The sequence below is a fragment of the Gobio gobio genome (genome assembly GCF_949357685.1).
Source record: "Gobio gobio genome assembly, chromosome: 13".
In the NCBI taxonomy this organism is placed as follows: domain Eukaryota; kingdom Metazoa; phylum Chordata; class Actinopteri; order Cypriniformes; family Gobionidae; genus Gobio; species Gobio gobio.
In genome coordinates this window covers 40,206,085-40,261,843 of record NC_137106.1, presented here as the reverse complement: position 1 = coordinate 40,261,843, position 55,759 = coordinate 40,206,085, and the positions used below count along the sequence as shown (strand labels likewise).

General features: G+C 35.5%; 3 protein-coding genes across 5 annotated transcripts; 2 read left to right on the top strand and 1 right to left on the bottom strand.

Moving 5' to 3' along the window:
* Window positions 1-523: 523 nt before the first annotated feature.
* LOC307136334 (chloride intracellular channel protein 5-like) lies at window positions 524-26,015 on the bottom strand. Of its 2 annotated transcripts, XM_079833265.1 has the most exons (9): window positions 25,893-26,015; window positions 20,011-20,876; window positions 18,882-19,052; window positions 16,620-16,843; window positions 8,126-8,235; window positions 2,864-2,989; window positions 2,679-2,785; window positions 2,274-2,455; window positions 548-1,341 (listed from the first exon to the last, which is right to left on the bottom strand). In XM_079833265.1, the coding sequence occupies exons 2-9, from the start codon at window positions 20,840-20,842 to the stop codon at window positions 1,177-1,179; spliced, it is 1,917 nt and encodes a 638-aa protein (XP_079689391.1). In that variant the 5' UTR covers window positions 20,843-20,876; window positions 25,893-26,015; the 3' UTR covers window positions 548-1,176. The 2 variants fall into 2 exon arrangements, with proteins under 2 accessions (XP_079689390.1, XP_079689391.1); XM_079833264.1 differs by lacking the exons at window positions 16,620-16,843; window positions 18,882-19,052; window positions 20,011-20,876; window positions 25,893-26,015 and adding an exon at window positions 11,783-12,013 and having other exon boundaries at window positions 524-1,341.
* A 491-nt stretch (window positions 26,016-26,506) lies between these two features.
* fam167aa (family with sequence similarity 167 member Aa) lies at window positions 26,507-35,488 on the top strand. Of its 2 annotated transcripts, XM_079833767.1 has the most exons (4): window positions 26,507-26,779; window positions 26,936-26,963; window positions 31,771-32,449; window positions 34,516-35,488. In XM_079833767.1, the coding sequence occupies exons 3-4, from the start codon at window positions 32,102-32,104 to the stop codon at window positions 34,774-34,776; spliced, it is 609 nt and encodes a 202-aa protein (XP_079689893.1). In that variant the 5' UTR covers window positions 26,507-26,779; window positions 26,936-26,963; window positions 31,771-32,101; the 3' UTR covers window positions 34,777-35,488. The 2 variants fall into 2 exon arrangements, with proteins under 2 accessions (XP_079689893.1, XP_079689894.1); XM_079833768.1 differs by lacking the exon at window positions 26,936-26,963 and having other exon boundaries at window positions 34,516-35,479.
* A 182-nt stretch (window positions 35,489-35,670) lies between these two features.
* Window positions 35,671-42,958, top strand: LOC307136583 (ras-related protein Rab-39A). The gene is made up of 2 exons (XM_079833766.1): window positions 35,671-35,978; window positions 42,375-42,958. Exons 1-2 carry the CDS (start codon window positions 35,764-35,766, stop codon window positions 42,796-42,798), a joined length of 639 nt encoding a protein of 212 aa, XP_079689892.1. The 5' UTR covers window positions 35,671-35,763; the 3' UTR covers window positions 42,799-42,958.
* The last annotated feature ends 12,801 nt before the right edge of the window (window positions 42,959-55,759 follow it).

The window sequence follows — 55,759 nt, the reverse complement described above, 5'->3', positions numbered from 1 at the left end:
CTCACAAATCGCGGAAGGATACAAAGACAGGAGCTTAATTTAACGCGATCCGACTAGAAAAGCAGTTCCGCGGCTACAAGGACGACTTCGGTCAACTTATAGATCACATGATAGGTTACGCATTTTTATATTGAAAATAGGAGATATTTTGTACTATTAATCCCATCGTAGCTTTGTGGAAGGAGCAGTCTGTCTGTGGTAGGCTAATCGACGACATGCCTTGGAAAAATTCGTCTTGCAGTATGACACGTGATCAAACACAAAAGAAGCATCACAAGCTTTATAAAAAAAAAAAAAAAAAAAAAAAAAAAAAAAAAAAATATATATATATATATATATATATATATATATATATATATATATATATATATATATATATATATATATATTATATATATATATATATATATATATATATATATATATATAAGAGACCATTAATATAGTTATTGAGTTCAAATATATGAAAATACCAGACAGGGCTAGAGATAGCCTACCTGAGATCTAAACACGTTCCTATTTTGTGTGATGGCTTTGATTTTTTTTTATAGAAAACAGATTAATTTTAAATATTCGCCTATGTAGGCTATACATTTTGTGCCAGTGTTTATCAGCTGCGGAATGAGGCCAATTTAAATAGCTCAGCTTCATTAATTTCACCACTAGGTGGGGCTGTGTGCTTAAATCGTGGCTTAAATAGAATTGTTCTCAAGCCAATTCTAAACTAAATACATTATTTTTACAGAAATTTACCATAATAAATATTAAGGTTAAATATTGAAGTCTACCCTCAGATAAAGCACAAATATAGGCTACTAAGCTACTTATGCAACACAAAAATGTAAAGGGCTTAGCAGTAAGAATTTGACTTTAAACAAAGAGCATCACCATCCAACCCTGAAAAGTTGTAGAGAAACAGTGGCACAGTGTTTTTTTTCTAGACCGTCATAGATAGCGGCACTAATAGAGCAGTTTTTGTCACTTAGCCTACAGACAGTAAACATAATGGCAATAGTATTGGAAGTACACACACGCATGCCGAGGGCATACAGTTTAGCTAGAGTCTTACAGGACTGAGCCAATATGGCAAATTCTGCTCAAGAACTGCTGAAGTAAAATAATTGTCTCTTTCACCAGTTTTGCATATGGTTATTAGAGTCATTGCTTGGTGCGTGTTCATTTGCCCGGCCGCTTGGCCACGTCCTGATAGGCCAGTTCAATCTCTCTGTCGGCCGCACAGGTGTTGGTGAATTCATCTCGTGCATAGGCGTTCTGCAGGTACCGCCAAACTCCACTCAAATCTGATGGAATCTCAAAGTTACGGAATTTCTTAGAAACCACCTGAATGTGGGAAGAAAAATAATGATGAATCGAAACAACTGACACAGTTTATATTCCAAACAAATCATCCTAAAAGTATTTTAATAAATGTCAGGTTGGGGCAAGTTGTCACATGTTTAAGTTATATGTTGTAGTTTTATGGAAATCACCAATTGCTGTATATCTGTACATGTTACTTTTACATTTTTGCTTCATGAATTGTTTTTATTTATCTATTAAAAAGCATTTTATATGATGTGCGCTGCAAAAAAAAGTAATAATAATAATTTTACTAAGTACTTTTGACTTGTTTTCCAGTACAAATATCTAAAACATTCTTAAATCAAGAATATATATATATATATATATATATATATATATATATATATATATATATATATATATATATATATATATATATATATATATATATATATATATATATATATATATATATATATATTCTTGATTTAAGAATGTTTTAGATATATATATATATATATATATATATATATATATATATATATATATATATATATATATATATATATATATATATATGTATATATAATTTTTTTTTCTTCTTCTTCAGAAAACACAACTTTATATCTTAATTTTGCTTCTATCTTACTGAAAAACTAGTCAAAAATACAGAGTGAGAAAAAATGTCAGGGTGAAAGATGACTGCTTTTACTTTAGACAGTATATTTCATATTTCAGAAAAGGTATTCTTCTCAAATTAGTATCAATACATGAAGAGGATCCCCCTGTGACAACTTGCTCCACTGTATCTTTTATTCCTGGCAGTAATGATGAGAATGTTCAAAAGACTTTTAACTTTCAAAAAATAATATTCAGTGCAATAAAGTCACTCCTAGAACGTTTCAGGAATCATCAGTATTTTATCTCGCACTAAGTGATCAATTACACCAGATCTCCCAGCGGTACGTCACCTTCACGACGTGCAGTTTAGGGAGGAGGTTGCAGTCTGCGAGCGTTAATTCACTGCCGTCCAAGTACTTGCGGTTGGAGCACTTCTCCTCCCCTGTACCCTCGGCATCAATCTCGTCTGGGAGAGGGGAGTTAAGGAAGTTGTCCAGTTTCTTCATAGCTTTCAGTAGCCCCTTCTCCAGACCTACACAGCCAAAAGTTTGATATGTGCTTGTGCTGAATGGTTTTATCTGAAGAAATATAGTGACTTTAAGTCCAGACAATCCCTGTAAAGGCCTAGCGGAATGTGAATGAGCTTTGGATAACATGTGGCTCCATATTTTTCCGTTGACAGCAGAGCATGCATAAAGAGCTGTAGATGTTCCTTCAACCTGTCTAATAAGTTATAGAGCAGACGTTAAACTCACTTGCATTGGCTTCTGGCTTTGTGTTCTTGATATAGGCTGAGAACTTTGCAAAGATGTCATTTCCTGCTGCATTTGACTCCTTGTTCTTTGCAGCCAGTTTTGGATACCTTTGGAAGTGGAAAAAAAAAAATGCTGTTCACATTGCATAAACAATCAATCCATCTATCAGCACCCTGTCAACCTACTTGGGGGGTGCTAGCATCTCTTCCAAGAATTCCTCGATTTTGTTGATGTCTGTCCGCACCTCTCCATTGAAGGTAAGGAATGGAGGGGGAGTTCCAGGAGCAAGGTTATGAAGATCAGCTGGTTTCCTTGAAGAAATATGAAAAACGATAGATTTTTCTGATTTTGATCATTAAACAATGTAGAAGAGAAAGTGATTTCTGCAGACCAATTAAAAGTGAAGTTTTCTTCGCTATGTTAATGTATTTCTTACTGAAACAGGATATTTATGTGGGGCAAACACGATTCTAAAGCAACGTTTTCAACCATGGGGGCCTGAAGATGACTTATAATGATTTAAAATAAGATAAAACAAGCATTAAAATAAGGTAAAACAATTAAATTCAAGACATTTGTTATTTTAATTGTCAGAATTTGCACAATTTTGGAAGACCAGGATAGGGTTATTGCAGGTAAAGTGGGCCATCAGGTAAAGTGGGCCGTTTAAGCTTGATTGTTCTGTGCTCAATAGGTTTACACATGCAGAGCATAACAATGGTCTTTAATTAAAGAGACACTTTTTCTTTAAATGATAAAATAGTTTTGTTTGATGTAATACGGGTGTGGCCGTACCTCAAAGGTGGTCTCCCTAAAGATGAAATGTAAAAAAAAACCTTTGACATAAGATTTTCATTTCTAACTTATAAGGTTGCTCACAAATATTATTGTGACAGGTCCTGTTTTGTTTGTTGCTACAGTTAACAGGGAATACAATGCAAAGAATATATATATATATATATATATATATATATATATATATATATATATATATATATATATATATATATATATATATATATATATATATATATATATATATATATATATATATATATATATATTTGACAGTTTTAGTGTAAGGTGTTTAAATACTGCTGGCCCACTTTGAATGTTTTAAATAAAGTGGGCTAGTGTGATTCAGGTAAAGTGGGCGACCTTCAATCCCCAGTGATTATATTAAAATGTATGAAATAAATTGACATTCATACATTTTATAGTTAGTATAATACAATTTTTTAGAAACAGAAATGAGTGTGTAGTCAGGAAATTAGTCAGAGATGGAGGAAAGAAAGAAAGAGCAGAAAGGAAAACAAGGCATTGAATTCATTATGTGTAGTAAGGAAAGGATGAGAGGAGCAACATTTAGATGCAGAGTATAAAGCTTTAAAATATGGACACAATTAAAATGTTTAGAGAAAACAGACAGAAACAAGTGGTTGCATTTGTGGTTGCATAAATGTTCCTTTTTTGTTAGCTTCTTTGTTGTTGCATGTGCTATATTTACATTTCAATATGTTGTAGAGTTCATTTTCATCAATATTTTGATTTCTGAATATTCTAATATTCAAATTTCATCCAATCTAATGTCAACACGTTCTATCAGTTGCCATACATGTTTTTTATTTTCTTTTATATTTGTTGAATATAATTGAATTGTTGAAATGTTTTTAATAATGTATAATATGTGTAATAATACACAATGTGTTTTTTTTATTTCTAATTAAGATTAATTAACAATTATGTTTAGGGCTTTCAAAAGATTAATCGCGATTAATCGCATCCAAAATAAAAGTTTGTGTTTACATAATATATGTGTGTGTACTCTGTTAATTATTATTTATATATAAATACACACACATGCATGTATATATTTAAGAAATATTTGCATGTATATACTGTATGTACATTTATATAATCTATAATATATATAAATATAAATGTTTTATATATAAAAATAATATTTTTTTCTTAAATATATACATGCTTGTGTGTTTATTTATATATAAATAATAATTAATTAACAGAGTACACACACATATATTTTGTAAACACAAACTTTTATTTTGGATGCGATTAATCGCGATTAATCTTTTGACCTAATTATTTTATGATAAATTAGGGATGGCCCACTTTACCAGACCAGCTGGCCCACTTTACCTGAGAAGAAATTTGTCTGGTCTCAAAATGTTTATTGGTATATACAGGACCTTGCAAATAATACATTATATAAACTGTATTCAAATGTAAATATTATAACTGGACCTTAAAGGGTTAGTTCTCCCAAAAATGAAAATTATGTCATTAATTACTCACCCTCATGTCGTTCGACACCCGTAAGACCTCCGTTCATCTTCGGAACACAAATTAAGATATTTTAGTTGAAAGCTGATGGCTGAGAAAGGCCTCAGATAGGCCTCCATTGACATTCAGTACATTCACACTCCCAAGACCCATAAAAGGCACTTAAAACGTCGTTACAAAGTCCATCTCACCACAGTGGCTCTACAAAAATTTTACGAAGTGACGACAATAGTTTTTGTGCGCTAAAAAAATCAAAATAACGACTTTATTCAAACTTTTCTTGTCTTCCGTGTATGCCTCCACGACGCATGGTTGAGAATGACATATCGCCGGCGTTCGGGAATCCGTTAAATGCACACTTTAGCCCCATTTTGAGCACTACGACGAGACCTAAAGCACGGTCAATGTAGAATTAAACAGCTTAGACGCATCTTCCTTTGCTTGTAAACAAATCGCTTCTGGATCATGTGTCTGAACGCCGGATCTGCGTAATATTCTCGCGCATGCGTCGTGGAGGCATACACGGAAGACAAGAAAAAGTTGGATAAAGGCGTTATTTTGATTATTTTTTTTGCGCACAAAAACTATTGTCATCGCATCGTAAAATTATTGTAGAGCCACTGTGGTGAGATGGACTTTGTAACAACGTTTTTAGTGCCTTTTATGGGTCTTGGGAGTGTGAATGTACTGAATGTCAATGGAGGCCTATCTGAAGCCTTTCTCAGCCATCAGCTTTCAACAAAAATATCTTCATTTGTGTTCCGAAGATGAACGGAGGTCTTACGGGTGTCGAACGACATGAGGGTAAGTAATTAATGACATAATTTTCATTTTTGGGTGAACTAACCCTTTAAGGTTAACAAAAGACATCTAGGTATTTAAATTAGCTACAAGTTTAACAAAAAATATCCGACTTTATCGGCATTCAAATGAGGTAGCCCAATTTTAAACGTGTGATTTCTATGCCTGGGATAGTCTAGTAAATTAATAAAATAGTAAAACTTTTAAAACATTTGTCAGGACTCGAGTTTGATATGTCCCTTTTCTCTTGCACTACTCTTTTTTTGTTTTCTTTCTGCACGTTTCAATCAGCTTGGCCGCTCATTTCTTCGCAACTGTTTATTATTTTCTCTTTGATTTCTAATTTTGGTTATCTTCGACTGGCGAAGTCGAACATCATTAGTGCCGACGTAAATAATAATCTTAATCTAATCGAATTTACAATTAGCATTAGCCAGCACTTTTAAATTTGCTTTGATGTCAGGCGCTCTGGCTCCCGGTAAACATGTGACTATGGTGGCTGTTGTCTTTTATTTTCACGTTCCATGTAATAGAATCGGCAATAACTAGGGCACTTTTAACAGGATTCTCAGCGGGTACCTCGAGAGAACCTGTTTGATGTTCTAATTGGAACAGAAGAGCGTTTTTTTATCCGCGATTATGCTGTCTCACAGTCACCCAGTTGCCCTGCTGCTGGAGAAGATGACATGGCTTACCGTGTTTGTTGATTAATCCAACTCACCACAGTTATTTGATGGACTCTGTTGCCTAATCGAACTCACCATTTGTTTAATGGACTCAGAAAAACAGGAGACAGACCCGGATGCACAGATGGCAGGCTAACAGGCTAGCGAAATGCTAACACGTGATAGTGATTTGGTAGCCTAGAAATCTAGACGCACCCTAGCGGCAGAAAATGTATTTTGCCGCGAGTGTAGTCTAGCAACTCTCTGTAGACCTGAGAGCTGGAAAAAACAAACTCTGGTCAGGCCAATCACAGCGTGTGTAGAGTCGGTGGGCGGGCTTAACATAATGACGGCACGTCACGGCAGAGTTGCCGAGGTTCTGCGTGCTACTCGTAAACAAAGAAGCTGATGAACAGCTGCCTTTTGAATCGGCTTTGGCCGCGACTCTGGAAGACTTGAGTTAAGCTTTTCTTTGAGAAAAGAACAAAGTATGGCACTGAAGTCATTCTTAAGAAAAGAAGATGTGTTCAAAGTTTTGCCGACCGGATACGCCGAAAGTCTATCAACTAACGTTAGCTCGGCTTCACCTTCTTTGCTCTGGTTGGTTATGGCGCTCATGGTGCTATCCAATTTCCTGCAAAGGGAATTTGAAAGACAACCGTTTATCCCGCCCCTCGGATTGAGCCCTGTCAATGGTGAGTTTCCAGATCCAACATCTTGATAGCTTGTCAGGCTAGTGATTTGGATTAAAAGCTAACAATGTCAGATTTAATGTGAGAGGCAATATTAGACTATATATAGTGGGTGAGTATTATTTAGCAGTTTAAACAACGGAATGATATCAAATAGAGATTCAAAAGCAAGCAAAGCAGACGAGAACTCAGCAGCAGGACAAACAGGAGGCAGACAGGAGCAATCGATCAGGAGGGCAAGATATGATTTTTAATTTAATTTAATGTACTATAACACTACATAGTCTGTATAAATTAAATATAGATTAATCATTTTTAAAGTTATTCAGCTGAGAGCAGTGAGTGATTTTTTTCTTTGTCTTTTGTTGTTTGATTAACATTAAAATGTTAATCCAGATGTTTGCAGGAATATTAAGCTATTTGTGACTTTAAGACACTGCACAGATCCAATATACTGATACTGTACACATGCGTTGTCTTTCTAAACTGTTTACGCTCACTGACTGTTTACTAGGACACTCGCCAAGACAAGCATATTGATCACTATATGAATTTGTCCGTTCAAGCGCAAGAAGACGATAAGGAGAACTCAATTCGGCATTTGGGCGATGTCTGCGAACGAAGCGGCTTTCTGGGCACAGATGTGTGCGGCTGTGTCTCACATACGTCCGGAACGTCTTTCACGCTGAAAGGCGCACCTGCATCTGTCATATTAAGCACTGAATGAATGACACACTCCCTGTTGTAACATTGCGCAAGGTAAATAAGAGGATGAGATCTAGTGGAGAAGACTAGTAATACAATTCACATTAATCAGATATTATGTTCAATGTTTGCGAAAAATAAATGCGGGAAAAAAAATCGATTCATGGCTTTTGAGAATCAATATTGAACTGATCCCATTAAAAAAATATATATATATATTGAAAAATCTTTTTTTTTTTTGCCCAGCCCTAATTTTAAAAAACAATTTAAATGTCATTACCTTTTCAGATCGACAGTGGTAACGTTGAACACGACTCCCTTAAGCCACAGGACCATAAAAAGCCTTTGAGAGAAAGGACAGTTTCCAATACTTTCACCATCACTGCCAGCCTGAGGAACACAAACCAAACTCAATGCATTCACACCCTATACAGTAATATATATGAGTACGATAAATTACGCACATCAAAGTACTACTGTACCAGTATTTTAGCAGGCAGGATTTTTTTTTTTTTACAAGTTCACCCAAGATAAAAAAGTAAAAATAAAAATGGAATAACCATATGACAAACATTACGACTTATAAGTAAGTAGTACTTCCTAAAACTTTCTAGAACTGTTTAGAACTTTCTAGAACGGTTGAGAACTTTCTACAACTTTCAAGGACAATTGAGAACTTTCTAGGGCTGTTGAGAACTTACTGGAATATTCTAGAACTGTTTTTCTAGAACAATCCAAATCTTGGTATACATATGAGAGAGAGAGAGAGAGAGAGAGAGAGAGAGAGAGAGAGAGAGAGAGAGAGAGAGAGAGAGAGAGAGAAGAAAAAGCCTATCTGGACCAATAATTTAGTGATTTCAGCAATCACAGCAGATGAAGTGTGCAGAATGCCACTCCAAATGCAAATTATTAGATGGTAGGGGAGAACCGGGGCGAAAGTAACACGGGACGAAAGTAACAACGCGATTTTCTCCAAGCCCTGAATACATTTGCATTTCAAGCTATGACAGCACGTTCAGCACACAACCCTTGACGGATCTGCCAAATATCATGTGATTCCGCCATCGTTTCCCGCGGTTAGGTCCGAAATGCAGTTTTCAAGTACGGCAAGTAAATGAATGAAGCTGTACTTTTTTTCTAATAACAAGTTGTGTTTCTTGTTTCATGTGTCACAGTAATGATCAATCTACGGGTTATTTAGTGCTGTTACACACCCTGAAGGTTTGTCTTTTCAGAGTTTTTCAGTATAAAAGTAAATCGTGTTTAAATGTCAGGACTTCCTGTCGGGACGAAAGTAACACTTGTCACTTTTGTCCCACTATTATATATATATAATGCATATTATGCAAATTTAATTTCATTAAATTTTTATATTGTTCATACTGTTGAAGAAAAAACGTATCAAATAGATTGACATTGCAAATAAAAAATATTCTAAACAATTCAAGTTTGTACTGTCATATTACATTTGAAACATTTGATGAACTTTAACATATAAAATGAAAATGTAATTTAATAATTTTTTTGCAAAGATAAAGGAAAAAATATGTTTGCAGTTACATATTAACAAGGTCATAGTCAGGTATGTTTAATAAAAACAAGAGTAGCACCAAAAAATCTAGCTTGTATTGTTGTGTTACTTTCGTCCCACCTGATGGGGTCAAAAGTAACAATGTGCAGCTTATGTTCAAAGTGAAATTATACTGTAGTCGTTCTACATTTGTACAAATTACCACCTGCTATTGATAGACCACACTTGTGAGTTATTGGCCACAGCAAAAATATATCTTGGTCTAAAACATTATCTTTTAAAATTACGATTTTCTGAAAAGTGGTACTTTCGTCCCTGCTCTCCCCTACCAGTTTCTTGGAGCAAAAATCAAATGAAGAAAGGAGTGAATAGTGGAAATTTCCATAGAACTCACAAAATTCAAATTCTTCCATTATTCTTCCGTAATTTTGTGACTTATATGGAAATTTCCACTATTCGTTCCTTTCTTCCTTTGATTTTTGCTTCAAGAAACTGGTAGACCTACCATCTAGTACTAGTACAGTACTATTGTACTCACTAGTTTAATAATCTAACATTTGACATTTGCCCTAATGGCACTGACATGTTTTTATTATTATAACATTTATTAAACTCACAAACAATGCATGTCCATGTCATTAAGGCAAATATGAGATTATTAAGCCCCTGAAAGTCATTCACCATTCAGTGCATGATTTGTAATCTTCAAAACAATAGTACGCAATACAATGAACCAATGGGATTCAGTGCCAATTTTCCATATCTGAAATTAGAAGATCAAGCTATCCAATAGCGTCCTTAAACTGGGCCAGTAACCTGAGCCGGACATCAGATCCGAGCTTGAGCTGAATTATACATGGAAATTCCATTACCTGCCCCATTAGCCCACAGCAAAGGGGTTTTGGGTCATACTGTACCTGTCAACAGAACTTAGTCAGACATCATACGCGCCACCTAAATTAATGTGTTTATCACTAGCTATGATAAAATGCACAGAGGTTAGTTTTCAAGCACCCGTCTGAGTTAAAGAGTCAACGCTTGATTGGCTCAGATCGAATGTCCAACTTGTTGCTTATGTTACACCTCACACACAGAGAAATTTACTGTATGCGACATGAACGTTTTTTTCAATCTGACATTACTCCATCGACCCAACTTTATACTTTCCCATAGGATAAACGATATTGGGTATTGTTAAAGGTATTGTTAAACCTAGTTATTTAGATTAAACTACTCTTAGCATATGTTTTATGACTCTCTGTATGGATTTCTGAGTGGTCCTTGTCCTCTTAAAAAATGAAGATTCCTTATTGGCATCTTTAGTACCACAAAGAACCTTTACCATCCATAGAACCTTTCGATAACAAGGTTCTTCACACTTAAAAAAATGGTTCTTTTATAAACTGTTCACTAAGAGTTCTTTGAGTGACCCAAAAATGGCTCTTCTCATGTGAAAACTTTTTGGAATCTTTATTTGTCCAAAGTTAAAGCTGGTTACCAGGACATTTTTATGCTGTTTCTATGGTGTTTAGAGTGCTTTTTGTATGTTGCTATGTGGTTGCAAGACTGTTCTAGGTGGTTACCTACTGGCTCAATTTAAAAGAGAACTTCTAAATCTCTGTTATCAGTAGCATTTTTGTACTTGTTTTGTTGTCTCATAAGTCTGATTACTTAGTATAGTCCAGGACACATCTCTACAAGAAGACACGTGATTTGAGGAATCATTGATGACTATATCACAGTATGTGAAAGTTTAATACTAAGAGTTCAAATCACTAAACAAATAAGCAACTTGGCAAACATCACTGGGACATATATCAATAATCAGCAACTCTCAAGCAGTAAACACATGCCAACAAAGTTTTTCTGTCACTATAAGCTCTATTTATAACTTTGACTCATGCAATAATACGCCACATGGAAGAAATACAGCATCTGACCTTATGCGATTATGATGGTTATTTGATTTATGAAGCTGCTAATGTTTTAAATAATGTCTTTATCAACATTTGTATTCTTTTCACCCTTTCAGCAATTCCAGCTGTTAACATGCCCTCCAAACGTCACCACATCTGCAAAACTTAATGCAAAACAAAACCAAAGCAGCAGAAGTTCCCTTCAGCCCTTCAGAGGAATTAGAGCATGAGGTGTTGATAGAAAGGAAGAAATAATTCAAGAAGAACCTGGAGTTTCTGCTTTGTGATGTTACCTGCCCCCTTTTGAGCCCTGTCCTGGGCCAAACGCCCATCTCAACCTCAACCGTTGCCAACAAACTTGTCAGAATGCTTACAACTTGTTTTCAAAAGTTATGCTGCCATTGATTCCTGACTGCTGACTATTGATTAAGTACACAAAACATAGTAACAGAGCTCATTACATATCATTAAAGCTTATCTTCATGCTTACCTTCACAAAAAGCTCAATATCAGGATCTTTGTCCTCCTCATTTGAGGTCATATCGCTTAAACTCACTCAGATATAGAGGTTGACAGAGAATTGTAGAAGGGTAACCTCCTTTTCCTTGGATGCCAGTTTGCTTTCTGGAAAGAGTCTTATATGTGTCCAGCAGGGTGGTGTGATGGTCTCTGCGCTGCAACAAGTTGGTGGATGTGCTGTCGTTGTTTTGATTTGGCCCTTGCAGTCAGCTGTCAGTGAGAGCCGCTTGAACTGTCACAGGAGAGACGAAAATAGCCTCCACGCGGCGCAGGAGCAAAAGGGAGGAGTTCAGTGTCACCTACACCATCATCTGTACTCAACTCACTGTAGCTCGGGTCCTTTATAGAAATATGATGAATCATATTTCACACCTTCCTTTCAAAACCTGAGTCACGAAATACTGACCTGGTGTGAAAGTCCAAACAGGGCTTAGGAATGACTCAAGGGCCAATCTGTCAAATCAACCAAATTTCAGAAACTTTTAATAAGATTTTTTTTTCTGATGAAAGCCAATGGTTGGATAATAGTAATAGACTATTAGTAATAGGCTAAGTAATAAACTATTTTGTAGAGGGGAGGAGGGGTTAAAATGACTATTTTCACGTGATTTGGTAGCAAATTACAGGCGGAAGAAAATGACTTTAGAATGATGGCAGCATAATTTTTTTATTTGAGAGATTGGTAGGTCTATTATTAAAATATGTTGACTTTAGAAATCCTTGTTGCATTATATGCCTATGGTGACTGTTCAAAAATGGGAAAAAGCACGTTTTCCCCAAAGTTTGTATGCCTGTAACTCAAGAAGTAAAGATATCTTTTAGATTTTCGTTTGGAATCTTCATTTTTATGGCCCTGTGAGGTTCAATTCCATGTGGCTCAATCAATAAATTATCCCAACAATGTCCCAAATATGAAAAACTATGTACATATGCCACTCCCATACCTAAAATACACATTTTAGTTCATATTTTAGTCCATATTTTGAAAACCACTATATAGTAGTGATCATAAACAGAGCTTAACAGCCCTCCTGCACAAAATGTAACATATAGCAGTTTTATCATTGGTAGAATATAAAATAATTCAACTCAAGCAGTTCAGTGAAATATCTTTTATGCAATATGTCAAACCTTAAAAAAAATTGACCCCCCCCCCCCCAATTGTGTGGGAAAACCACAGACTTGGCAACCCTGCCTCTGTTTGCGATGACACTGAATGACCCTCTTTTAAGTCTTTCTCCACTATAAAATCCCTTTTTTCATCACTTTTTACTCAATGTATTTGAATCAACTGGTGTTTAGGTGAAAAACAATGCAATGGCATTCCGAGATTTTTTTAAATTTTTAAGTGTCCTAATACTTTTTAAGGGGTCACTGTCTCTCAGACCCCAGTAATGCTCATAATAAGCTGGCAGTTCTTAATGGATGGTGTTCAGTGTGGGTGGGTTATGGGTAAAACATTCCAGTAAGTTCTCTCTAAATATAGAGCCGTAAGAACACTCAACCTCAGGACTGTACAGTAAATCACACACTAAACTGTTGCTCTGTATTGAACAGCAACTAACCAGATAAGTATTTGTGGTACATCATATTAGATTACGCACATTATAAAATTCAGTGACACTTTATTTTAAGGTGTCAGTATTACAGTGTAATTACATAATAATTAACATCTACTTACTATATAGAGTTAGGATGAGGGTTTGACAATGACAATAAAGACATTTATAATATTACACAATATTTTATTTTAAATAAATGTATCTTCTGTTGAACTTTCTATTCATCGAATAATCCTGAAAAAAATTATGGAAATATGCCATTTTTAGTATTGGTCATTTCTTGAGCAGCAAATCAACATAGAGTCAAACCAAAAATTAGTCAGACACCAGATATATTTTTTTGCTAGTTAGATAGGATAGCAAAAAAAATAAAGTACAAGTAAAATTGATACAAATTTGGGACAAACTTTGACCTGACCATGTTTAGCTTAACTGTTTTTTCTTTAATTGCTAATGCGACCTTTTACACCATAAACTTGGAAAAAGTCAAGCATTGCTTGGTTGACCTAAATTGGTATTATCTACTGTGTACTTAAATTTAACAGCTGACAGCTGATTGGTTGATTGTAATCCATCATACCTTTCTATCAACGTTACATCATCAAGATGAATTTGTTCTGACACAGTTTAACTCTGAGTTCTTGTCATATTTTATTACTATTTTCTAAACTATAACGAATAAACTGAGAATGTGAGAAAATGTTGAAGGTGTCTGAATAAATCTTGGTTTGACTGTATTAAAATGAAAATTCAGCTTTGCATCACGGGAATAAATTATTAAAATATATTCAAATTGAAAACAGTTCTTTAAAATTGTAATAATATTTTATATGTTTGTTTTGATCAAATAAATGCAAATAAAACCCCCACACTTGTTTATACCGTATATAGGGCGATAGTGCATTGCTAATAATTATTGCTCATAATCTGCCAATATGCAACTATCAGGTGATTAATGAATGCCAATTCTGTACATAAAAACCTAGATATATCAACTGATTGTCTTCACAACAGTCATGATATACAGTGAGTACAATAACATGTAGTTGTACAATAACAAGAAGTGAGACCTCTAGTGGCTGCTTGACATCTAAAAAAGAACTGCGTATACCTGATCACCATAACAGTCACACTAAAAAACAAACACTCTTTAGATATCTGAAATAGATATTTTATTTGATTTTGATGACAACTGTCATGTCATTTTTGAGTGGGAAAAAAATCTATTTAGTTCTTGCTTTGCATAGATTCCCAAAGATTCAGAAAGCTCTGAACATACAAACACAACCATTTGACAGCCAAATACAGCACAAGCAAGGATGATGATGATTATGATAATTTCCTTTGTTTCAGTAACCTTCTTTTTCAGTAACTAAAAACTGATGCAAAATAATTTTGACCATTGCTAAATGCACAGACAAAACCGCAAGAAATACTTTTATGAAATGACAAACCATAGATAAAACGTCAAATAGAAAAACTCTGATTTGTGCTGCTTTTCAATGGCATTTTAAGACAGCAGCATTAAAATAACAAAAAAACTAATATCCTTTTGCTATTTTCCACTAAAATGAGCAACACCATTTAAAAAGGAACAACTAATATAGGAAAATAAAATCTCTTTTAAATAAACTGACTCATTTTTAAGCAGCGATTCCCTTCCCCCAAATCTTTACACACAGATTATAGTGCAACAAGCAAAAAAAAAAAAAACAAGCTTTACAGTGTATTTACACATACAACAATCTCTCAGAAAGATTCAACAACATTCAAAATCATTCTACTTTACAAGAAACATTCAATCTTCAGGTAAAAAGCCCTCTTAAACCCTACAAAAATATTCCTCAGTAGGGATTCATGAAGAAATGTGAGATTGATCATTCCTTTATAGACAGAGCAACACTGCGACCTAGTTGCATTTGATCTAAATGCGTCTCTTTTGCAAATAAAAAAAGAACAAGCAACCTGTAAAAAAAATTAAATAAATAAATATTCATATCGAGTTGGTTGTGTATTTCATTGGCATGAGAAAACAAATGTAACATGACTTAATAAATAGTTTCACTACAGGCAAAATCAGTATGGGCATTTTCAAGTAACCTCAGTATCATGTTTAAAACTTTAAAGGGATGGCTCACCCAAAAATGAAAATTCTGTCATCATTTACCCACCCTCAAGTTGTTCTAAACCTGTATGAGTTTCTGTTGAACACAAAAGAAGATGTTTTGAAGAATGTTGATAACCAGGCCCGTTGACCATAGTATTTTCTTTCCTACTATGGCTACCGTCGACTGTCTGGTTATATCAGCATTCTTCAAAATATCTTCTTTTGTTTAGAAACTCATACATATGTGAGGGAACTTGAGGGTGAGAGTCATTGATGATGACAAAATATATATTTTTGGGTGAACTAAAAGAATGGTGAGCGTAAGCAGATCACAGAAACCATTGCATTTCACTCTATGATTTACTTACTATAGGCTTACCATGCTTTTAGGAAGTGCACTGTACATCAGTTCAAGAGTATAAACGTGGCGTACCTCAGTAACCTGACTGGTAACATATATGCATAGTTATAAAGCAACATTTATATGCTTGCTAAGTAGCATTACTGGAAGTTGTACAAATGAATCATTCCGAAATCTGTGTTAAACACGACCACAGCATGCTTGTGCGTGTGAGGAACTTATCTAACATTCAAAATATTTGTAGTTGTTTTGTTTTTTGTGTAAATATTGGTGTTGTCCAGAGATTCCATAACCTGGTTAAGTCAAAGCACTAAACATTTTAAAACTACTGTAGATCTAGCTCAACAGCCGAGGTTGAAGACATGTTTCGTCATGTTCTTTAGAAATAATGATGACTAAACCTTTTTGTGCCTACAGTGTGTTTTACTGGTTCCACAACAGTTAAATTTCTCCCTTACAGTTTCAATATGATTGTCATCTCTGCCCCATTTCAGCATTAAAAGGATCCGTTCACCTTGAAAATGAAAATGCAGTCATTTACTCACTGTAAACAGTTTTTCCAAACCTGTCTGACTTTTTCCATGTGTGGGTGAACTATTCCTTTAACATTTTGCATGTGTACAATAACACTTCATTCAAGTAAAGGTTCATCATCAGCATCGTCATCTAACTCCAAGCGGGCGAATGGACGTGGAGACGAGGCATCTCTGTTCTTCATCAGCCTGAATAGGCAGGTGAAGGTGGTCAGGATTATTAAAACACCAATGACGATGCCCACCGCTAACGCTAGCTCTCCGCACTGCTCATTAACTAGCGCACAGCGCACGTGAGCGAAGCTGCCGTTGTTGGGCTCCGGAGCGATGCCGACGAGGTGGCACATGAGCGGGTAGAGATCCACGCTGTTAAAGCTCGCCATCTTGTAGCCTTTACGGAACGCAGGCCCATGGGCGGCCAGGAAGGGGTGCATGCTGGGAAGGTTATTGTCATAGCCATGATCGCCCACTGCAAAAGACAAAGAAAAAGATGAAAAACACTTAAAGTGCCCCCCATTATGCTTTTTCAGATATTACCTTTCATCTAGTGTGTAATATTGCAGTTTGTGAATGTAGTCTGCAAAGTTTCAAGTTTCAAAGTGCACAATAAATGTCATTGGCTGTGTCCGAAATCGAGCCCTAAACCCTTAAATAGGGCACTATTTGAAGGGACACCCATTTGTAGTGGTGTCCGAAACCATAGTGGACGTTACCAAGTGCACTCATTCAATCCCACAATGCACCGCAATAAGGAGTGTACAACAACTGATGTACGCTCTACGGCTAGGGAATACCCATAATGCACTGTGACGGCCGTGCCGAATGAATTCCCGCATCTGACCAGAAGATGGCGCCCGCAGATTTAATTTCATCCATCCATTTTCCAAACTGCAGGTCCAATGTGGCTACAGCGTAATATGATACAGGTGTACATTCCTTTTTAATTGATTATTAAATTGTTTAATTAAGGTTTATACATGCTAGTTTCCATGGCAGAGTTCAAGATAGATCTTTTCATTACTACTGGAGCTGCCAGTTAAACAGCAAGTACAAACTATGCAAAGGCATCAGCCCTTCACACTCAAGTGTCCGAATTCACTCGTTTTCATTCACTCTTTCAAGTGAACTATATTAGTGGCGTAATGTAGGGAATAGTGAATGAGTGTATAGGAAACCCATTGTCTCTCAAAAGAAAGAACCGATTCTGAACTGCCTGAAACAAGTCATCAGTAATTTGCATGCCTTCAGATGTGTAACAGGCTCGCTGGCTTGGTGCGTTTAGAAATGTTTAGTGATATTTGCTGCTGCAGTACAAATTTGTGAATGAATGAATGAATAGTAAAAGGTGCCGTTTCGTGCTGTCATGTGGGGCAGTAAATAGAGAACATAATCAGGAATGCCGTGCCAAAAAACTTGCATTTTTTCCACAAGTCTCACTCTTCAAGTCCATGTCAAGTCTCAGGTCAGTTGTTTTGCGAGTCCAAGTCAAGTCGCAAGTCATTTTTTTTGCAACTTAAGTGCGACTCGAGTTTCCATCTCTGTTGGCTGGTGCTTATCTTTAATCGTCCCTGTTTTGATTTCAGCAAATGTATTATTTTTGCAATCTGAAGACATGGTTGGGATTATTACTTTTGCTGTTTGCACTATTTTTCCAGTGTTTGCACCATGAGAATATGAATAAATACAGAATCTATGTTTACATTTCAAACTTGTCATTGATTTGGATTATTATTGTTTGTATTGTGTGATGTTTTTCAGCACAGTTGCACAATTTAAACATTACCTTCACTTTTACAGAAGAAAAATATATCTGCAACTTATCCATTTCTGAAAAGGCTGGTGTTTGGATTTGTACTGTTTTTTTATTCTTTTATGTAATTTGTATATTATAGGAGACTATTGATGATGGGTATGTTTTACTTTAGTTCAATGTTTGTTTTTTCTGAAGCTCTCAAGAATGCATGCAGCTCTCACTTGTAGCCAAAAACATGGGTAATGGTACTAAATTTATATCGTCATTGATATCATTATCGCAATAAATACCAGAAAATATCGTAATATATTTTTAAGTCCATATCGCCCATCCCTATTTCAGCATCGGTTCCAGCACCTGACTCCGTTCCTGTGTCGACTTCAGCGCCTGACTCCGCTCCAGCGTCAGCTCTAGCCCCTGACTCACATACAGCCATAGGCCCTCCCGAGACCCCGTTCTCTGATTTTACGTGGCCTACCATTTTGTGGCTGTTGTTCCAAATTGCTTCCACTGTGTTATAATACCACTAACAGTTGGTACTGGTAACTCCTAACCACTTGAGAGACTTCTCGAGGCGTCTTAAATAACTGGGAGAGTAAGAGTGATTCTTAGCTTTAAGAAATTTGATGACTTGCTTTTATACTTAAGTTTGAAAGTAGGAGTAAATATTTTAAACATGGACATATTAAGCAAAATAAGATTTCAAGGCAAATGTAACCTTAAAAATGACACATTGCTTTCAAGGAACACTTACGTCGCGGGAGTCCGCCATTTTGGACAATCGTCCAGCCTTCATCTGCCACCAAAATGATTGGCTGAATCCTTTCATTGTTTTTATAGTGCAGCCTGTCAGGAACATCATTCTTCAGGTACACTTGCATGTGCTTGTGACAGCTGGACAGGTTTTTGTATATGGTGGAATTATCTGTGAATAAAATGAAAAATAAGTATGAGGAAAAATGTAGATTAGATTAGACAGACAGACAGACAGACAGACAGACAGACAGACAGACAGACAGACAGACAGACAGACAGACAGACAGACAGACAGACAGACAGACAGACAGACAGACAGACAGACAGACAGACAGACAGACAGACAGACAGACAGACAGACAGACAGACAGACAGACAGACAGACAGACAGACAGACAAACAGACAGACAGACAGACAGACAGACAGACAGACAGACAGACAGACAGACAGACAGACAGACAGATAGATAGATAGATAGATAGATAGATAGATAGATAGATAGATAGATAGATAGATAGATAGATAGATAGATAGATAGATAGATAGATAGATAGATAAAAGATACATTTCTAGTTTCAACATTATTTGTTCTTCAGACATTCCTCTTTAAAAGAAAAAGTATCAGCTGTATGCAAAGTGGCCCACATTTGGTTTTTGACCACTGAAAATGTCCACAATTTACTCATTGAGCCACCTTGAAATGTTCAAGAACCAAAATCTAATCTAAAATATATTTTATTTTATTAATAGAACTACCAATCTCTGTGTAAAAATAAAAGAAATATGCTGCCATCTTTCCAAAGTCATTGGAAAGATTTGGCTCAAAATTGTCATTTTGAGCCCCCTTTACAAAACAGCAAATTCCTCAGTAAATATACATCTGTGATATTTACTGTTTTGACTTTCATCACTATTCATGTTTGGCTTTCTTCAGAAAAAAATATTAACAAAATCAAAAATTTGAGCCAGGGAAGTATTCAAAATTTGGTTGATTTGACATGGAAAGACCTATGGATGGATGGAAGGAATGAAGGAATATATATACACTGTATATAATCACAGTTCATGGTGTCAGGCAAACTTTTTCTTTAAATGATTTAAATCGAGTATCAATGACATATATTACCTTCCAATGGAATGATGGCAGCCACAGGAGTGAGATCCACTACTGTATAGCTGCTTGGACTAATGCAGTTATCCAGCTTAATAAGACGCTCTTGAGAACACTGGGCCATACCATGATCGCTGGTGATGATAACGTTTATTTTCCCCCATAAACCCGTTTTGTTGAGCTGCTCCATCAGGAAACCTATGTGACTATCCACCTCCTTCAAAACCTTGGCCATCTCTGTGGTGTTTTCCGGGCCATACTTGTGGCCGCTCTGGTCGGGTTCTTCCCAGTACAGAGAGGCAAACTTAACAGATCTGTCATTCGTCATCCACTGTGTGAGGTTTCCCAGCCTTTCTTGGAAGGTCACCTTTGAGTCGTACTCGAATTTGTATTTTAATGTGTGGTTATGAATGTTCACATCTGTTCCCGGCCACATAGCAGATGCTGCCCTGTAGCCATTCCCCTCCACAGACACCCAGATGGGAATGGCTTCATCCCACCAGAAAGGGTCACTGTCATTTTTAATAGAGAAATGCTTTTTAGACACTGGGTCATACATAATACTAGCAAGCATCCCGTGACTCTCCGCGTACAGCCCTGTGACGAGACTGTAATGATTGGGAAAGGTTTTCGTCGTAAACACATTGGTTAGCTGACGTACAAGGACACCATCGGAGAAGAACTTTTCGAGATTGGGAAATGAGTATTTGTTTAGGTAGTCTGCTCGAAAGCCATCAAAAGAGACCAGGAGGAGTGCCGGCGCGTCGTTGTCTGACTCTAGTGCCGGCACAGAAAGGGTTAATCCACTACAGACGATGAGAGCGTACAAATAACCGCTGATCTGCATCCTGTGGCAGGGAATGTGGAAGTCACTTTCTTCACTGTGAATATACAAAAGCAAGTTATAACAGACAGACTACCTTTTGTTAAAGTTAAAGTCCCATAATGTAATGAATTTTTACCCACAAGCCCTCCCTCCAACAGACACTCTTTTCAGCAGTCTATAATGCTAATTAACTTGTGACTGTTACCATTACCAACCCAACCTGAACTTTACTGACTGCACATATATAGCACATACAAACATAGTTTTCAACAGCAGTTTTTTGAAATGTGAAATATTTTAACTATTGTAATTCATGTCATGCCATAAGAACATTTAACCGAACACTGAAGCTTGGAACTATTTTGCCTCATAGTTCACTAGGGCTGTGTATCACCAACAATGTCACGATACGATACGCATCATGATACTGAAGTCACGATACGATACGTATCACGACATGGATACATTTGGAATTAAATATCTTTTGACCAGAGTTTAGTAACAGGAATATCTGTTTATTGAATAACCAGTGTTAGAACAGTTGTGATAACTGAAAAACAATTTAGTTTTTGTCATTAAAAAACAATGAGTTAAATAAAATAAATAAATTGTCACAAAAAAACTTTGGAAAGGCTTGGTTCAATATAGATTATTTATATATATATCAGGTACAATACATGGCATATTTTGGAATGTAAAAACAAATCCACTAACGCTGTAAACTATGGGAGTCAGTTGTACTATAATATTAAAGGTAAAAATGAACTGATTTGTACAAACAATTAAATTACATTAATTTACACAATTGATTTTCATAATAATAAAGTTATAATATTAACTTTACAAATTACATAATCATTTAATCACATAAATATATTTTTTAATATAAAAAATTTAAATGGTGGCTGTCATAAAAACTTGCCTTTCCGCGTTTGAAACACTGATTGAGCGATTCCATGTGACATGATACGGATTTCGGTAAGTTGTACTTAATCTTTTAACACACGTTCAGATGTTCATTCATTTTTATTTTGCGCTGTAACTGGTATTAAGTATTAAGGCGGAGGAGAAGATCCGTTAACGTGCGTTGCGCGTAGCCGCTTCTCTAGAGCTGAGCTGCGCCAAAGCATCTCACGCCACAGCGCCAAAACGGTATTTATGTTTTTGAATTTCGTAATAAAATAGATGTAATTTGAAATCTGACACTTTGTTTTATATCAATAGCAACAAAGCACAAAGAGTATTGCTATTTAATGGACGTGAGGCGCGCTGCAATGTTCTGTTCATTAATAGGGCTTGGCATTCTGCATTCTGGGACGTGGCGGCCATGTTGATGGCCTCGCGAATGTAAACATACAGCAAATCGAACGTGGAGAAGCAGAGTTGGGAGAAAGAAAAACTATGTTAAAATCCCGAAAAGGATGTGGAATTTACCGGGATACGTTGAATAGGGAAGCCAGGGACCGGTATATGGACAAAAACTGAACTATTAACGGTTTGGATCCATATGAAATGTGCAGTTCACAAATGGATGGGTTCAGGAGCTGCAGATCATGAAGCCTATGTAACGTTAACCTTTTACCTTGAAGCATTCCAACTGCACCGTTCTGAAAACCTCTTCTCCATTTTGAATGTCTTGCACTGCTGCTAGCGTCGCGTTGGTTACATTGAAAAGCACACAGTATCAATACGGCAGCTGCTGTATCAATACGCGCATCGTCAGGAGTTCATGACGATGTATCGATATTCTGAGCACAGCCCTATAGTTCACTGACAAGGAATGTAGCTACTGTAAATAATTAATCTTGACTATTAAAGGTGGGATATTTCTTTGTTTAATAAATTAGCACAGTGAGAGTACAGTTTAGGGCTGGGCGATAAAACAATAATGATACGTATCGCGATAGACACATAATCGATATCAATAAAAAATGCGTTCGATAAAACATTCAATAATTATTGTTTCTTTGTCGGAAGAAACCAGAGGTTGCGAAGCAAGTTTGGTTGCATGAACAAAGGCATTGTCTGGTAATCTAGCAAGGGAGTGACAAACAATCATTTAACAATTAACAATTTAACAGTATCGATTGCGCCATATCGTTGTCTCTTGTTGGATTCTTCAGTAACAGAACCGGCATGGAGTGATAAGTGTAACCATAAAGTGATTGCTGCAGCGAGCGAGGAAATTGTTGATAAAACAGAAAAACAAGTCAGCTCGCTAGTATGGCATTTTTTAGGATTTTATAAGTCTGACCGTAGTTAACTGAAATTATGCAAAACCGTCGTCCCCACCAAGACTGGTAATACCACAAACTTGTTTTACCACCTTAGTCGCACTCACCCTTTGGAGCACAGCCGTATTCGCCAGCAGCATCCAACAACATCTGCAGCTGCAACACAGCACATTGTGATTTTAGACTGATGTTTACATTTTAATTATTTGAGTGTTTTTCATGGTTGTGTTAACATTTCTGCCTTTATAACTGAGGAGATTATAATCAGAGGAAGGTTAAGTTTAAAATAAAAATGTTTAAATGCAATATATTTTTCCCCTGGTCCTTATTTTAAATAGGTCATAAAAATATAAATAATTATCGATATCGACCGATATGAAACACTTATACCGTGATACAGTTTTCAGCCATATCGCCCAGCCCTAGTACAGTTATTTGAATGCATTAATGAAAGAGAGATTGCGTGTGTGAATTACTCATACAGTCTTTTTATTAATTGTGAAGCTGTGTGTTGTATGTAGTTACTTAAAAAGTAGAAAAATATATGTTTTAACTTCTGAGTTTCTAAGCTACTTTAGTGATAAATCACAGGACAGCGTCGACAATGAGTTTCTGCGCTCCACTCTGCATGCGCGATCTTCACGTGATGTGCGAGCTACTGTCTGTATGAGTGTCCGTGTGTCAAACAATGTATCAGCGCAGTAGCTCAATATAATGATACACATCCGGTGGTCTAAAATCGCTTTAATGACCAAACTGGCGAGCCTTAAAACACATACAATTGACAAAGTTTACTGAAGACGCAAGTGAGTTTGCCTCCATGTTGCTTCCATAGACTGTAAAAAAATATGGACGACGCGACTTCATTCTCTTCCACTGAAGCCAGCGGAGGTCCGAATATGGCGCTGACATCTTGCGCAGATTTGGGACAGAGTCTGCGCAGTAGTGACCTCGGGACCGGAGTCTGAGCAGTAGAGAGCAGGAAGTAGAGCCGCGATATCAAAATCCCGCCCACACTCTCGCAGATGCAGAACAATCCATTATGTCGGTGTGAAATAAACAATTATGGAAATGTAGAAATGAAAGCTAAAGCTCCACTCTCCTCCAAAAAATCCTGAAAAAAGTCAGCTGGTGCCACAGTAACACCTTCTCTCAGAGAAGCCGTCAATCTCAGCTGTCAATCATGATGTCACATTTCCCATTTTCATAGCATCAAATAACTAACTAAAACAAACTTATTTAAAAAACAAAAACTTTAATTGAAATCAGCGTGATAAAAACTGCCTATAATGACAGAAACCATGTTTGGGGAAAAATTATTTGAAGTGTAATTTGATTGTTTCGTTTGTCTCGCGTCCATTAGAATACACGGAGGGGCGGGGGTTATGACCTATACTGGGACCAACCACTTGGGAGCGATCGAGACATTTTGGCTTCAGTTTTTAACACGAGTGCGGCAGGTTTGGTTGCTTCCATGACTACACACGCGGTAGTATTGTTTTTAAGGGGAAAGTATAACAGGAATAAAAAACGAAATAACCGACATGGGAAAATTACGTCGGTTAGAGATCCTGAATTTCGGTTTTGATTACTTTTCAATTAATCGTCCAGCCCTATTTGGGATAGTGCAAGTACACAAGTCAACAAAATATATAACATTGTTCCAGTGGTTTTTGGATATTTTAATCCAAAAATCTTACATATTGTGCCTTTAAAGTCTAAGTTTGTCAAACCATCACACAATCTACATTAAAACCTACTTTAAGGGCCTTTATTTCTGGTCATGTGACTTCACTTTTCACAATTTCCAGCAGTCGAAAGTGCTTTTAGTTGAAGAATCATATTTCAAGAATCAGAAATCAAAGAACTACACATGTTAGTCAATACTGGGCTGTCCAGGGGATTTTTCACCTAAAAAATGTTATCGCCTATTATCTTAATGACAATTTCAATACTTTAACTAAAAAAAAAAATGTATTACATAAATTATAATTAATTATAAATAAGTAAGTATAATACATTATTATATAAAACGTTTCCAAGTATCAAGTTTATTTGTAATATGCACAAGATGTCAGTGACAGTTTGTACATTGAAATGCTTATTGTGAGGCTATTCTACAGCAGTAAACTAATTTGTTTAAATAGTCAATTTAAAGAATTCACAATATATACATGTATGCGAAATATATTAGTATATGATAGGTGTGCAAATATGTCAAAGTACGCGAGTATATGTAACATGAGAGTATATGTAACAGTATGAACAGTAGAACTACCGGTATGTAATGTATGTGTTATATATGACTGTAACAAGAAGGGATGAAAAGTCACAAAAGCATTATTTGTACTCCTTATTGGAAGATTTTAGTTTTACAATAAAAAAATAAAAACTCCCTACTCCCCTATATATATATATATATATATATATATATATATATATATATATATATATATATATATATATATATATATATATAACAAGGAAGTGATACAGGAAGCGCAAGAGGACATAACGTGGTTCTAAAATAAATCCTGATGTTGTTGAGCAGGTGCATAACATACATTCCTGGATCACACTTACTGGAGCTGATTAATAATCAATACATGCCTGATTAAAACTAATTTATAATATAATGCAATTCTTTATAACGTCCTTTCGATGGACAATAGTAAAAATAAACTACAAAATAAGAGCAAACAACATGGTAAAAAATTGTCAGTCTAGCACTGAATATCGTTGATCACATTACTGATTGTGGCCACATTTACGTTTTTTGGCCAAACTTAGCCATCAAGGAACTCAAAAAAGCCGAAAAGGACGAAACATTAACGTACCTTTCGACTTGGGACGTTGAAAAGCGTTTATTGTAACTCCAGTTACATTAAACTCTTCAGTGATGTCAAGGTGTTTTATAAAGTCAGATATGTTCTGGACTTGATGCAGTTTCTTGCGCTTCCTCAAACACAATGATCAGATAACGTCATAGCATGATTGACAGATCCAGCAGCCAATGAGAACGAGGGACGTCCCACTGCAGGTGCTCTTCGCGCTTTTTTTCTTTTTTGGGGTATATACGACACAGTTTTAATTGAGCACAACTAATATGAAAATAATACATCCAGGTCAGAGTAATTAGAATAATGAATTATAATTTTTCTCCTCCAAAGTAAAACGTCATATTATTTAGCCGTTGGATATACATGTGAAAACAATAAAACCACACTAAAATCTTAAACATTTGTGTCTAAGCAACATTTGACTTTCAAAACAAACATAGCACTTTGGTGACGACTAGCCCCCGGTGGAAAAGTGAGCAGATTTATGAGCACCGGCTTTGTGTTACTTTAGATATCACACATGCGCACTCTTTAAAAAACGCCTCCTGTAAAAACATCAGACAGAAATCGAGCAGGTGTGTTTAAAGTGGTGTTCGCGTTTAGCCTACATTGTATTTCAGGACGCAAAAACACAGGAACATCCACGCACACAGTGGTCGATGAAACGTTCCTGTCTGACGCGACGCGTACACCGCAAGCGATGGAATCCCGACGTCGACCAATCAGAGCGCTCGTATTATAATAAGCGAAGCGCGACGCGTCTGTCTGAAGTGACATCACTACCCAGTTGACCAATGAAAGACCTCGTTTACGCGACGCGGCACGCTCGCGTTCATTTGCAGTAGATCGGGTTTGACTCACTAACTGCGGTTTGGTGAAGGAAGGTAGGTTGTTTTTCATACGTTTGTATTTCTCATATCTCCATAATAACATGATAAGGGATCAGGTAGCCTTCACGAGCGCTGTCATCGGAATGCAGTTCTGATCTTGTCTCTCTCTCTTTTGTTTCTTCAATATTTCCTCTGTTACTGTATTTGTAGAAATGTCGTCACGGCTGCATTCGAGCTTGTAAGTAATTTTGAGTTTAAGTTTTTAGAGAGATCTGTGTATGAATTAAGGCTGTTCTTTGAACTAAAATGATATTTCATGAAATTTCTTCCTAAACTAAACTACTCAAATAGATCAGGTGCAGGTTATTCTTTACACCTGGTTTGGATCAAGTAGACAGAAAGAGAGAGATAATGTCACTATCATATGCACTCTGTATTGATGCATGTTTTTAATGAAAAGTATGTTTTTTTAATAATATTTGATTAGTAATACAATAATATTAATGTTAATATTTAAACATAAACAATTATATTTACATAGCATAATCATACTGAGTATTAAGAATATAATGTTTTAATTATTTTATAATTATTCCACTGTCATATTCTGGATCGATTATTTTTATTTATTTATTTTCATGATTTTTTTTCATTATTAATTATTTAATAATAATAATATAATTATTTTTTTTTAAGTATTAATTTTTTTGTAAGTGATTAATACATTTAAAGAGTTATTTTTATATTTTAAATATGTAAACATTAAACAATTATTAATTATATTTATAAAAATATTAAATATGTGTATATATATATATATTTTTTTTAAATGTTCATATGAATTGTGAACTAGACATGTTCTTGACAGTTTTCGCGAGATTCCTTTATCTGAGTGGTTTTGGCATTGTGACTATAGTCAACACGTACTCAGCATGTTTTCATTATAGTCACGCCAAAATACAGATCTTCTTTTTGATGGACAGCATCCTGTTGCTCAGTATAATGGTGACTTTTCCATGAATCAGACCATCGAAAAAACACTGAACAGCGGGAAACTTTTTGTGGCCATTCCATTTTCCACAGTAGACTCTATGTTTAGTTAGCCAACTTTTTCGCCAGTTGGTCCTCCAAGCATCATGCATTTCTAATATAGTCAGATGCATTTCTCCATGAACTCACACAGCTTTGTGGAAAGTCTGTCACTATTAAAGGACCAGAAATGCCATGTGATATGATATGATAACAGCTTGACGGCCAGATTAGGAGTTTGTTTGGTGAAGTCTGCGTGCTCTGGTTGATGGCGAGAACTAGAATCGCACAGAGACGGCGGGACTCAAGGGGTTCCCAGTTTAGCAGGCAGCTGCTGTGTCCTAGTTCCATTGCTCAACCTCGACCAAAGTAATATGGAGATTGTGACCGATATCACATGTAAACAATCTGCTTCTATATATGACAGTGCATGTGAAGTATAATATATTTTATGATGCAGGAAATGTGATCATTAAAACTACAGTCCTTAAATCTGGGACAAAATGTTCTGCTTGTCAAAAAATTCTAAAAGAATGCTAATGGAATTTTATCATTAAATTGGAATCAATTCTAAAATGACCCTTACGTGATACTGTCACTAGAGGTACACTGAAAAAAATGGTAGGCTATAGGATTTACTTTGAAACAATTTTCACTAAGAAATTACTATTCAATTTCACAAATAATTACAAACAAATGGCAAGTAACACAATGAATTAAACACAAAGTGTTGGAGTAGAAAGACTGATAGGCTACAGTGTTTTCTTGTAAAATGTTCTCCAACAATGATTGTCATACTCAGTATTTTACTCACTATAATACAAATATCTAAACAATATTATATTAAATAAATCAAGATGCAGAAAAATGACGATATATCAAGTCTTGTTTTCCGAAAAAAAATTATCAAAATAAAGCAAGTCAATGGTGTGGAGAAGAATCCTGGAATGTTTTCCTCAAAAAACTGAATTTCTTTTCGACTGAAGAAAGAAAGACATGAACATCTTGGATGAGATGGGGGTTAGTAAAATATCAGGACATTTTCATTTTGAAGTGAACTGATCCTTTAAAGGGATGGTTTACCCAAAAATTTAAATTCTGTCATCATTTACTCACCATCAAGTTTTCCAAATCTCTATGATAATCAAAGAGTTGATGGACCCTATTGACTTCCATTTTCGATTCCATATATATATATATATATAATGTTCAACAGAAGAATGAAACCCAAAGAGGTTTGGAACAACTTAAGGGTGAGTAAATGATGACAGAGGGCCCTATTATAATGATCTAAGACAGTGGTTCTCAAACTTTTTATACCAAGTATCACCTCAGAAAATATTTGGCTCTCCAAGTACCACCATAATGACCAACATTAAAATACAGTAGCGTAGTAGGCCTAACTATTCAGCTACAGCTCTACACAGTTCAAAAACGAGGCAGTTTATTCCTGATAAGAATATTTATAGTTGTCAGCCACTTTAACATTGTAAATACACAGTTTGTACATTAACACTGCACTGTGCTTACATACAGGTAAATCAAATAATTAAATAATGATTAAATTAAAATGTGTTGTAAAGTTAAATTAAAACTCTACTATACTTAAATGTAAAAAAAAACTTTACTCAAATAAAGATTAAATTAAAATGTATGTGTTTTAACATTAATTTATCTAGTGATTCCTCTGCGTACCACTAGAGGCAGCCTGAGTACCACTAGTGGTACTTGTACCACACTTTGAGAACCACTGATCTAAGAGCATGGTCTAAAGCTGTGGTTCTTAACCCTGTCCTGGGGACCCCCCACCACTGCACATTTAGCATGTTTCCCTCATCAGACACACTTGATCCAACTCATCAGCTCATTAGTAGAGACTGCAAGACCTGAAGTGGGTGTGTCTGATGAGGGAGACCTACAAAATGTGCAGTGGTGGGGGGTCCCCAGGACAGGGTTGAGAACCACTGCTCGTCATGAGCAAGTGCACTTAGGGCAAGTGTACTTTAGGGCGCGTCCGAATCCACTTTTTGGGGCGTTTTGGGTGTAACGTGCAATAAACCAATCAGAGTCTTATCTCCCATTCCCTTTAAAAGCCAGTTGCGCTTGCGCCATGGCGGATTCGCTTTTACATGGTGGAATTTGCAAGCGGAAAGACTGAATGCTTCTCTAGAGAGGAATCATTTTATTTTTAATATTTAAAAATGTTTGTGTGCTGTTGCGTGTCCGTGTGTAATAATCAGAGTGTACGCACATTGTGCACCCGCCTTTAGGCGCATATTACTAACGCGCCCTTTAAATAACCCTATAAATACTGCACCAGTGCGAACAATGCGCCAGAACACACCTCGTTTTCAGACCAGCACGCCCATGGGTCCACACGGTCGCGCAAGTGCATTTGCTATTTAAACAACGTGGTGCTGGACATGAAAATGATACCTGCATCGGGATAAAACTCACAAAAACACTTGCGTCATGCCTGGCGTCGCATTGCGTCGGTTTATGATAGGGCCCATCATTGTAATTTTTTGGTGAACTATCCCTTTAATGTATCTTGATTTAAGAATAAAAATATTAGTACAAGAAAACAATTCACTACTTTTTTTTTTTGCAGTGAATAACCTTTGAAAAAGAATTGTATGTGGGGAATCACCTGATTATTATGAAGTGATTGCACAATATAATTGTTCAAATCACCTGTGCAAAAAGCATAGACAAATTGTTGTCACCACAGAAATATAGTGTGCAGTTCACCATGGGTCGGTTCATCTATTTAGACAAAAAGCTGTTGTTCATTCATGCATTATGACGGCAACTCTGGTTTCTTCTGTCCATTGCATGTTTGTTTCCAGAGGTGTAAAGAGTACCTGAAAACCATACTTGAGTAAAAGTACACATATCTTACAGCAAAAACGACTCTTACACGTCACCAATGCAACTTGAGTAAAAATCTTAAGAGTATCTGATTTTAACAGCACTTACAGTAATATTTTACTTATACTGAATGTAGGCTCAAAGATGCACTAGTCCTCAACACCTGAGACATGCCAGTGAAAAACAAGAAACAGATGATTTATGAGGAGACCAATCACATTTATTTTCTAAAGTCAAAATAAAACTGAACACCTCAAAATTGCAATAAATCAAGGTTGACAGAACAGCCACTTAAACGTCTAAAAGATACACAAGTTTCAGTAAAGCTCAAGTTCTCATAAAGGCCATAATAAGTAAAATATCCCTCAAAAATGTCTCCAATATAACGGATAAATAAAATAATGTTAAGTAAAATTAAATAGTCAAAGCCTACTTGCACTGGACATGCTGGTTTCGGCCTCATCACCGGCTACAATCATGTCCTCATCTCTTATATGAAACACCTGCAATTCACAACAGTAGCCTTGCTAACAAGTTTGGGTGAACAAGGGCAAAATGCACAAGATATAGTACCTTCAATGCCCTGTAGATGGCGATATCACTTCTTTTGTAGCAGGAATAAACTGCTGCAGAAAAAGTTGTGGCATGCAAAATGTGATGAGATGTATTGGAGGAAAGAGTACAGATTCTATACTACAAAAATGTAGTCATGTATAAAGTAAAAAATGCTAATATCTTTGATACTCAGTCAAACTGCAAAGTAGCCAAAAAGATACTTAAGCACAGTAACTAATTACATTCACTCACATACTTTACACCACTGTTGGTTTCCAAGGTATAGCCTATTGAGCCATTTTCTTGTTGCCTATTTGCTTTCCACAAGGATTAGTGCTTTTTATTTCTCAAGAGTCAACAATGAGTCAAGAACAAAGTTACAAGGAAGTAGATCTTATGAAAGAAGACTAACTAGTAAAACAAGTGCACTTGTTGATATAAACTGTCCTCATTACAGAACTGCTCAGGCATGTTTCTTTTAAAAGACGGGTTGTAGATTATAAGATAGTTTAGCACATTTAAGCATACACTAGATTTCATTATTCACTTTTTGCATGGTATGATGCATTTGTGTTTCTGTTATATTTCAGATCATAATCATAATTTCAACAATCTCAGGACTGAAACAGTATCTGCAAGTCTTGTTTGGAGAGCCTCTAGAAAGCTGCTAAAGAACATCAACAACACCATTTTTTTAAATATACGTGTGTTATATGGAAGTTCTCCGAAACAAGATATTTTTATTTTTGAACATCAATGAAATCTGTGCATATTTTGGCTTGAAATCCAATGATCCAGGGCAATTGCTGGAGCCATGCAGGTCTCTTGAAAAATTTCCAACAGTGATGTTGCCCACTTTTCCAGTTAATGATTTTTAGTTACCCTGCAAGTGTATAGGAAATATCCCTAAAGCCAACGACAATGTCACATGCAGCTAAGCCCTTAAAAAGCCCAGAAAGGCTTGCAGCATCGCAGGTGGACCACCTTTCCAGTTTGAAGGCTTTGACTGAGAAGCTGAAACTGGAGACTAGAAAGCCGTCTTCCCTGGACTGGAGAGCCCAGCTGGAGGCGATGCTCACCCAGAGCCACAGAGTCTCAGAGGCATTAGCGGCAACGGGTAACATGGAGAAACAAAACACATCAGCTCCTCTTAAGTGGGCAAAGCCGCCACTGGGCGCTGGTGTTATCCATGAAGGGAGGCAGCCATCAGGGAACAGACTGGGATTTGGAAGTATAGACCAAGCGTTGGAGTGGCTCAAGAAAGAGCTGGTGAGTTTTTCACCTTGGGGTTCTGTTTAGATGAATTATAAATAAATAAAACTGCTTTGTTGTCATTTGTTGGAAAATGTATATTTCTGTCAGGTCCACTAAAGTCAAAAAACACAATAGACAAACATTTAGTACAATTTTTTAATTGCATATTTTGTAAAGATTTAGATTTGGCGGTATGGCTCTGTTCTAAATTCCCCATCCTTTCATGAGCTCCATGAAAAGCCAAGACAGGGAACAGCAGCAGATTCTGGGGACGACCTCCCATTTAACTGGGAGGGCAGAGCAAATCCCCCATTTAGAACAGAGCATGCATCAATGACAACAGAATGACATGATTAAGTTAGCAATTTAAGGAGGAGCTGGGGAGGAGGTGGGTTGCAAAGCAGCGTGCAGCAGAAGCGTCCAAGCAGGCAGATTGAAGTGAAGCTATGCTTAAGTAAGCCGCCCTGTTTGAGAGAAGCCAATTGAGAGCATAAGATCAGCTGAAACAGATCAGCTGAAAGAGGGGCAGAGTTAGAATTTCCCAATCAGCTGATAGCGGAGCTTGACTACGTGGCCTGCCAGAACTAACGCTGGCGCTTGATTAAACATAAAGCAAATACAGAAGTGTGTATACAGTACATTACTGGTCAAAAGTTAATTGATATATATATATATATATATATATATATATATATATATATATATATATATATATATATATATATATATTTTTTTTTTTTTTTTTTTTTTTAAAGAAGTCTCTTCTGCTAACCAAGGCATTTATTTGACCATAAATATAGTAAAAACAGTAATATTGTGAAATATTATTGCAAATTAACAGAACTGTTTTCTTTTCAATATACTGTACTTTAGGGTATAATTTATTCCTGATGGAATAGTTGAATTTTCGGCAGTCTTCAGTGTCACATGATCCTTCAGAAATCATTCGAATATAATGATTTGATGCTCAAGAAACATTTATGATTATTATCAATGTTGAAAACAGTTGTGCTGCATATTTTTGTGGAAAAGATTATACAATTCTGAAAGATTGAAACATTTCAGGATTCTTTGATAAAGAGAACGTTCAAAAGAAGAGTTTTTTTTTTTTTTTTCAAATAAACAATCACAAAAAAAATGTGTATATTAATATTTTAGTGTAAACTGTGAAACACAACCATTAAAAAGTTTTGGGCTTGCTTTTTTTTCCAGCAAGGACACATGCAGCAAGGATAAATGCAGCACAACAGTTTTCAGTATTGATAATAATAATAATTTATTGTTTTCACATTACCTTGGGTTCCATTGCTTCTTATTTTGGCCATTTTTTTTAGCAAACAGTTCAGTGAAGGAATCACTGATTTGTGGGGCCCTATTTTAACGATCTGAACGGATGGTCACTTTTGCTAGTTTAACGACGGAAAAAAGGTTGGTGCGCCAGACGCATGGTCTTAAAGGGTTGTACCTATTCTCTTAATGGAGTCTTGGGTGTGTTTTGGGCGTAACGCACAATAAACCAATCAGAGTCTCATCTCCCATTCCCATTAAAAGCCAGTTGTGCTTGAACCATGGCGGATTCACTATTTACATGGTGGAATTGTCAAGCAGAAAGACTGAACGCTTCCCCAGAGAGGAATCTTTTTATTTTTAATATTTAAAAATGTTTGTGTGCTTTTGCGCATCCCTGAGTTTGTAATAAGCAGAGTGTACGCATGTTGTGCACCCGCCTACAGGCACATATTACTAACACGCCCTTTAAATAACAAAAAATACTGCGTTGGTCAATGGCGCAGTCGTTTTTAGTTCCTCAAAATGGCAACACGCCAACAATGCGCCTGAACACACCTCGTTTTCAGAGTGCATTTGCTATTTAAACAACGAGGAAAATTATAAGTTTCGGGCTGAAACTAGCAACAACAAAAAAAACACTTGTGCCGGATGTATGATAGGGCCCATAGATTTTTGTTGCCACCAAATGGTGTAACAATGTAAAGGGCCAGGGAAAGTTTTATCATAGTTTTTTTGCTGATGCATATTCAAGCTTCAATAACTGTTTACCATTTTTATTCCTTTTATTGCAGGCAGAGATGCGTTTACAGGACCAGCAGCTCGCACGTCAGCTAATGCACCTGCGCAGTGAGATTAACAAACAGAAAATTGAGCAGACATGTATCCAACATCGCAAGATGCTGAACGATGCCACCTTTGGGCTGGAGGAGCGAGGCGATATGTCAGATTTATGTGATGTTCTCATATCTCCTGGATTAGGCCTCTCCTCGACACTTAAGGTCATCGGGGTCACCAAGATGAACCTCAATTCTCGGCGGTTCTCCCTGTGCTAAAAGCAGGATACAGATGACTGTGTTTTTATCTTAAAGGGGTCATGATATGGATTCCTATGGTGCGATGATGCAAAAATATCCGTCAATGTCTTGCTCGGGAGGGGGTCATATGCAAATGTATTTGCCCGTGTGACGTCACAAATCCCACAATATAAAGACATTTTTGCGGCTTGATCAAATTAATGCTTTGTTTATAATGAGGAGGACATTTTAAGCTATGAAACTTGCAGGATGTTTTAATGGTACAAAGACAGGCAAATGTTATGATCCCTTTAAATGAACGATTGTGAGTGTTTTATAGATTATAGAACATTATTAGGATAAAGGTATTTTAAAAATGTCTCTGACATTGTGCTTTTAAAGCCAACATGTAAAGACTTTGATTTCAAGTTGACTTTAAAAACATCTTATCAATCCAGTAGGTGTGATTTGTGTTTGATATTTTGACATACTCCGATAATTTTGGGGGAAAACTTAGATTTGAAATCTACAAAAAAATGTATGCTTAAAACAAGAAAATAATCTGACAATGGGTTCAGAAAAATAACCTTAATTCAAAGGGAAAACAAGATTGTTTTTCTAACCCCCCATTGGCAGATATTTCTTATTGTTTTAAGCCTAAACTCTAAATGTTGATACATTTTTCAGAAAGCAATACTTAAAATCATGTCAGTTAGCTTCTTAAATAAAGGTGTCTTGATTTAAGAACCTTTAGTAAGAAAATCTTTTTTTGACATGTACATATCAAGTTCTTCGATATACTGTATCTCATTGTCCAACATAAGATTTCTGCCACGTTTTCACAGGCCACTGTTGTTGTGAAATAGGTATGTATCTATTGTTATTCTGCAAACCTCTCCCTCTTTGTGTCTTTTAACCTGTTTGTTCAGTCATCAGAGGGTAAGGCCCATAGTAAAGTTTGCTATAGTTTTAACACTAGTTCTAACACTAACAGAGCTGCTAGTCATCATAACAAAGCCATTCACGATGCAAGCACAGTGGAACTTCAGATTGGGGATAGTCATTCTCGGAGACTCGGCTGTAGGGAAATCATCTCTTCTGCATCGCTTCACTGAAGGAACATTTGATGAATCCTCTCAGTCTCCACTAGGAATTGATTTCAAGGTACATAACATAAACTTTGACCCTGATGTTGTGATCAAACTCCTTCTCTGGGACACTGCGGGCCAGGAAAGATTTAGGTGAGTGTTTGTCAACTAAACGCACCCAATATTATACAGGAATAGTTTACACTGATGGTTCTCTGTGCTTTTTGTTCTTATTTTTCTTTCGTATTAAGACATGTTTAAAGTTTATGTGAACTCAAAACCTGAAGGTAGATTGGAATTTAAAATGTTGCATTACAAGTTAAGTAATAAGGTTACTTTTTTTTCAAGTAACTAGTAAAGTAACTCATTGCTTTTAAGTTTACAACACAATATCTGAGTTACTTTTTCAAATAAGTAACACAAGTTACTTAGTTTTCCCATTTATTGACTGACAGCTCTCCTGTCCCGCATGTTGACAGAAATCATGAGTATACGTGCAGAGGCATTGTGTGCACTGTGTAAACATGATGGTTATTGTATAGTTCTAGACTAAATGTTAGCATGCATTTACTCATCTCACTTGCTCAATATGAATAAAAACAGTGAAATACAAACTCAGAATATTATGCAAACCTGCAATAATTAAATATATTAAATACAAATACACTTAATTAACCAACATCTTTGCTGTTGACTTTTGATGGTCCAATTAAACTATATGAAGAAGCAAAAATTACTTTAGATAAATTTTAGATAAAACACTCATTTGTGTTTATTTATATATGGGTCAAAGACGAAATAGGGGTTTTCAAGCATCAAAAAAATAAATGTGTAATACAGCTTTAAATTTAGTTTTTTCCTGTACATTAGAATGTGTCCTGTTTAATTTTATATTTTCTTAGCAAAAAATAATGACTATCACACATTTTTTACCATGATTTACAGAAGACACCCACTAAAATGTCATTCAGTGTAACAATATTTATGTATCAGAAAATCTTATTAGGCATATTTAAAACAGGAATCATTTGATGGCATATTAAAAGACTCTATTTAAGTATCAAAGTCCAGCCCACAAATACTAATTAATTGTAATTTTTAAATCGTTATACTTTGCCACTATCCTTCAAACCACTAGGTTTACCTATTTGCCAGGAAGAAGTTTTTGTAAGGAAGTGAAAATCATTTAAAATATAATAAAATTTTGTATGATCACATTATTTTATATATTTTAATGATTACAGGTTAGAATAAGTACATTGTTTAATTTTTTACATAAATATATCTGTTACACTGAATGAAAAAAGCATTACCCTGAATGACGAAATTCTACTTCAGCTTATATTGCAGGCCATAAGCTGGCCATCTATATCAAAAAGTGAGCTTGACCAGTAAAGTTAATCACAATTATTCACAACATCTAATTATTTTTAAAAAATTCTAACAATATAAATGTTTTTTTGGCATTTCACTGAATGACGTGCGGTTTTGTAACTTAGATACCACACCATGAAAAGGTGGAATTATCAAATATTTAAGAGCAATGAATTCACTTTTCTGCTGCACCACATGGTCTTCAGGGGGCCTTTTGATGATGTCACAGACTGTCGAATGACTATCTGTTTTTTATATGATTTCAGAATGGCTTCTTGATCCTGTTACACTGAATGATCTCTTGCAAACTGGATTTTCGGGACAAAAGTCCCCTGGTTATTTAAATACTTAAAAAAATAAGTAAGACATAGTCCTTTTAATATAACACAGCCAACACATATTTGAAAATGCCAAGAAAACAAATATATTTTTTTACTTGTTATTTCATATATATATATATATATTAGGGATGCAACAATACAGTTAGTCCACGGTTCAATACATACCTCGGTTTTTAACCACGGTTTTCGGTTCGGTTTTTTGCTATTCTATTCTTAGGGGACAGGAACAGCAAGAGGTTAAGGAGAAAAAAGACTTTTTTATTGCAATACTCTTTCTTTATTTTACTTAAAATAATTGAAAAACCTTACTTAAACTGTAAACTTTACTTAAAAAAAAAAACCTTGTACACATTCCTAGTGTATTGTATAATATAAAATAAATATATATTAAGATTTACACTTGCAGCTCAGAGCTGTACAGCAGCATTTAAGTATGAAATTGAATTAATAAATGTAAAAATAATACACTACATAGACTTCACTATAAATATACATTGATTCTTATTAAAGCTATACTGTTAGTTTTTCAGTCAAGCGCAGTGAGTGATTTTCTCTTTGTCTTTTGTTGTTGTATTAACATTAAAGGGATAGTTCGTTGATAGTTCGGTGTTAGTTGATGAATACAGGTTTGGAACAATATTAGAGTGAGTAAATAATGACATAATTTTAGAGGTGAACTGTCCCTTTAAGGACAGCGTGTTCACTAGGCTGCTGCTGTCAATGTAAGACCTCCGTGCATCTAATAGACACACGCGATTTCACTTTCACTTTAGACATATCCAACTGTGTTTATGTTAACCTTGTGTGTATTTGACAGTATTAGCGCAGTTAGACGACTACTTAGTTCAGTAATCACATGTTTGACAGGCGTTTAGTGCACGCGCTCGGAAAAGCGCATGTTAAAACCGCGCACGCGAATGAACCGGCAAGGCTTTAAAACGCATGCAAATAATGCGTGATTCGTGATTGTGAATAACTATAGTGTTCCGTGAGTATAACTCTACCACTAACGTGTGATGTGAATGTATGTCGCGTTGTTCGGTATTGGGATGGAGGAAAATGATAGAATTTGCAGAAAAATAATTAATTCAATGCAAAACCGAAAAACTGCAATTCACAAGCGCGTATTGAACCGTGAATGCCGTACCGAACGGTTCAATATTATATTGAGAATTGTGGCATCCCTAATATATAAATATTTTTTTATTTATTATTATTATAATTATTATTATTGCCGAATTTCATTTTCTGCATTTGTTTGAGCTACTGCACAATTTGAATTTGCATTTCCTTTAGCCTGAGGTTTATTAATCTCATTTTGTTGTTTTTATAGTAAACCCAGCACATGTGAGAAAAATTAACACAAAAGGAACGCAACATTACTTTCCATAAACAGTAACTAAATAATGCAATTAGTTATTAGGGAGTAACTCACTATTGTAACACGTTACTTTTAAAAGTAACTTCCCCCAACAGTGGGTCTTGTCACGCTTGGTTGCTTAACCCTCTGGTGCTCTTCGTTGCATTGGTTGTCTTCCATAAGACACCTAAAAATTAAACTTCCTCCACCCCAGTAAAACCAATGCAATTTATTTTTCTTCGATAATATTTTTTTCTTTTTAATTTTGTATTTTGAGATGATTTTATGGTATTTTTTAATATTTATGCAATCATTATGGTCTATTTTTGCCACTGAAAATTATACAGATACTTTTTTGTGCAGTATTTCAGGTTAAAATAGAGACTAGGCCTTCAAAATATTTTTTTTGAAGGCAGATTAGCGTCCTCTTTTGGAATTATTTAAGAAATGATGCAACCATGGGTGTTATCACTAGAGGTCTCTATGGAGAGGCTTGAGAATTCCCTAGATCTGTTTTGAACACATTTAATGATTTTTTTTTTTGATGGATTTGAATATATATGTAAAAAATCTCAAAGACTATTTATTATAAAGTTTTAGATATTTTTTTTTTTGTTAGAAATATAAAAAAAAAATTCTGTGAATTTGTGTTTTTGCAGATTTCCCATTAATTTCCTATATGGTTTAATTTTTGACCGAAGAGAACAAGTGGGAGTATTTTTTTTATGACCACTTAGCATGCTCGAATCATGCCCTCAATGTTTTTTTGTGTTAACATACCTAATGCTAGAAAAGTGACCAAGTTTCATATCATTCCGATGAAGCAGTGATTTTTTAAATTTCAAAACAGAAAATGTTTCGGTCAGAAATGGCCGAAGAGCACCAGAGGGTTAAATAAGCACACAAAGACTCACTTAAACATTTTTTTTTTTTTTATCCAAAAACCCAACACCGAATACCCAGGAGAGCATGGGGAGCAAACACAACCAAAACAATGACGACATCGAACAATGAACTCAGGAAACACAGGGCTTAAATAACAAGGAGAACTAATGAGATAATTAACAGAACAGGTGAACAGAAACAGTAGCTGAGGAAACAATGGGGCGATGGACGGGAATGGAGCTGCTGGCGGTGGAGAGCCAGGTGGAGCCGACGAGCCCTCGCAATCTCAATCGCTCTGTAGACCATGAGTGAGATGGAGGTGCAGCGATGAGTGTCTTAGGTGGAGCCAGAGGACTGAGGCGAAGCCAGTGGGACTGAGGACCAAGGCAGAGCTGGAGGGAAGGTAGAGCTGGACGACGTCCGACCAAGGTGGAGCCGGAGGGATGAGGGAGCCCTTGGAGCCTCAGGAACTATGGTTTTTGTTGGAGCAGAGTGCGAGAGAAGCCAAGTCGAACCCGATGGGTCGACTGGCCGAGGTGGAGCAATGGCTTCAAAGGCTGGAGACCTGAAGATGAGGAAGATCCTCACAGAGAGCAAAAGATGTTGAGGGGGTGAAGGGAACTAACTAGCAGAGGCTGGACTGAGGAACTGGCTGATTTGGGAAGAGGAGGCAGGAGGTACCTTCCATGCCCTCGAACTACACAAGCAGTCCCTGTGTCGCCGGCTCACGCACCTGGTCAGTCTCCCCATGTGGCTCAGGCTCTGGGGCAATGTCTATTTCCGTCCTTCTTACAGGCTCGGACTCATTCATCACAGAACGCTTATCTCCACAGTCTACAGTGGGCTCTAGTGAATCCTCCTCCTGCAGCTCGCGTGGATGGATAGACCTTCCAGACTGTCCACTGCTCACTTACGATGGCATAGAAAAAGACAGACAGAGCGGCCCGGGTAGCGAGTTTGGCGCGCAAGATAGATAGATGAAGTCCTTGGCGTAGAAGATGGACAGCTGCATGGCAGGTCCATGGGGAAAAAAATAAAAGGAGAACACGTCACAAAAAAAAACGTGTTTTGGTTCGGTGTTCTGTCATGCTTGGTTGCTTCAGTAAGCGCACAAAGACAAATAACTCACTGAAACTGTCTTTTAATTCAAAAATACCCAGGAGAGCATGGGGAGCAAACACAACCAAAACAACGACGCCCCCAAACAATGACCTCAGGAAACACAGGGCTTAAATAACAAGGAGAACTAATGAGATAATTAACAGAACAGGTGAACAGAATCTGCCTTTGGAGGACACATTTCAAGGCAGGAAGGCATCAAGGCAGGTCCGAATCTAATGTTAGCTTCACTTGCTGTCTCCTGAGATACCTTCATCTGATTGATTTTCGAAGGCAGCATTTATGTATCGTTCGCTGCCTTTGATATCCCACAATCCTGTGCTTTCCATTCTATGACAGTTGAGCTGGGGAAAAAAGATGGCGTCTGAAAGTTGTGTTTGCTGGTCAGTTTGTGTGTAAATGTACGTTTTTCACTTCTGATGTCATTTCTTGCAAGAAATAACTAATGTAGTAATTCAATATTTGTTTAGTTCTCACCAAAGCTCTCTCTATTTTGCTGTAGATCATTAAACAGTTACACTGCCTAAGAAGTCTGTCCGAAATTAGTTTGGTGAGGTGCCTTCATGTACAAATGCTGCCTTACAAGTCATTGTCTGATAAGGCAGCGAGGCAACGAGTCAACTGCCTAGGTTTTTGGCGCAGCCCAGATCAAATCATGACAGGGAGACAGAATTGAACTAAATCAAATCAACAACCATGAACCTGACATGTATTTCTCATAAATGTCAGGTTGGGCAAGTTATCACATAAGTTTTAAATGTTGTCAATATATAATGCAGTTCTTTAACTTTTCTATTGGCCACAATTGGTTTGATACTTTTGTTACCTTTCATGGTTTCCTTAAAAAAAAAATATTTATATATATATTATTTTGTAAAGCGTTTTGAGTGCACAGTATCTTAAAATATGCTATAAAAATGCTTGATTCATTTTATTTTATTTTCTATTTTATTAATTTGTATTATACTTAATTTTTTTTGGATGCAAAATTAAAAACTTCAAGAAAAAAAATCTTTACAGCTTTTGCTGAAGTATCATCACTTTAGAATAAAACCCCTTCTAACATGTCTGTGGTCATATTTTATCAGAGCAAAAACATCATCACTGTTTTTAAGTGTTGGCAACCGTTTTTTATAGTTTTTTTATTTTATTTTTAAAAAATTGTCTAAAGTTTAATTAAAAAAAAATTCAGACTATTATTTCATAAGTCAGGCTTCATATGGTTAAGTGATCTATATCTTTTTCTATCTTCTTTTTTCTACCAATAATTGTGATAATATTCAATAGTTTGTTGTAGTAAAAACTTTAAAGTGTGTGTCAATGCGGAAACTGACTTTATATAATAAACCCACTCTGAAAAATATTCCCAGAGTTAAAGCGTGACAACTAGCCCTGATCTTCCGTGCATTTTAAGAGTTACTCAACTGAAACAACTTCAACATACATGACTTTGACCATTTTTTGCTGCAGGTCCATCTGCAAGTCTTACATGAGGAATTCTGTGGGCTGCATTCTGATGTTTGATGTCTCACAGCGACAGACGTTTGATCGTGTTAGCAGCTGGCATCAGGAAGTCCTGGACTATGTGAAACCAAACCCCATGTTCTTCTTGCTTGTGGGACATAAGTGTGACCTGGCTGTGGGACGACAGGTCAGGAAGAGTGAAGGAGAAGCACTGGCTAAAAAACTCAACATGGTGGCTTATCTTGAGGTGTCTACAAAGGAGAATATTAATGTCAGTGAAGCATTTGAGATCTTGACCAGAGGGATATATAACCTCTTCAAGAAAGGCAAAATACCCACCCGAGATGACTGGCAAGGGTTAATTGTTGGGCCCACCATTAAAAAAGAGACACCCGAGGCAAAAAAGTCTGCCTGCTGCAACTACGGTTGAATTTAGTGTGTGTTTAAGACTAAACTGAACCTTCCTGGATAAAGTATTTCATTGAAAATGATATTTATTACAGTATTTAACATGCATACTAAAATAGCACTGAACTGCATAAAGGGCCCATATCACGAGGAATCAAATTTTACTTAGAATTTGTCAATTCAAATAATAAAAAAAATATTAAAAATTAAAATACCCATATCGGTAACACTTTACATTAAGGTTCCCTTTGTAAAGGGTTTATAAAGGTGTTTTTAAATTACTAAAAACTCATTTACAAATGCATTATAAATCGTTGATAAGCAGTTATAACTGCATGAATAAAAAGGGTGACTTTAATGCAATGCCTGCCAAATTGTGAAAGTGAAACTTATTGTAAAGTGAACTCATTAATAAATGGTTCACGTATTCACTTTACATTAAGGTTCATTTTCAAAGGTTATTAATGTTTGTAACTCATTAATAAATGGTTGAGTTAAACAAGTGTGAATAAATACATTTATTAAGCATTTATAACATGTGAGTTAAAAATGTCTCACTATTTGGCAGGTATTGCTGTAAAGTCAGCCTTTTTAGTCATGCAGTTATAACTGCTTATCAATGATTTATAATGCATTTGTAAATGAGCTATTAGTCATTTAAAAGCACCTTTATGAACCCTTTACAAAGGAAACCTTAATGTAAAGTGTTACCCAAATATCTAAACATGCTAACATCAAGATTTACTTGAGAAATCTTTTTTGCAGTGTAGAGATAAAAAGTAATGTAGCAAAGTACTGATATTCAATCCACATGCAGAACGAGTGTTTACATTTAAGTCTTAAAGGAACAACAGCAACAATTTATGAAAAGCAAAATGAAAACTGTTCTTAGTGCAAATAAAATCCATATAAGTGAAAGAAAAAAAAATTATGGAATGAGCCTTTTAAGTTTCTGAACGTCTCAAGGCTCTTTCTCTGTGCAAGTGTGTGTTTGTGGTTCAGTTTGTGACAATGAAAGAGGAAATGGCAATTACAAACTGGTTCAGAGAAACTAAAACTGACTTCAGTCAGATTTTTATAGTAGTTTGGGTTGACAAAACAGCATCAGGTGCAGACATTATTATTTTCCTGCACACCCATAAAATGCCAATATTAATGCTTTGTCTACTGTTGGCTTTTCACAAATTCTGTTTCCATAGAAAAATGTCTCAAATAACATCACACCATCTAGAGGTCATGATAAGCATTCAAATGGTAATAGTTTTATTTCATACAGAACGATTTGCTTGAATAACGTTTATTTTATATTTTTTATCAGCACTATTGAGCACTTTCCCCCTTGAACTGTATATTGCTGTTTTTACTTTGCATTAAATCTTTTTAAATCTTGCATGCATTTTGCAGAAGAACATTGTTTTGGTTGTGTTTAAGCTCTGCGTGACTTTGCCGATGAATATGGTTCTTTCTCATAACTAAAGAGAAAGAGAGATAGATTATACTATTGCTCATAAAACATTCACTACTAGGCTTAAGAAATATAAGCAGTTTAGATGGAAAGGATCTCAAGCTGACTATACTGAAGACATTACTATACCCATTAGAACACGGTGCACTCTTGTTCAGTTGAATTAATTAATATGAGCTTTTTTTATTTTTACATTTTGTCACAACCTAATTGAATTGTGCTCAATTCACTGCATATACTGTATTTAAAACAAAAGTTTACTTAATTAATTTATGTCAAAGCTACATTAATCATTTTTGTTGACAACTAACTGGGCAGTGGATCTGTAGCTCCCACCATGCCTTGCAAGGGACTGCATTAGGAGAGTAAATTTGGATTAAGTGTTATTTTATGCGTTTTTTAGTAAAGGGTTTAATGTTCAGCTATATTGGACATTTAAAGGAGTTTATGTTTTTTTTTTTTTTTTGTGGATACCATTACGCAGAAGAGTGGCGCTTGTGCTTAGGATGTGGGCACTCAATGATCAAAAGTCAAAATTGATGGGTGGGATGATACGTTACATGGCTCATAATACGCACTCAAGCTGTAGTGTGATATCACTCACATCAATTCTTGATTATCAATATATTGCTAGACAATCCTATAATGATACATCACAATATCTGTCTTAGTTTGAAATGAAAATGTCAAGGTTAAAAAGGTTAAGTGCATGCAGTAAACAGGCCTTAGGCGTTTATTATGGAAACACAAACTTTTATTTTGGACTGTGATTCATCATGATTAATTGATTTGTCACTAATGAACATTAAGTCTCAGTAAATAAATAGAAAAATTAAGTTGGACCAACATAAAATAAATGTATAATGTAATAAAATTAAGTTAAACATACTAGAACAAATTAATTTGACCTAAACCAACTTATTTTAGTTAACCCAACTAAAGGTCCTTTCACACTGGACGTGATTTTGAAGCGACGGTTTTATTTTTTGATCAGCTGTTTGTGTAATGAGTGCTTCCACACCGAACGCAAGTGTGCTGTTGCGGAAAAACTATCTTTATTTTTTTCGTTTCAATGTCGTTTTTTTTAACACTCGCAGCGACAGAAAAGGCTTAAACCAATCACATACAAGGAAACAAAGGTCACGAAATGTCCAGTTGATTTTCAATCAACTATTCAATCAACATAACCTTTGCCAGGTATCGCATTCTCATGAGATTACAGCTGTAGTTGTAGTTACAGCTGTACAGATGCAGCTGTGTTTGCCCACTGTAGGCCAGACAACAATATCATAACCTTTTGAGTTAAAACTCAGATTTTTTTCTAAACCTAATTGTGTCCACGACTATAGAAAGTGAATGTGTTTCCGTCAGTACGACTGTGGCACTTAAATGTTTACAGTAGCCACGTTTACATGCGCACTTTTTTGTCATTCTGATTAAAATCATTCCGATTGAAAGATTCGCTGGACTTTTTATATGAGACGTTATCTAAACCGATTTGGTGTTTACATGTGCTGACTTTCAGTCGGATTCACACAGTTTGTCTGCCGCATCAGATTCGTAACGTTAGTATCGTGGATCAATAGTTCTGTGTTGGTAATTTTTATATTTATTTATTTTTCTGTGGGCGGACATGCAGAAGTTTAAACTAACTTATGTCCTATACAATGGCTATTTCAACAGCTGTGAATGATGAATGCGGAATCAAAATGAATTCAATTCATTTATTTTTAAAAACACAAAATTAACAATAAAATGCACCCAAATTATTAATAAAAACATAGGATATACAGTGAAACATGAATGCATTCAAGACTTACTCAGCATCATTACTAGTACTAAACAAACGCATATATATTTCAGATGATTAAGGCAAGATACCATAATCACAAAGGTATAAATATTAACAAAAATAATTAAAGTAATGTTAGACTGTGGGTAATGTTACTTAACCAATCTGAAGCATTTGTTGAACTTTTTTTTTATATCTACGAGAAACAGAAATATCGACACGTTCTCTCCAGCAGCTTGAATGTTCCCCGTTGAAATGGCAACTCTCAACGGTCACCAGGACTTATACAGTTTTATAAAAGCTATTCATTATTTGTTGTAAAGTGTAAGAATCACCTCAGAAAAATAAATTCTTCTGTCAGGCGCATTTGAAGCCTAGGACAAACGCTGTCAAGATGAGATGGTGTAGCCAGGCTATGTCTGTGTCATTATTCCAACATTATGTTCATAACATGTTACGAAATAAAAAGTTGAATACCCCAGAAAAATTTACTTTCCTCTCTTGTCAACATGAGCCTGGTGTGAGCGCGGCGCGCGCTGTATATCAAGTCACAGAAAGACGTACGCTCAAAGTAATCGGATCAGTTCGTTTACATGGTGGAATTTTTCGTTTGATCGGTTCATGAAAAGGTTTATCCCACCTCTCTCAAACCGATAACAATTTCATTCGATTGAGGTGTTTATATGGAGCATTTTCATTCGGATTGGACATTTAAACCGATTACAGTGCTCCATGTAAACGCATTGTGACTCAACTGGAAACAGCTGGAAACGAGCTGCTCCGGATCGATCGGTTCCTGAAGTGTGTGGTTTCGTCAGATGCAGTGCTACTGTCTCTGGAGGAGCTTCTTAAAGTTGCTTCGCTTTTTCATTACGCGTCCGGTGTGAAAGGGCCTTAAAGCGCTACAAAAACCATAATGAAATGCAACCCGTTCTCACTCCCAAGGCGTCAAAATCTGAAGCATGGTCAAGTGCCTTCCGTGTCACAATGAAGACTCGAAATGTACCCTTAGGCCCCGATTTAAATAGATTTCTGTTGGCAGAGAGCGTTGTGAGTTGCTTATGCGCCCCGGGAGCCTCGCGTTTTAGAAGGAGACTCTGAGCGCCTGAAGAGCACAAAAACTACTCTGAGCGTAAAAGTGCCCGACGTCATCGTGTTTTTTTCTATTGTCCAATCAAATTAATGGAGAGGTGGGCCTTTTGTTGTGGTGACCGTTACCTTGATGAGACTGACAGGACAGCTGATTAAGGGTTTCCTAGCAACATAAAAAAAAAACTGCAGCGCACTGCTATTTTCTAAATTGAAAAACGTTGACATAAAAAGGCAGTGCAGTGCGTCTCACATATTCGAACCTGAAAAACGCATTCTGTCTGATCGAGGCCCTAGGCGTCATTTTTTGACGCGAAGTGTGCTTTATTGATTTCAATGAAAAACCTTTGGCATCATACACAGATGAGTTGGGCATGAGAACGTTATCGTCATGGTGAAATTATATATTGGGCTATGATTTTGCCATTATGACATGTTGGAATGTGATTCTCAATTTAATCAGCCAGCATTATTTTATTTACATTTATTTACACTAGACATGTTTGAACATGTAACCCAACCCCATCCCATCCCTAAACCTACCAATTTGTGTATTATATGATATAAAATACAGAATATAACAGGCAGAGATACGACTGCATGCACAATTTATTCAAAAAGTACAAATATTCCCCAAAAGCGATCAGCGTCTCCATCCGCCAAAGATCATGTGCACACATTCAAATTTCAAAAATGTTACGCCCAAAGAAACGTTACGTCAGATTTCATAGTGAAATTGCATTGGCTCTCGTATGTCTCATGACCAATTGCATCATTACGTCAGCTTTGATTGTAAAATGGCATTGGCTCTCGTGTGTCTTGTGACCAATTGCGTCATGCTAAAGAGTCGTGTGTTTCATTTGAATGAAATATGAGAGCGTTCACGGAGCGGCGTGATCATAATTTGAGCGATTAAAACATTAAGATCAACTCTGTGTGTTGAGAGATATCGTGTGACTTCAGAAGACTCGGAATGCAACATGAGTTTATACTTTTATACTGTTTTGGTCAGTTTTTGCAATAAATAACTGTGACTGTACTTTTATTTGCCCGTTATGTGTTTTATATTGTTTAGAAGTGGGTAGGTTTTGGGTAGGAGTTGGGTTAGTTGCTCCAAAATATAAAAGTAGCCTAAATATTCATAAAATCATGCCTGCTTTTACAAATGCAAAGAATTAAACGTTAAAAGTTGCTGGCCCTCATTGACTTCCATAGTAGGAAAGCAACTGTCTGGTTACCCACATTCTTTTAAATAACTTTTATTTTCAACAGAAGAAAGAAACTCCAGGTTTAAAACAACTGAAGATAGTAAATGATGACAGAAAGATTATTATTATTCATATTAAATGTTATTATTAACAGTTCAACTCAGAATTACAGATGTTTAAAAGCATATTGTTAATGTTGACATTACATTTTTAGACCAGACATACTGTATATATCAGTTCAAAATATCGGTTATCGGTCTACTTGATCTGTAATAATCGGCATCGGCCCTGAAAAACACATATCGGTCGACCCCTAGACGCAAGTACGCAATTTCCCATGAAAACCATCCTGTCAGGTCTAAAATATAAACACTTATAATAGGCTTACCAGTGAATCAGGGTAAGACAATGATGGAAGAAGAATCAATGATGTATTGACTCAAAAAAAGTTACATTTAGATTCTGTGTTCAAACAAAAAACTTGAATTGTACGAAAGTATATAAAGCAGGTAGGAAAATGAATAGTTTTTATTTCAGTCACATTTTATTGTATTAAAATGACAAAGATACAAAATTTAAGCATCTGTCCATGTGTACATTTGTATCTTGTTTATCTGTGGAATCTGTACAATACATATAAGCTTTGTATCATTTTCATAACAAAACTTTAGATGTTGCATAACATTGTAAAGAATAAAGAGATTTGAACTCATAATGGCATGTATCTAAAATAAAAAAAAGAGCAATGTTTGAAAATCTGGCACATTCCCTAAATCCATGAATACATTGTAAAAAATAAATATCTGTACATCTCACTGCGGGACACATTTGTCCTCGGAGACAACTGTACTCTATTTTATGTGAGGTACAAAATAAAACACATAAACTATGCTGCTATTTTACCCTGATCTGCCTTGTACACCATGAACACGGTGTGTATCGGCCAGCTGATGTTAGTCCATTAAAATACAGTTTGAGGTTAAGACTGAGAAGTAGCAATATTGCAAAACAAAACAAAACCAAAACAGTAATCTTTCAAATCTATTTCTATTTCAGAATCATAAGACCTGCGTCAAATCGAAAACAATATAGTTACGTTGATTTTTTTTGCTGGTGATTATTGAAGAGCAGCCTCATGAAACCAGATACTTTCACTGGATGAGACGACGAGGAGTCGGTGAAAATCATTCACAATTTGACATGATAAACAAAACAATAAAACCTCTGAATTAAGACACCAGACAAAATTAAGACCAACACGTGGTAACATAAAAAAGAATTAAAATGTAAATATACCCGAATCTTCAGAATACCCTTTATGTTGGTAAATCATCAACTATGGCAAACCCATGCAAAATAACACAGACAATTTTAGTTTTTTTTAATATCCTTTTTTTTTGGGCCTCTCTTTTTTTGAAATATAAAATCGTTAAAAGCTACTGAAACACAGACGATTTTTCATATCAAAGATACAGCCAATTGAAACAGTCAGATATCTAAAGCATAATATACCTTTTCCGTACATGTTTAGACAACACGTCACACAAAATTAAAAAATAAATGAATACCTAGATTTCTTGAATCCATTTTAACATTCGAATAAACGCAATAACATTAATACAATCCATAGATCCAATCAAAAATAAACTATAATCAGTTTGACAAGTAAAAAACAGCCTTTTCTCTAAAAACATAAACTACAAAACTTTTCAAACACATACTTTAGAATATAAACCCTGACCAGACAACCAATTTCTAAACTACCTTTCAAGTAAGAGAATATCCTTACAAACACATGTATGGGTAAATACAATCACCCCTTACTGAGGAATCAAATGTGGTCAAATGTCTTCTGTATGTAGGTACTTTCGCTTGGGGTCGCCCTGCACAGCTTTGTTAATACGTGGTTTAAAAAATATATATTAAATTGTCTCATATTTGGTCTCATAAAAGCGATAAACTGTTTGTCCATAGTAGATATTTATAATTTCAGTGGTGACAAATTAATTAACCAACTGGAAATCAAATAATGAACAAATCCAAACCAAACTACACCACATTTACAAGGAATGTTCCATGTTCAAAACAAGTTGAAGTCCTACAGACAGGAACTCATTAGAAAATGATTTGCATTCACTACAAATATAAGTTGTAATGCACTTAGAATGGAAGTCGATGAGATAAGACATCGCACTGAAATAAACATTACTGTTTGGAAAGCACAAGACTACCCGTGCTAACAAGACTTTATGTCTAAGAAAACTGCTTTTATTACTTTTTTCTCACAATTGCGAGTTTACATCTCGCAATTCTGACTTTTTCCCCCTCAGAATTGAGTTTACATCTCGCAATTCTGACCCTTTTTTTCACAGAATTGTTTATATCTCGCAATTCTGACTTTTTTCTCTCACAATTGTGAGTTATAAACTTCAGAATTGCGAGATGTAAACTCATCTTAGAAAAAGTTGCAACCTTTTTTATTTTTTATTCAGTGGTGGAAACAAGCTTCCATAATAATGTTTTATTTGTACATTTCTTTCTTGTGCTGCACACAAAAGAAGATATTTTGAAGAATGTGCATAACCAGACAGTTGCTGGTCCCCAGTGACTCCCATAGTAGAAAAGCAACTGTCTGGTTACCCACATTCTTCAAAATAACCTTTATTTTTTTTTAAGAAAGAAACTCAAGAGGGTTTAAAACAACTGAAGAGAGTAAATGATGACAGAAAGATTATTATTATCATTATTAATATTAAATGTTATTATTAACAGTTCAGCTCAGAATTAAAGATGTTTAAAAGCATTTAAAGAAAGTTGTCGTCAGAGCATCTCGCAATTCTGACTTTTTTTTCTTCACACAACACAAATTCATGGTAACACTGAGATGATAACGGTATCATTCCAAAATGTGCACTTTGAAACCAATTTCGAAGTTTGCATTATCAGGCCACCAAAATTGTCATGTAAATGAATGCCCAGAATGCATTAAAAGTTAGTGAAAATGAAAGTAGTGTAGTGAAAGTGTCCCCCAAGTTATTAACTAATTATTTTTTTACACAGCGGAAATTAATCAATCAGAAACTTACTTAAGCTGGAAAATGGCTTTCTTCTAGAGCTGATGTACAGCCAAAACAATGTTTGCTGTAAATCACTGTAAAGCTGCTTTGAAACAATCTCTATTTTAAAGTTATAAGTAGGTCCTAACCTTAACCCATAGTTACCTTTGGTAACACTTTATTTTACAGTGTCCTTGTTACATATGCTACATGTACTTATTCCAGTAGTAACAGTAAATTATACATAATTACACACAACTAACCCTAAACCACAGCCCAATCCTACCCTAACCCTATAGTAAGTACATGTAGTTAATTATTATTACCCTAATTATATAATTACACTGTAACAATGACACCTTAAAAGAAAGTGTAACCTTACCTTATATTAACAGTACTTTCTTGGGTAACACTGTAAGTACACGTACTGTAAAATAAAGTGTAACCCACTGTTTTTATTCATTTTGAGGAATACTGAAATACTGATTTTTTTTTGTGCGAGCGAGATGAGTAAATGCAAACTACAATAACAATCATGTTCATGCAATGCCTTTCCACCTTACTCCCGTTTTCTCTCATCATGGTGACAGGAGAGCTGTCAGTCTAAAATGGGAAAAGTCACTTGTAGTAAAAAAGTAATTTGTTACTTTACCCATTACTTGAAAAAGTAATCTGATTACGTAAGTTACATTACTTGTAATGTATCTCTGCTTTTAAACTCTACAGAATGTCTTGCCCCATTGACTTCTTATTGTACATGCATTGTTGTTTTTGCAAACTAAGATGAGTTTTAATCATTTTCTTTAATTGACAACTTGCTGCCTTACATTTTTAAGTACAATCAACTTGGCTGTGCAAGTCATTTTAACTTAAAGGGATAGTTCACCCAAAAATGAAAATTATCCCATAATTTACTCACCCACAAGCTAGGATTTTTTTTTAAATATAACTCTGATTGTATTTATCTGAAAGAAGAATGTCATATACATCTAGGATGGCTTGAGGATGAGTAAATTATGGGGTAATTTTCATTTTTGGGTGAACTATCCCTTTAAATGACATTAAACTGAGTTGAATCTAATATAAATTGTAAAAAAAAAAAAAAAAAGTTTAAAATGGCTTTGATGAGTTGAAGTAATGTAAAAAAAAATATGTTGTCATAACTTTTTTACAGTGACCACACTTCCTGTCCAAAGAGCTTAACTTGTTTTGAACGCATACTTTCTCTTAACATTTCTCTCTAAACATATTTAACTCAATTTATTGATCCAAAAGCAATTAAATGCTTTTGTTTTTTGATGCAAAATAAAAATCCAACAAGAAACAAACACAAATGTACCGAGTAGCATTCCCTGCATGTGTCAACAGCCGGTTTGGAGTTCAGATGTGCTTCACTTTCAATACAGAGTGATTCATAGACACACAAAACATTCAATTTCACATTCCACAAGGATGCATTATAGCAAAATCTAGGATTCATTAATACATACAACAGAGATGTATTTTACACACCACACACTTTGACCACAGACAAATCAGACTCCTGCTTGGAACGACTACACTGTGCGAGTTACACGTGTTGCATGAAATAAAAGTCTTATATATTACATTGTGATGCATGTTGTGATTTTACTTAGTGAACCGTGAAAACAACAATCCACGTCTCACCAAAGAACCTGAATAATTGTTTGAGGCCAAAAGAGAGCTAAAATACTTCATATTCAATATCCAAACATAACCTGTAGTTTTGCTCAAAGTTATTTAGATATTACAAACACAATTTATTATTTATGCAAGTCCCAATATAATTCAAAGGCTACCATGAAATCGCAATATTCATGCACTACGGTATATCACACTTCTGTTTGTCGAGGGCAATCAACAATTTAAATAAATAAACATTCATCATGACAAATTTCAACACCGTCCAGCAACTGTAATAGGAATCAATATGTGGGAATGAACTCAACATGCAGTTCGCCTGCTGTATTTTCAAATCAATAGTGCGTACCTGCCATTTTTGTGCTGTTCTTTTGTCCCATCAAGTCATACTTATAATAACTTTTGAAGCAAAGTGAATCTGTTTTATGACAAACATAATATTCAGTTAATAAATTTTCATTACATACTCAAAACTGACATGGGATTACTTTGGGATATACAGTACATAACTAAAAGTTTACCATGAACGAGATATTCCGAACGTACAAAGAAATAAGAAGTGTTCAGTATTGGTAAAATATATTGCAATGTGCTATATGTTCCATATACATATATAATCATACTATATTGTATAACAAATCTTTATACTTCACGTGAATAAATCATACTATGTGGGATAAAAATAAAAGTGACATTCCTCAAAACAACTTCACTCTGTACTGTTTGGATACCAAAGAATACACTCTTGTGTTTGATTAGTAGAAAACCATCACCACAACAAGGGTAATATTTACCATCTGAAACTTTGGTTTGCCATCAGATGTGACAAATGAGGTCTTTATAACACTACAGGAGGAGTTTCATCTCTGGATCAATGTTCAAACATACTGAAGCTAAGTATATACCTAACAGCTTAGCTTGCTTTGCATTCTACATAGTTTCACAAAAAGGAAAACAATATATGTTAGTTTGCTAGTAAATATAAAGCTCAACTAATCTAATAAAAATGGATCAAATACTACACTGTAGCTTCTGTGCTTGAGTTAAACTGTTACTGTTCCACCAGCTGTAGTCATAAATATTTTCCATAAACTATTCAAATGCACTAGAATTGTACAACATATTGTGTTAATGTCTAAAGAAAATGAAATAATCATAAACCAGAAATATACAACAAACTTAAATCACCTGCCAAGCAGGTTTTTTCATGCCTTGACTTAACAAGAATAAAAGGTTAGTAAATCAAAGTTAAAACAGTTCAGATCCTTTTGAAATTGCATAGTCTGGAATTGAGGAACTGCATTTCGATTGCTAAATTTGTACTAATTTACTGTTGTTGAGCATCGAACCTGTTTCTCGCACAAAACTGCTTGAACAAAGAAACTTATTTACTAGGGCTGTCAAATCGATTAATCGTGATTAATCGCATCTAACACGTTTGTGTATATAATATATATACAACAGTTCTTTATGGTCCTCAAATCTGATTGGCTGAGAGCCTTTTCCAGCAGTGTGATATTCGCCCAGTATCAGCACTGGAACCGTTTCACCGTTTGTATCACGGTCGACTGTCCTATCGGCCGAGCAAATCCACCATATTTTTTACAAATACTCCTGTTATTGTGTCAACGAAATGTAGTTGAACAATAATATTTAAATTAACAACAATAGCCATTATAAAATATAATAGGAAATAAACACAACCAAACACACAAACGCAGCACTCTAGTAGGCCATACAGGACTTAAATATAGCCTAAATATAAAAGTTATGAAACTTAATTCCCCCCTTAACCAAAATCGGTTTGCTCGGAAACAAGTAATAGATTAATAAGCCCAAAAATTGCCCGTTTGATATACCCAAAATGAATTATATCTCATGTTTACTACTATCTACAAAAGAGCCTAAATTCCCAAAGGACTGGCCGAGATAAAGCTGTTCTCGGCGGACGGCCTGGAGCTCGCATCTGTAAAAGCGTCTAAACAAATTGTCAAATACGCATTTATGTATGAGTCACGTATTTGAGGTCTAACTACATTCTCGGCCAAAAAAAATCATAAAAGAACATTCCGTGACACAATAACAGGAGTGTTTGTAAAAATCTGGTGGATTTGCTCAACCGCCATGACAAACGGAGTGATATAAACAGTGAAACGGTGCCAGTGCTGATACTGCGGGAATATCGCACGGCTGTAAAAGGCTCTCAGCCAATCAGATTCGAGAACCAGAAAGAACTGTTGTATAAATATAAATAATATATGGGTAACACGTTACAATAAGGTTCATTAGTTAACATTAACATGAACCAATAATGAACTGTACTATAAACCATTTATTTATCTTTGTTAATGTTAATTTCAACATTTACTAATGCGTTATTAAAATCTTGCTAACATTAGTGAATGCACTGTGAACTAATATGAACAAACCATGAACAGCTGGATTTTTATGAACTAAAGTTAACAAAGATTAACTAATACAACCTTATTGTAAAGTGTTACCAATATGTGCATACATATAGCCTATATGTGTGTGTGTTTACACCCAACCAAAGATAATATACAGTCAAACCAAAATTTATTCAGACACCTTCAAACATTTCTCACATTATCACAGTTTATTCGCTATAGTTTAGAAAATTGTAATTAAATGGCAAGAACTGAGAGATAAACTGTGTCAGAATAAATTAATCTTGACAATGTCAGATAACT

Coding starts and splice junctions, on each gene's coding strand:
- LOC307136334 (XM_079833265.1), bottom strand. CDS start 20,842: ATGCAGATCAGCGGTTATTTGTACGCTCTCATCGTCTGTAGTGGATTA. Junction 8,236..16,619: donor GCGGAGAGCTAGCGTTAGCG/GTGGGCATCGTC, acceptor TGTGTTCCTCAG/GCTGGCAGTGATGGTGAAAG. Junction 1,342..2,273: donor CTAAACTGCACGTCGTGAAG/GTGACGTACCGC, acceptor TCCCACATTCAG/GTGGTTTCTAAGAAATTCCG.
- fam167aa (XM_079833767.1), top strand. CDS start 32,102: ATGTCACATGCAGCTAAGCCCTTAAAAAGCCCAGAAAGGCTTGCAGCA. Junction 32,450..34,515: donor AGTGGCTCAAGAAAGAGCTG/GTGAGTTTTTCA, acceptor CTTTTATTGCAG/GCAGAGATGCGTTTACAGGA.
- LOC307136583 (XM_079833766.1), top strand. CDS start 35,764: ATGCAAGCACAGTGGAACTTCAGATTGGGGATAGTCATTCTCGGAGAC. Junction 35,979..42,374: donor GCGGGCCAGGAAAGATTTAG/GTGAGTGTTTGT, acceptor TTTTTGCTGCAG/GTCCATCTGCAAGTCTTACA.